Raw genomic sequence first — 72,089 nt, 5'->3', positions numbered from 1 at the left:
GCCATTGGAATTAACCAATTAAGGTTAAAATCCCCGACTCGGCCGGGAATCGAACCCGGGACCCTCTGAACCGAAGGCTAGTACGCTGACCGTTCAGCCAACGAGTCGGACAAGAATTGTTCTGCATTTACATAACATTTCATGTATGTACAGTATGTATGTTGGGTATTCAGTCCGAAGGCCGGTTTGATCATCTGCAGCTCCGCCAACAGCTGTCATAAGTAGCCTAGGCGTACTAGGGAACTGAGGAGTGAGGTACTTTCCCGTTGCTTGCCTTACCGAGCCAGCCGTTGCTATTACATATCAGTCTGCCTAGCCCACCGAAATGCATGCACCAACCGACCCTATGAGCGATATTTTCACACCATTCATAACAGAGACTGGCTGCATAAGGAATGACATTACTAGCATCACTCATACCTCAGTCACTTTCATATTGTCAAAGCCAAGGATGAGACTGAGACAGGTCAATGAAAGTAACAAATTTGATATAGCCCATACCAGAAGACATAGTGCACTGTAAACACTACATCTCGCCAGCAAAGGCATTTCATAGCGCTAGATATTCCGTTATTGCCATATTGACACAAATATGTTTTATGGCCGGAGTTCATCCAAAAATTTGTGTCATGAAAATAGCGATACAAAATGTGTGACACGATGTTACCCATCAAACGTCCGGCTCCGTGGCTAAATGGTTAGCTTGCTGGCCTTTTGCCACAGGGGTCCTGGGTTCGATTGCCGGCAGAGTCGGAAATTTTAACCATAATTGTTTAATTCCGCTGGGACGGGGGATGGGTGTATGTGCCGTCTTCATCATTTCAACCTCATTACGACACGCAGGTCTCCCACGGGAGTCAAATAAACAAGACCTGCATCTGGCGAGCCGAACTTGTCCTCGGACACTCCCGGAACTAAAAGCCTTACGGTTACGCCATTTCATGTTTTTACCTAGCAAAAGTGATGACTGTGATGTGAAGCATTGATGGATGCACATGACTGAGACACGTATAGAATACTTTTCTGTCTTCAAAGAGGCCTCGTCTCATCATACTTCAGAAAACTGATTATGTTTTTCGTGTTAGTGTTTTAGGTACTGAGTCAGTTTCCCACATTCAATCCACTGAATCCTACACTTGTAAACTGAAAATTACATACACGTGTGTTTCGAAAATTATTCGTTAGATGAAAATAAATCGTTGTCAATTTGAAATTTTCAGCTATTGAAAGACATAGGTGAGGCCGCCTGGGCGAGGTACTGGTCATCCTCCCCAGTTGTATCCCCTACCAAATGTCTTACGACCGAGCTCGATAGCTGCAGTCGCTTAAGTGCGGCCAGTGTCCAGTATTCGGAAGATAGTAGGTTCGAACCCCACTGTCGGCAACCCTGAAAATGGTTTTCCGTGGTTTCCCATTTTCACACCAGGCAAATGCTGGGGCTGTACCTTAATTAAAGCCACGGCCGCTTCCTTCCCACTCCTAGCCCTCTCCTGTCCCATCGTCGCCATACTACCTATCTGTGTCGTTGCGACGTAAAGCAACTAGCAAAAAAAAAAAAAAAAAAACTGTCTCACGCTCCAGGACACTGCCCTTGAGGCGGTAGAGGTGGGATCCCTCGCTGAGTCCGAAGGAAAAACCAACCCTACAGGGTAAGCAGATTAAGAAAGAAAGAAAGAAAGAGAGAATAATACTGACGGTGTAATTCGAGCCGAACTATTCCTGGCTGGTACTTAAACGCTCTCAGGTACCCTCTTCGTGTGTTATATTTTATACCTCTTGGTTTTCTTACTCCCACGGAGACCGCCTTTTCACTCTCTGTACTGAGGGATTTACGACTATTCACGTTCAGTGCTACAGCTACTGGTATTAAAAGTGCCCATTACTTGTGGATATATTTTTTTTTCATCACAGAACAATGTTAACTCATAAATTCTTCGGCTGAATCATTTCAATGTGTTTCACAATACTGTTGCTTATGGTGATAGACACCAAGTGCTCTACCGAGATTCCAAGGATTGATTTTAAAACAATGAAACTATTAACAACCACAGCTGATGGTATTTACGATCTAGTATTGTCGGTTTGAAATAAGAGCAGTTCTGTTCTTCTTCTTCTGCTTCCTCATAATATGTTGACCCTCCAGGTTAGGTTTTTCCTCAGACTCAGCGAGGGATCCCACCTCTACTGCCCCAAGGGCAGTGTCCTGGAGCTTTAGACTCTGGGTCTGGGATACAACTGGGGAGGATGACCAGTACCTCGCCCAGGCGGCCTTACCTGCTATGCTGAACAGGGGCCTTATATCAATCAATATCAATCAATACTGATCTGCATTTAGGGCAGCCGCCCAGGTGGCAGATTCCCTATCTGTTGCTTTCCTCGCCTTTTCCTAAATGATTTCAAAGAAATTGGAAATTTATTGAACATCTCCCTTGGTAAGTTATTCCAATCCCTAACTCCCCTTCCTATAAATGAATATTTGCCCCAGTTTGTCCTCTTGAATTCCAACTTTATCTTCATATTGTGATCTTTCCTACTTTTATAAACGCCATTCAAACTTATTCGTCTACTAATGTCATTCCACGCCATCTCTCCGCTGACAGCTCGGAACATACCACTTAGTCGAGCAGCTCTTCTTTCTCTCAATTCTTCCCAACCCAAACATTACAACATTTTTGTAACGCTACTCTTTTGTCGGAAATCACCCAGAACAAATCGAGCTGCTTTTCTTTGGATTTTTTCCAGTTCTTGAATCAGGTAATCCTGGTGAGGGTCCCATACACTGGAACCATACTCTAGTTGGGGTCTTACCAGAGACTTATATGTCCTCTCCTTTACATCCTTACTACAACCCCTAAACACCCTCATAACCATGTGCAGAGATGGGAAGATTGGAAGGGATAGACAAGGAAGAGAGAAGGAAGCGACCGTGGCCTTAAGTTAGGCACTATCCCGGCATTTGCCTGGAGGAAAAGTGGAAAACCACGGAAAACCACTTCCATGATGGCTGAGGAGGAAATCGAACGCCCCTCTACTCAGATGACCCCCCCGAAGTTAAGTGGACCCCGTTCCAGCCCTCGTACCACTTTTCAAATTTCTTGGCAGAGCCGGAAATCGAACCCGGGCCTCTGGATGTGGCAGCTAATCACACTAACCACTACATCACAGAGGTGGGCCAGTGTTATTCATCCTTGAAATTCTTTCCATAGTTCATCCATTTAAACAGCCAGGCTGAGTGGACCAGACGGTTGAGGCGCTGGCCTTCCGAGCCCAACGTGGCAAGTACGATCCTGGCTCCATACGGTAGTAGCTGAAGATGCTCAAATACGTCAGCCTCGTGTCGGTAGATTTACTGGCACTGTAACGGTTCAAATCCCGTTACAAGATGATATCTGTATTTTATTATTGTATGATGTTATCTGTATTTTATTATTATTATTATTATTATTATTATTATTATTATTATTATTATTATTATTATTATTATTATTATTATTATGTTATCTGTGATATTGTTACTGTTATTGTAATTATCAGTTTTATTCAATTCGATTTTGCAATGCCTGTTGCTTGCAAGATTGTACTTAGATGTATGCATATATACGTATGTGTAGAATAACACTCAATACCTGTACAGTGAGAATTGTTGTATATATCAGAGATTGGATGTGACGTTGGTACATTGTGCAAGATTGGTGGCGATTCTGCCAAGTCATTGCCAAGTCATGGCTACGTCATCGTGAGCTTTTAGAATATGCGCTCAGAGAGTCGGCCGGCGGCGGTTTCACAGCTGTATGTAATATCTGTCGCGTAGGTGGGAGTATGTCATTGTTATTTCTGGAGATTACGTAGCTGTGTCAACCAACGTCTATAAAAGGTGGGTGCATATTGTAGCGTCAGTCATTACTTAAACGGAAGCAGTACAGTGAAGAAGTCTACAAGATGAAGAGACCTCAGTCGGTCAGTCAACGAGTGTGAACGAGAGATGGAGAAGACTCAGTGAGCCATTAATCATTGGTCATTGAGAGAGTGAGGCCAAAAGTTGGTCCGTCACTTAGTTGAAGACACGGACGCAAGGCTTACCATGGAGTCAGAGAGGGCAACCCTGGACCTGCCAAGAGGTAATACCATATTGACTTACAAAGAAGTCAGATGATATGGAGAAGAAGCAGTCACAAGGATGTATCACCAAGTTAGGCGTGACACATCTACAGTAAACACCAGATCAAAGGAATACGTCGTAATTACACTAAAAGTGTTGAAGGTACAGTCAAGTGAATCAGTGAGGGAAATATTTCGTATAAATTGTTAAATGTCCGGTCAAGAAGAATTCAAATTCATGCCTAGTTTCTTTCAGTTGCAATGTCATAATTTCATATTCTCATCTGTTTTATCGCAACAAGACTCACTATTTTTTTATATATTATTTAAAGAATATATTTTGTTCTATCAAACGAATTCATAGTTTCATTTCAATTACAGTAAAATATCTTAACCTCAAAATTAATGGGGAAACCGAACGCCAATCTCCCTTTCCCAGAACTTATATGGTATGTTGTCAAAAGTAAGCTTATTACCCCACACCCTAGAGATAGTCAAGAGTCTCATTCTATTATTGCTGCACTGAGTGGCAGCTGGCGCCCTTCAAATAACGTATGTGTAAGTAAGCAGGCAACAAGTAAGTGTGAGTACAAGGTTCGACGAGTGTGTATTTTATTTAATGAATGTTAATTTTCATAATTTTCATGTTAAATGCAGATATTCAGATTTTCAAGTTAAAATACAGATTCATAATATTTGTAAAGTCAGTCAGACACTTAGGAAAGTAACAGCACGTAAAAGAATTCCTGCGGTATAAAATTCCGGAACCTCGGCGTCTCTTAAAACGGTAAAGTACTTAGTGGAACGTAAAGCAAATAACATTATTATTATTATTATTATTATTATTATTATTATTATTATTATTATTATTATTATTATTGTTATTATTATTAGGTTATTGCTTTTACGTCCCACCACTACTTTTTAACGGTTTTAGGAGAAGCCAAAGTGCCGGAATTTTGTACCTCTAGAGTACTTTTATGTACCCGTAAATCTACCGACACGATGCTGACGTATTTGAGCACCTTCAAATACCACCGTACTGAGCCAGGATCGAGCCGGCCAAGTTGGGGTCAAAAGGCCTGCGCCTCAACCGTCTGAGCTACTCGTCAGACATTATTATTATTATTATTATTATTATTATTATTATTATTATTATTATTATTATTATTATTATTATTATTATTATCCATTTAAACATCATACAAGGCAGAAAGCCTGGATGGTATCATCCCAAATTCATTTTTCTTCCTTCTATTCCTGAATTCCACAAATCGCACAAATGAATAGGATCCATAGCACCTCATGTGTTCATTCTGAATACAATAAACAAGCAATACCATATGGTGATAAGCAGAAAATAATGGTCAAATAAACGAATCAAACCCGAGGCGCAACAGTGCATTAAGAGTCTTGTGCTACCAAGGTGACTACTGCCCATCCGGATGGCCTGCAGCGAGGACACCCTCCACCGTATTGCTTGGTATTCGCGACGAGCTGCACTGCATCTCGTATCAGACATGTTCTTAGTCGAGGTCACTGTGGCGGCGAAGAAGAGGTCCTGCAAACGTTGAATTGTTTGCGTGAATCAGTTTCAAATACATGAGCGGAGACAGCGCACTTTTGTATGAATAAATATTCAAGCGATTCAAGTGATTTTCAGTATGTACTTACGATGTACACTATCGCCATAATTTAAAATGCGGGTCTAAGGTGACACATAAATAAACTTTTAAAATATTTAAATATAAATTGCTTTTAAATACTAATAAGAAAATAATAATAAAAATAGTAGTAATAATAATTGTACGTAACACTAACTATTTTACGGTTCTCATAGGTGCCGAGGTGCCGAAAGTTTGTCCCACATGACTTTCCATAATCGCTAGTATATTAGCACTTTGAAATACCACTGCACTGAATCCGATGGAACCCGTCAACTTTGAAACAGTTTTCGACAAGAATTCAAAGAGATAATTTTTATAATATGAACTTAAAAATTAAATGAAGCTCTGAAAATGTCATTTTTTAAATCCATTCCTGTTGATAGTTATTCTTGTAGAGAGTAATTCGCTGACGATATACAGCTCCTTGCAGACAACCTCCAGACAGCAGTAAAGTACATCTAAATACTGCAACAAATAAGTGAAAAGACCAGTCAAATGAACTCCTTAGAAAATACCAAGAGAAGGCGGAATCAGCCCGTGAAATTGTGACAATATATCGGACTGTTCTGAGAACTAAAAAATTAAATTATCCCGGCGGGAACCTTTCTCCCTGAGATAATGAAAAGCACGCAATGTCTGAAAAATGGAAATAGTGTTAACCTGTGCCATGATACCAAAAAATCCGGATCAATCTCCTCCAAGACAAATTTGAAGCAATACAGGGAGTGCTTATACTCTCTTGCATAGGGTACACAAAACTCCCGAAAACTTTTCATCTCAAATCCCTCCCAGCGATAAAAATTCTAGATACAGACATTCGTTATAGTGACACCCTTAACAATCTAGGTCAAACTTTCGACAGAACCTTATGCTGGTGTAATCATACGTCAAATGTTATCGTAAAAGTTGTGTCATCCACGCATATTTTGAAACGTAACGTGTCATGTACATCACATTTCATACGAAAACTACTTGTTCAAGTCCAATATTCCCAATCATTTACTATGCTTCAGTCCTATACAACGACTTATCTGAAAATTTGAACATAAAACTACAGAGGGTACAAAACGCATGTGTTCGTCACGTGACAAATGCCAGCCGTAATGTAGACATAACACCCTATTAGATATAGCTGCAATGGTTGAAACTTCACGAACGTCGGGAAATCTCAGTGGCTGTTGCTGCGCACAAAACTCTCAAACTGAAGACCCCATCCTACATTTATAACACATTATCAATATCAATCAATATCAATACTGATCTGCATTTAGGGCAGTCGCCCAGATGGCAGATTCCCTATCTGTTGTTTTCCTAGCCATTTCCTAAATTATTTCAAAGAAATTGGAAATTTATTGAACGTCTCCTTTGGTAAGTTATTCCAATCTCTAACTCCCCTTCCTATAAATGAATATTTGCCCCAATTTGTCCTCTTGAATTCCAACTTTATCTTCATATTGTGATCTTTCCTACTTTTATAAACGCCACTCAAACTTATTCGTCTACTAATGTCATTCCACGCCATCTCTCCGCTGACAGCTCGGAACATACATTTAAACCTATGAAGTCGGTACATAACGGAGACGATAGGTTTACGTCTTCAAATTCCCCTCCATCGTCCAACTAAAGTTAACAGATCCTTCCTTTGCACAGCATCACGTTCCTTTAACGTCTTTAACGTTTCACAAAAAAAGAGTGACTGTACTCACAAAAGCAGTCCATAACACCTTTCCTCTTGGAGGAGTACGCAAAGGGCTGAGATCATGCATTCTTGTGTCTCATAATCAGAAATACTGTATGTATATTTCTTAGAAAATTGTTTCTCTAATTTAGCTTTAGATTCTTTAGATTCATGTAGTCTAGAATAATAAATAGGGTTAATGTTTTACTTTCTTAATTATTATATAATGTATGTTTTAATTCTACTGAATTTGTTATCTGTATTTTAATATTTATATTTAATGCTTCCTTTAATTTAAAAGTGCAGTTAGTGTGTTCATAAACCTGTATTGTATTATATGTAGACGCTATAAAACGGGGTTTACCAGCCTCATTTACATGTAAATTATAAATAAATTCAATTCGATTCAATATATTCAACTGACAAGGTTTTGAGTTCAGATCGATGTTCAAATCATCACCAAGTACTATAGGGTAGTCGTTTTCACGAAGCTTGCAACTTATAGCAACTTATAGATGGCGCTACTGACAAAGTATACACAGATGACGAACACTGGTTACCATGGTTACAATGTTGTCAGGAAATTGATGAAACTAATTCCAGATTGACCCCTGCCCAAATGAATATCCGTATTTTAATCCCCCCTCTCCCGTGATTGAGGTAAAGAAAAGTTCCTCAAAAGGGTTTTTGGGTTCCTTGCTCTTCAGGAGAAATGAAATTCGTCTCCGATGGCGGAGAGAGGTGCAGAATGATATACGGAAAGGAAACATAACACGAGTTGAAATTCACAACTAAGCACTTATTAGAAGGAAATGTTCGTCTTTAAGAGAAAATCCTGGAAAACTGCCGAGCCGCAGAGTGTATCAGCTAGAGAATGTCAGAGGAGGTACCAAAAGTTAAAGAACCCCTTTCAGGAATGTAAAGAAAAGGGCGTAAGCCTAAATGTCGAAGAAAGGCTGTAGGTTGTGTACTGTACTCGTAACTCACAGTGGGTTGTAAACATAGACTATAGGCATAGATCCAAAATTACAAATTTTTGTGACATTTTGATCTAATACTACCCAATCATATATGGTCATTCTTGTTTATTTTGATGCAAGTAGCGGTGAAATAAATACGTTTACTTATTTCATGAAGAGATCTTGTCACATTAACAAGCTTTAGTTCGGACTCATGTAAAGTCCATTATCGAAAATGCATTTAAAAATTACGCGCGCGCTCTGCGAATTTGGTGTTTATTCCTCCGCCAAAATTCATGTTATTTTTATATACAGGGTGATGGGCAACAACCGGAACCCGATATATAAGCGTTAGAGGGTTGGCCGTACTGATAAATAATTGGAAAAAATAATTTGATATCTTGCACCGTTGTCATGTTATCAGCAGTTGAATTTAGCCAATCGGATCTCTTTTCGGGCGACTTTAGATGTGCGGTGTTGCTAAGTCTGCATGCGGCTTATGCCTGGCTTGAGAGCGCCAATATAATAAATAAACGTCTCCAGGGAGGGAACTTGAACAAGGACCTCCCTGCTGATAGTTTTGTCCCATGGCAAGCACGCTATAGTGGCATTGGCTGAGTGGTGGTGGTGGTGGTGATTATTGTTTTAAGAGGAAGTACAACTAGGCAACCATCCTCTATATGACACTAATCAGAGGGAAAATTGGAAGGGGTCTGACACTTCGAAAAATGAAGTTATCGGCCAAAGGAAGACAAGGGCCAGGAAGAGCATGAAAATGAAAGACTCCCTAGCCCTCGCAAACCTAATAGCGTCGGGGTCGGAAAAGAACAAGAGTTGACGAAGAGAAGTCGGATAGGATAGATGAAAGTGAGGAGTCACCGAGCTTGATAGCTGCAGTCGCTTAAGTGCGGCCAGTATCCAGTAATCGGGAGATCGTGGGTTCGAGCCCCACTGTCGGCACCCCTGAAGATGGTTTTCCGTGGTTTCCCATTTTCACACCAGGCAAATGCCGGGGCTGTACCATAATTAAGGCCACGGCCGCTTCCTTCCACTTCCTAGGCCTTTCCCATCCCATCGTCGCCATAAGACCTATCTGTGTCGGTGCGACGTAAAGCAAATAACAAAAAAAAGTGAGGAGCCTGGCACAAGTATGTGGAAACAATGCCAGGACTCAGCTAAGGGCCCCGTGGTCGCCAACCCACGCTCCAAAGTTCAGAGCCCATGGGGCCCCATTTAGTCGCCTCTTACGACAGGCAGGGGATAACGTGGGTGTTATTCTACCGCCCCCACCCTCAGGGGGAAGGCATTGGCTGAAACCCACGGTGTAGTTGTACTCGATGCTCATTTATCGGCGTAACTCTTAAGCCCAACCATCCCACGTGCAGATTCAGCAACACCGCCTAGTAAAGCCAATTTGAATTCGTCTGCGAAGCGATCTGGTCGGCTAAATACAGCAGCCGATAAAAAGACAATGACGCGTGATATCAATATAACATTTTCAAATTACTTATCATTATTACCAACGTTATAAGGCTCATATACTCGGTTCAAATTGTTTCCGACCGCTCTGTATAGTAGAACAACGTGCCGGTTCGTTTTATCTGGAAGATCCCTCACGTTCGACCAAGGAGGAGCGTTCAAATGTTGAGCCTGTCATTGTTCCCACTTATTAAATTGTAACAATCCTATCGTGCATCTATTTATCAACACAACAGTTATGCATTCTGCGAGACCTAATCTAATCTAATCTTACCTATTATAATCAAATTCCTGTTTCTCCTTGTGGAGAAAAGGGCATCCAGGATAGCTCTCCATTCATTACGTTGTGAAGCCAGGTCTTTTACTTCATCCCATTTTTACCAGTTCCCAGTTTCTAGGTCTTTCGCGCTTCGGCTTTCCTATTTTGTTCTACTCTAAGACCGAAATTTCAACTGCTCCGTCCTGTTTTCTTAATTTGTACCCTATCCATCCCCGATTTTGTTTAAATTTTATATTTGTTCGTGGCGTCGACCTGTGCAGATCTTTTGCCACTACTGTCACCATATGAGAGGAACCTGCGTATAAATGTAATTGCGGAAGTGTGAAGTGTTGAATGTGAGGAAAGGAACGTTAAGGACGACACAAACACCCAGTCCCCAGGCCAGGGATATTAATCACTCACAATTAAACACGCTGAACCGGGCCGGCAGTCGAACCCGGGGCAACCGGGTGACAGGCTGATGCGTTGCCCGCTACACCATGGGGCCGGACATCGCCTATTTATTTTCCTTATTTCTACATCAATTGGTATCTGGTTGGTTTCCTTCCATATGTTTTCGTTTGTGGTAACTTCAGGTCATCTTATATTGATGATACGTGGTGTGTGATTTGTTTATTTTACTTTTCGTATTACTATCTGCTTTACGCCACAGTGACACAGATACGTTTTATGGCAACGATGGGATAGGAAAGGGCTAGGAGTGGGAAGGAAGTGACTTGTCTTTAATTAAGATACAGCCCTAATATTTGCATGGTGTGAAAATGGGAAATTACCTTCAGGGCTGCCGATAGTGGATCGAACTACACGGCCACTTGCACTGTCTATGATTACATCTCGTAAAGGAGAACGGACTTCACGGTTGTACTGAAAAGTCGGATGTTGGCTTTTCGTCAGAGGTATAGTAAAACGAGTGAGCTATTTGATTTCCGGATGCGAAGTGTAAGGAGTATTATTTTCATTGCGTACGTGGTCCTGCTCTTACTTTTAATGATACCTTCACACTTCAAATGTTCGGACCTTTCTTTTTCCACCTTGAATTAGAGATGAGTAACTATGAACTTTCTCTTATTTCCTTGGAAACAATAATCACCTCTACCACAGTCATAGTGAATATCTTACCTGTACTTCTGAAACTCACGAGCTCCGTCTTTCTAGGATTGAAGAACTGAGCACCTGCAATTTATGCAACTCACCATACAGAGACGTCGAATGGGTGACAGTGTTTCAAAATTAGCTTCATGTACATTATTAGACAGAGGCTACGTATTTCGTCTACTTCAGCCTTGTCGAAGAAGTGATCATGCACCGAGTTATGTGCACATAGGTGTGCAACGTGTGAAGCACCTAAATAAGGTGCTAGGGATCGCGGATAGGAAGTGAAGCAACAGTCTGTCCTCTAACAGCACTTCTAACGCAAATGGAAACGAGGTCGACTGCAAACCAGAGAAGAGACGGGATTAGAAGGAATTAGAAAGCTTAAGAGGAATATGTAGAGTGTCAAAAAAGTAATCGCGAGTCATCTATTCGCCACGCCCGATCTACTTCGACTGATTTCAGCTAAGTGGCAGGTTCAATGTAAGGCCCAGATATAGGAACGTGCTGGCTGACGATGACTCTTACACAATTCTAGAGCAATTACTAAAGAATAGTTAACATATTACAGTATTATGGTAGCAAACTTCGTTATTTTCAGCGTGTGATGTGAAAAGAAGAATTATTATATCAAATATATCTTGACGATTTTTTTCGGATAGGCTGCGTGTGAGGTTATTTCAGTGATCGTATTTGTTTCTCAGTGAATACCTGTGCAGTGTTTCTGCAATGAAACTGGCAGGGAAAATCAAAGGAATTGAAGAAAATACCTTCTTAAAATTTGTCTAACGTTTCACAGACACTGATAAACCTTATGGCGACTATGGGGTAGGGAGGGGCTAGGAGTGGGATGGAAGCGGCCGTGGCCTTAATTAAGGTACAGCTCCAGCATTTGCCTGATATGAAAATGAGAAACTACGCAGAACCATCTTGAGGTTTGTCGACAGTGGGATTCGAACCCACTATCACCTGAATTTTTGCCTGCTGCCATTTCTTGATGGATACTGTACTTTTGTACCCATCCCTTGGCACAGGCCAGCGTAAAGTGTAGCTTTCACTGAAGTCCCAGTCTCAGTCCATGGCTGTGACAATATGGAAGCTGCTGGGGTATGGGTGGTTCTGAGTATTGACATTTAGAGCACGACTAGTGCATCTGAGTGTTATGAAAGGTGTTGCTCTTAGGGTCAGTCGTGCTGCAATAGCACTTTCTGACCCAGTGAGGAAAGCAATGGCAAACTACCTCACTCCTCGTCTTGCCTAGTAAGCCTCATTTTGGTGCTGCCTTATAACCGCATAACCTTTGTTGGTGCTATTTGAGGATCCAACCAGACTCTGGGCTGATGACCTAACAGACAGACATCACCTGAATTCAAGCTGACAGTTGCGTAACCCAAACCGCACAGCCACTCGCACGTGGGAAAATCTTTCTCACCTCCTCCTTGCCCAACACAATTTTTACGTGAAGCCTCAGAAATGTGAAAAGTGACTTTTGAAAAGCGAACATCTAACTATTTAAGTCACGAAGGGGGCCGGAAAAATTAGAATTAGATTAGAATCCACCCCAATAGATATTAATATTCTATTTATAAATTCTACATGTTGCTATTTCTTTACGGATGCATTAATATATTCGAAACCGGTTATAATGACTCCGAAGGGACCACCAATTAACGGTCGCACAAACTGGTTTATGTTTGTTGTTGCTGAAACTGTCATATTTGTAAATTTTATGCTGTACATTTACACGGCTAATTAATAGAATAAAGTTAAAACTTCAAAAATCATAAGTGAAATAAATCCTGTATATACCCCCCACTCCACGACGCAACATCCCCGAGGAGCCTTGGCCTCCCAAGCGGCCGCTGTTAACCCTGCAGATTACGAGGTGTGTGGTCAGAACGACGAATCCTCTCGGCTGATATTCTTGGCTCTCTAGACCGGAGCCGCTATCTCGCCGTCAGATAGCTCCTCATTTGTAATCACGTAGGCTGAGTGGACCTCGAATAAGCCCTCAGATGCAGGTGAAAATCCCTGACCTGAACGGGAATTGAAACCGTGGTCTCCGGGTGAGAGGCAGGCACGCTACCCCTACACCACGGGGCCGGAAAATCCTGTATTTGCAATACAGTATTTGTGGACTGGGCCTGAGTGGAATTTTTCTTCCAAATCTTTACACAATACGTACAGCAAAATATAGAATTATTATTGAGGAAATGAAATGAAATGCCCTATGGCTTTTAGTGCCGGAAGTGTCCGGGGACATGTTCGGCTCGCCAGGTGCAGGACTTTTGATTTTATTCCCGTAGGCGACCTGCGCGCTAAGATGAGGATGAAGACGAAACATACACCCAGCCCCCGTGCCAGCAAAATTAGCCAATGGTGGTTAAAGTCCAAACTCTGCCGGGAATCGAACCCGGGACCCCTCTAACCATTTAGCCATGAATTCGGATATTATTGAGGAAAACTAGCAAGAATATAAATTGATCAATAATGTCGCACACGATCTTGGCTAATAAATGAGATGTTCTCTTTGTCCATCGAAATGGTAGAAATCGTTGAGTGTAATACACCGAATTCCTTCACGATGCTGTTTCCCATTTTCCAATTGGCATCCTATGTGCGATTGTAATAAACACTTCCTCTTTCTTTTACGGCATCTTCACAGCGATTTGAAATCTATAATCTACTGAAAACGAGGGTTTGAAAATAAGCTTCACATTGTTGTCTGCAATTCCCTAGTACGTAACAAACAAAATCAACATCGGACGTTATAGAAATGTGTTAAAAAATACGTCTATTATACGATATGTCGTAATAAGCGATGTCGTAATAAGCGATGTCGTAATAAGCGATGTTGTAAATACATTGTTTATGTAGGATTTAGATTGGACCGTTAGATTCCGCCGCCATATCCAATAACGACGTTAAAAGCGACGTCGCAACAAAGTATTTCGACTGTATTTCCACTTATTCCTTGGCAGCCTCCAGAGTGAAGTGTACCATACAGTGAAGTGACAAGCATTATTGTCACAGTCAGCAGGCTGAGGCTGATTTATATATAGTTCTGAGTAATGAGATTCGGAACAAAACTGGTGGCACAGGCTGCAATGAAGGATGCTACTGATGAGGTCATTCGTGTTGCTAAACTTTTCCCATAACCTAATATCCGTTGGTGGTGCTGTTTGAAGACCTACTCAGCCTCCAGTCTGACGAACTATCCTACTCAGACTCAGTGCTTGATTATAATGTAAAAGTCGCAGAATGGAAAAGAAAAATGAGCACACTTTTGATAAATGTCTTGGCCGAGTTTACAAGAGAATTGTTACAGTTGTGTCAAGGATTATAACCATATATCACGAAGTTATTCTACTCATTACTTTCAGTTTTGGCTCTAAACTCGAGAAATAAACAATACAAAATGTACTAGAAATGTTACACAAGAAGGAAAGAGCGTATGGCATCATTAATAATTTTTACAACAAGAAACGCTTATCCAAAAATCGTGCAATAAAGTACTCCGATACAGTGGTGAAACCAGAATCTTCTACTTTTGAACTATATAGATACACGTGAAGAAATAGAAAGAAAAATCAGGAGAAAATCTCATGTCCAGCGTAAAGAACTGAAGAATATATATTCAGATAGTAAGAAGGAAATAATACCAGAACATGGGAAATATAACAGAAACAACAAGGAAAAATGAGATTGCTATTATTTTGACATATCTATAGAATTGATGACACCAAATTAGCAAAACAGATATTTGAGTACCTTTGGGAGAAAGCAACAAGCTGGATATAAGAAATCAAGAAATATTTAGAAAGAAATAAAATGAGAGAAGAGAATACTATGGAAAAACAGTATTTAAAATAAGGGTTTAAGAATGTAAGAATTCCATGGAAGGATGAACTGAAATTTACATGTGGTCTGTAGCATTAACTGCACTCTCTACAAATAAAAGCAAATGACAATATGTCAGAAAGAAGATAAGTGAGTCAGGGAGTAGCTTGTTAGGTGTACGGTTAGAGGCACTGGGTCGAAGTGACAGCGTGATACTTAGGAGCTGGCATAGGTTCAAGTCCTCCAGGTGATCAGATGTTTTGTAATCAGTTTATTTGCACTGATTCCTCGTTGCTGCTAGAGATGCGGACCTTACTACACACGGATAATATCATATTTATTGGCATCTTTTACTTATTTTTTGGACTCAATCCTTGCCCTCGAGAAATAATAATGTGCATTGAGCCTCTACCACAGTCTTTACAAATGAAACAAACCAAACACCAATCAGTATCAGGAGTGCAAACCCTCGTGTTTAATAACTGCTTGAAGTCGTTTGAATACAGAAGCAGTGAAGGACCCCTTCTTAAGGGCTAATTCTTCCTTGCCGGGCTGAGCGGCTAAGACGGTTGAGGCCCTGGCCTTCTTACCCCAACTTGGCAGGTTCGATCCTGGCTCAGTCTAGTAGTATTTGAAGGTGCTCAAATACGTCAGCCTCTTGTCGGTAGATTTACTGGCACGTAAAAGAACTCCTGCGGGACTAAATTCCGGCACCTCGGCGTCTCCGAAAACCGTAAAAAGTAGTTAGTGGGACGTAAAACAAATAACATTATTATTATTATTAATTCTTCCTAATATTTGAGCACCATTGACCACAGATTTTTCCGTTGAGATTGGGCAATAACGATGTTCCTGCAGGCTCCTCTTCAGTAGAGCTCAGACATTCTCAATGGGTTAACGTTCGGACAATTCGCAGGTCAAGGTACCGTATAGTCTCAATCCTTACCTGCGAAGCAAACTTGCACTGAGCTGTCTTTGAGGCATGAACTGAATATTATCCTGCTGGATGCTAACACACTGTCCTCAAGATAAATTATATCCAACGCTGGAATCAACCAGAGATTCAGAAACCGTTAGTAAATCTCAGTGGTGAGAATTCCTGTAATGATCAATCCCGTGCGAGGAAAACCAACTTCAGGAATGAACGCTAAAATTACCAATTTTGTGAGAGAATGTAAAGTACTTAGCATTATACCTGATGTTCGGTTCACGGTATGTTCCGATCTGCCCCGAATTTCCACAGTTACACGCGACTTTATCTCACGCTAAATTCGGCAATCCCGTGCCCTATGCGAGGCGATCAGTTATTTGGTCCTTGGTGAAATTGACCTACCTAGGGACTTAATTCGGAATCACACATCCCTTAATTTTGTGCAGTCTGCCCACCACCAGGAAAGGAAGACAAAGACCTCAATGAAACAGGAAGGAATTCTCCTTTAGTGCTGCCAGGATGGCCTCAGCTCACTCTCTAGAATAGATATCTGGACGGCCTTTGAAGTACCTCTTTGCTTCTTAAGCATGTTCCGGATAAAGCGTGGCTCACCACCTTGGAGAACAAGGCTATATTATCCCTTTGACCATCTTCTGCTGTCAGAAAACCAGTCGCTCAAGGGATACATTTATTTTTGATAAATGTCACCGTTTCGAAACAGACATGGGTTTTTGAGAGATGTGTACAATATTTGGGCCTATTTTTCCTACATTTACTAAATGGGTAAACTTTTAGCCTTATCAAAACGTGAATTGCACCATGTGGCCTTGAATTTAAATCTTCCAATAAACGTCATATGTATTTCTTTTGCAACTCTCACGGTTTCTGAGAAAATTCAGCCTGTGGCCACCTTCACGTATAAATAGGCTGCACATTTCAAATGTAAGTACGGGTCACGTGAATCGATATTCGTCATCATTCGTGTAAAGTCGTTGTTCCTTTGTTAACAGGCCAGCTGGCGAACGAGCGCGCTATTCTGCGGAAAGCGTTTGGAAGCTACAGTCGTATTGTTGAGAGTTCTCAGCGTGCTTATCATATTTGAGAACTACTGGAGATTGTACTTTATTAAATTCAGTCATTTTCTTTATCATCATCATCAACGTCATATTATATCGTCGCCCTTACAGCGAAATATCCCATCTACCAATGATCTTCCTGTCCATTATCCTCCGGAAGAATGCGCACGCCTCCCAGCAACATATCGAAGACTTTCTTTTAAAACCTCATATTTCCCAATGTTCTTCCTATTCATTATTTCCCGTAAGACTGGTCACACTTCCTAGCCACATATGGACGTGAAGCCATCAGAACAATTTTCGTTGTGTCATTTTCTTATACTGAGGTGTAAATGAAAATTGGAGCCTTATGTTCCCTTCTCAGGCAACGCAGGAAGCCTTCGCAAGGCAGATGAAGGAGCGTGGTTTTCACGTGAGTGGAATTCCGAGGTTTTCATTGCCTAGGTAAGATATATGTACGAGTGTAATTGTTAATGCAACAATTACTACTGTACTATATACACTGTTACCGAAAAATGTTGAAGTGAACAAGTGGATTTCGAAACAAACAAAAAAGACCAATGCAGCATAAGTAAACATATTGAAACCGTTCAATACCACGTTATTAGACATGTCGCAAAGCCTAGCAATATACATGTGCCGTTTTCCGTATCAATTTATGAAATATTTGATTGTAAATAGTATTCCATTCCCTGTCCGGGACACGAACGACACTGCGCGAGTTCGGAGGCAGCAGCCCTAATTAAGCCTAAGAAGAGTGATGAGCTCTGAGTACCGCGTGACCTTGGTATTATCCTCACAATAGGCCAAGAGAGCTTGCGATATTACGATAGACTTAAAATGCTGCCTGTGTCAGAAGTCGTGCTTAATTTAAAGGATTTCAACTTAAGAATTGTATATTACCACCACTTCCTGACTATTTCCTGGATACCAACCCACAGAATTCCCGGGCTCACTAATAATAATAACTATAATGATAATTCACCACGAGCCCAGGAAAACTACATAAAAGGGATCAATTAACTCCGCATAATTTGCAGTATTTAATGATGTAAAAATATGATTTACTTCTCGACGCATTCTTAATGATGCCTCTTGAGACATCATCGCAGTGTCGAAGACCAGGTGGCCTTTGGGGGTTTTCTTAACGCAGAGCGGGGAGTCCCCATTACCCACACCCAGCTCCCCTAAAATCCAAAGGACGCATTCGTAATTACCATGAAGCCTGCGATCTGATACGAATGAAAATAGTTTAGTAGATAGAGGGTGTAAAGAGCTACAAATTGAGCATCCATTCGACTATGGAAGCTGACTATTAGTGGAGCGAATAATTCAAAATGGGGGGGGGGGGCATTCCCGCTCCATAACAAAATCCACCCTGCACACTGAGGCTTATTCTATATCATTCTTTGTGTGGCTCACGTCACAGTGCAGACTAAGTGTTTCTTTTTACAGTCATTTTATGATAGGTGTGTGTGGTACTTACATCAAGTACTGGTGATCAGTAGTGCTCTTGTGCTAGAGTGAATAGAAGATATTATTGTGTTATTCTATATAGGTTAAATAAATGATTTTCATTCAGGGACCGGGCCAAGCTATCTGTAATCGTCAGTGTGTAGTAAGACAATGAATACCAAGAGCTAAAAAACAGTGTGCTATAGTTAGCCCGTGTGAAATTATCAGATGCTATAAACGCTACTAAATACATGTAGTGATATTATCCAGGAATGAATAAGTGGAGAGTGGCGCTCAGTTTGGAGGATAGGTAGATTCTCAGGTATCGCTAAATGTTATGAGCGGGGCGCGAGTGGCAATCTTCAGAGACATTAATCGCTACTTGTGGTAGTCCATCTCGAGCCTATGAGTGGTCACAACCATTATCGCATTTATCTCGAAGTCAGATAAACAGTACTTAGAATAACTTGACTTTCATCTGTGTTCACATGTATGTGAGTGCCCCGTGAACCCAGTACATACAGCTGCGAGATCACCCCTACGTGTCAGCGATATTCCTGAGTGGAAGGACAGCGTGGGATTTCAACGGCTAGGAGGTAGCTGTTTCGAGTACATCATCGAGTTAACGTGGAGAAAGATGAACCCAGGACCTTCTACAAGCGAGATGGCGGTCATGGATAACTAAATCCATATGGGTATCACCAGATGACAGCAGGTTACATATGGAAAGATAAGTATATTCCAGTGACATCTTAGCATGATAATCCGTTAAAGGTCGCTTTAATATGATAATTTAACTTTGTAGATAAATTCAGCAGCAAGCAATTTGATTTCATGTATAGTGTGTAAATAGCGAGATATGCATTTCTCGAAGGGGTGTAGTTATTTTTATTAGCTTTATTTTATCTTGTCTTCTGGGTGATTGTGGTTAATCACCAAAGTTATCCAGGGAATATGCATGAATTAGTATTTACTGCCCTATAAGTTGTTATGTGTGTTTAGTGAAGCACTCGTAGATTGGTGCATTTAAACAATTAGGCTGACTTCTATGTATTTCAATTTTAAATCAGCTGCTAGGATCTTCTTAAGTTCAGATTATTAATTGTCCAGGTGCTTCACAAATTAAAATATTGCATGGTTATAGACATCCTCCCTTAGTTTAACAATGCTGATAAGTGAAGAAGGAAAACATTGACTCGAGGTGCGAACTAATGACCAAGAAAGATACGTGAGTGTGTGAGGTGTTATAATGAAATTCCCTGTCGGTAAAGGATATCTTCATATATTCCAGAAGGTATTTGAATAGTGTGGATATTAAGTTCATGCGTTTGAAATTGAGGACGATAGGGAAAATATGTGAAGATATGCAGGACATGATAAATAATAATATAAGCCAGTAGAGTAATTCACTGAGGCATTGGAAGAAAGTGATTGATATGTGAATAATGCCCATGGAGGGTAGTATGCCCGGAAAATCTGTGGTATATGGATTAATAACTGATGGTTTATTCCGGATGGAAGTGTTTATAAACGCTCAGCTGTTTCTGGCCAAGGCGAGTTTCACTATGCGAAATTATATATGGTTTCAGATTACAGGGGTGAAGAAAGGAGATGAGGCTCCAGACTACGGCTTTGTCCCGAAGTATGTAATAATTCTGACCTGCAGAGGTTGTCTCGCCCATTTCAAAACACAATATTTAAATATTCGCTTGCGTAGTAATTTGTCTTTACCATCGGAAGGCTTTGTGTTTAATAAGCCGGTAGTTGATGCACTCCTCTAATTAGGGTATTAAAATAAATTCGTAGTTAGGGAATTTCAGCTAGCACTTAGAAGTCAAGGAGGCGTGGTTCGACACCGAAGTCCTTGAATCGATACCAGAAAACCTCCATGAGATCACAGTTTCTAGAGAGCATTGGAGTGTATTTATTGTCTTGTTTACAGGGATAATGCTCCACCATATTGTGCATTTTATTGTTTGTGCTTTGTGTAATTGTATGATGATTCATTTTGGCGTTAGAGGTTTACCTGCATTGTAACGCCACTTTGTAAATTTTAATAATAAGTTTGTTACCCCGCAGAGACACGTATATTCAGTAGCGTGGTAATGTGTAATGTGATATTAATAGGAACCATTAATGATAGGTGACGGCGGAATTTTCATGACTAGGTAATTTGTTGATGTAATATGGAACGTATTCGTCAAGTACTTTCAAATTCGCGACATAAGAAAAGAAAACACTCGAGAAGCCACCGACTTCATGTAATTTATGTTCTCTCACAATACAGTGGATATCCAAATGATGTCATTATTAAAGTAAAAGAGAAAAGTCATGCGACATGTAATTTTTAATATATGCAGTGTGAGTGATTTCGGTTTGGGAATGTTAGAATTCAATTTATGAGTGTATAATAAACTCGTAAAGACATTAAATGACCTTACCCATGGCGATAAGTTAAGTGTAGTGAATCTTAAAAATTGCCACGCAGACAATTATTTGGCATCTTGTGTGTGTGTGTGTGTGTGCGTGTGTGTGTGTATAAAAATTTTCACCAATGATTTCTGAGTGAATAAAACTGTGATTTGAATTTGGTAAGAATCCATTCTTATAATTTCGTAGATTAATGCATTCCTACTTACATGCCCTACTTACACGATATTTATGTTATATGCCCACTTTATTTTCACTGGACAAAATGTGGCCCATATGCTCTCCAGCGTAGCTGTTGTTCTGAATGAAAGTAGGATGGATGGGACTTCGATTCCCGGGTGGATTCTCCGAAGTTCTTCAACCATAAGATCTCCATCTGTAACATATTTTTGAAGCAGGATTTATACTTAGTACTCTGTCGATGCCCGGAACAGGTATAGTACCTAGTTAATGGGTGGTACAAACTGGCACATATTTTGGAATGAATGCTTGAGAAAGGTGACTGTGTAGTGGTATACAAAATACTAAATCAAAAAGCATTTTTATTGAAAATGGGCAGGCTCAACTCTGTTCTGAACTGTTCACTGAAAACACTTTGCGTACCACTTGAGATGACCCCGCCTACCCTTAGCGGTAAGCGTACGACACTTTGAATACCACTGGTCTACGCCACCAGACACTGGTACGAAGTAGTCCGCTATGCACTATACTACTGAACTAGGACGGATTAATCTACTCACAAGAGACATATGTATTTCTTAATCAACCGCATTAATAAAAGTTGTGGCCTTGAATTCCTTACATTCGTTCATTCCATTGGCCAGAGTAATCGAATAACTTTGCCCATGGAAGCGTGTGAACCTTACTCGATGGACTTCCGCATGCATAGATGTGCCTGCGAGGAAGTTACTCAATACCATGCACTTATTCCCTTTTGACCAACTGACATAGAATTTCTATATTTTTAAATTTTTTATCTCAGATTACATCTACCAGGATTTAAAGAAAAGGAAAGAAAAATGAACTGCATATAATCAATCATAACTAAACATGCAGTAATTTTATGGAACATATAGTTATCTCTTGTTACACATTTAGTCGTAACACATGTATACAAAATAAAATTATTTTCAATTAACATAGATTAATGTACATTTTTCTAGACCAGTTTTTCACGCAGATTACAGAAATCACCTCAGACTCCTCGTATAATATCGTCCCTGTACGGGCAATACCTCGTACCCCACAATGATCTTCAAATCCATTACGCTCCTTAAGAGTGATCACGCCTCCCACCCGCAAATGGGCATGCAGTCCAACATAACAACGGTCATTGTATTCATTTTCGTGTAATGGAATGTAAAGCAAAATGAACCTTAAATGCATTATACTGCAGGAGTGCGTAGATACTTCATGTAAACATACATTCCTACAGTAGGGTACGATAAGGTTCATTGTCCTTTACAAACTGGTATAGCAAAATGAAGACAACGAGCATAGTTCTGATGGAGTGCATATCCATGTATGGCTGGGAGGCGTGACCAGTCTTAAGGAAAATACTGGGTGGGAGTACATTCTGGGATACGAGGTATTGCCCTTACAGCGACGATATTGTCACTGATGTGCCGAAACGGTGAATGTGACAATGCCCTTCCTATCCATTATTTCCCTTAAGTCTGGTCACACCTCCCACCCACATATTGATACGCAGTCCATCAGAATAATTTTCATTGAGTTCATTTCCCTACGCGCATCTGGAAAGGAAATGAATCTTACTGTACTGTAGGAATTTGTTTGCATGACATATTTACCCACTCCAACAGAATGATGTGTTAAGGCTGGAAGGCTAGACCAGTCTTACGGGAAATAATGGATGAGAAGAGCATTGTCCCATTCGTGGTTTTGGCACAACAGTAACGATATATAATATAAAAGTTGTCCGACTCGTTGGCTGTACGTTCAGCGTACTAGCCTTCAGTTCAGAGGGTCCCGGGTTCGATTCCCGGTCGGGTCGGGGTTTTTAAACTTAATTGGTTAATTCATACGGCACGGGGGCTGAGTGTATGTGTTGTCTTCATCATCATTTCATCCTCATCACGACGCGCAGGTCACCTATGGGTGTCAAATAGAAAGAGCTGCACCTGGCGAGCCAAACCCGTCCTTTGATATCCCGGCACTGAAAGCCACACGACATTTCATATAAAAGTTATTTTCATAACTTTAAGAAGTCATGAGATTTCACATTTTAAAGAATCCTCAAACATACCTATCAACACATTCATAATGAAAAAAAGAATTAACATAACTTATTATAATTTTTTACTCGTGTTTTCCATCAAAAACCCCATAATATTTCATTTTTTCACATGTAGAATCTACAAGTACTTAGCAGATGACTATCCTTTGTGTATATTTGTCGGGTCATGATGGTAAAGCATCTGGCAGTAGTACGTCATAATAATTCGACAAGAATATATAATAAAGTATGCTAAATCTTTAAATTTCCTGACAATAACATTTTGAAATTTTCTAAATACTATTTTTAAATAGTATTATATTTATTTTGGATGACGGTTTTGAGGTTTCATAGGTGGTCAATTTCCGTGCATGGGATTTTTCTATAATTCAGGTCGGAATAAGTACGGGACGATTACCTTGATGTTTGATCCCTTAAAAAGCAATCACCATCATCATCCAAACACTAGTAGTACCGGTGTACTTCGCTGCATGTACAGATCGTGATCAGTGTATTTTTTTTTTTTTTTGCTAGTGGCTTTACGTCGCACCGACACAGATAGGTCTTATGGCGCCGATGGGATAGGAAAGGCCTAGGAGTTGGAAGGAAGCGGCCGTGGCCTTATTATGGTACAGCTCCAGCATTTGCCTGGCGTGAAAATGGGAAACCACGGACAACCATCTTCAAGGCTGCCGACAGTGGGATTCGAACCCACTATCTCCCTATGCAAGTTCACAGCCACGCATCCGTAACAGCATGGCTAACTCGCCCGGTGTGATCAGTTTTTAGAAAAATAATTAATAAATGCATGTTAACAATGAAAAGACAGCGTTAGATAATAATATTAATAAATAGCTGAACTTGGTCCATGCCGTTTTTTCAGATCAAAGCAGCAAAATACATTAATTAAGAAGTGTTCATGAATTATTTATTTACTACGGATCTGCTTCACATTTATATTACTTAAGAGTTGATACGCGTGATTTGTTCCCAAGTATATGGTTTCAGTCTATCTTATTCCATGTATCTAGGTTATATTAATTAATGCAGACATTTATTGATCCGGTCTGCAACGACACTTAATCTAGATTATTGATAATTTACTGTATCCCGTATTTGTAGTTGGCACTCTCAGCTATTGCCAACTAATGGGATCACTCCAATGGAGCTCCCTTTATTGATCAATTAATTATGTATTATTACCTCCTTAGAATCTCCAAATATCCCCTCAACACTTTCTCAAGATTTAATGATGGACATAAAGTTGGATTTTCAGGAAACGTTTTAGCTGACGAAGCCTATACGTCGCTGTTACAGCAAAACCTCGTATGTCCCAATGCTCTTCTTATCCATTATTTTGCTTAAGACCGGTCACTGCTTCCAGGCACATATGGATATGCGGTCCATCACAAAAACGTTCGTTGTGTTCATTTTCCTACGGCGATACGTAAAGGGAATTGAACTTCACTGTACGCGCACTAGGAATGTGTGTTTTTCATGACGTATTTACACACTCCTACAGTATACGGAGTGTCTGAAAATAAGTTACGGAAAATATAAGAGAGGATCCGTCATCCATTTTTCCTAAACTGTTTATTTAATCGTCAGCGGTAACTGGCTCGTTTCTCTTTATATCCTACGACGTAGTGCACTGAATTCGCAGGAGAACGTTAGCAGTGAATAGTGTAAATATTAGCATTTATTAGCATTTCCAAGGAAAATGCATGGGATACGCAGAAATGATCAGAATCTCTACTAGCGAACGGAGTATAGTCAGGAGCGTGTGACTGAGGACCACACGGAATCGGCTATTTGCGTGTGCTGTTGTAGTTGGCAAGCAATACGGTAGAGCGCACTGCTTGACTCAACACATGTAGGGGAGGGGAGTGGACAAGCGGGGCATCGAGAAAGAGAAATATAAAGCATAATTTCCTGTGCGTTTTCACGTTTGCGTCCTGTGCCGGAGAAGCACACTACAAAAATTGAATATAAATATTAATGTTCACAGTGTGTACGACACACAAACATAAGAAATCAATTACCACTTAACATATCTCCTCAATGACCTAAGGACCGGGCGAGTTGGCCGAGCGCGTAGAGGCGCGCGGCTGTGAGCTTGCATCCGGGAGATAGTAGGTTCGAATCCCACTATCGGCAGCCCTGAAGATGGTTTTCCGTGGTTTCCCATTTTCACACCAGGCAAATGCTGAGGCTGTACCTTAATTAAGGCCACGGCCGCTTCCTTCCAACTCCTAGGCCTTTCCTATCCCATCGTCGCCATAAGACCTATCTGTGTCGGTGCGACGTAAAGCCCCTAGCAGAAGAAGCAATGACCTAAGGACTCTAAATTCTCTAAAGGCCTAGAGTGTTGCGTCAAGAAATCTTAAAGAAGATGTTTGGCATTAACAGTAGTATACATTTCTAATTAACGCCTAACAAAACACAATAATTTGGACTCGTTTTTATTAGCCTATAGGCCTATCCTGAGATACTCTGTTTGAAAGGTAACACTCCCTGTGGGTAGGGTGGTAGAATAATACACACGGCATCTCCTGCCTGTCGTAAGAGGCGACTAAAAGGGGCCTCGCCGGCTCTTAACTTGGGTGCGTATGTTAGCAACCACGGAGGCCTAAGGTGAGACCTGGAATTGCTTCCACATACTTTTATCAGGCTCCTCACTTTCATCCATTTTGTCCTACGTTCCTAGGTCAACTCTTGTTCTTTCCACACCCCGCCAGTATTAGGTTACGAGGCCTAGGGAGTCTTTCAATTTCAGGCCCTTCCTTGCCCTTGTCTATGTTTGGCCGATACCTTCCTTTTACGAAGTGTCGAATCTCTCCCACTTTTTCCCTCTGATTAATGTTAATAGAGGATAGTTGCCTAGTTGTACTTCCTCTTAAAACAATAATCACCACCACTCTAAACTTAGTCCTTAATACTTGTCAATACCACAGGACTTTATTATGTTAAATGAGTATGTCATTTCAGTAATTATTTTGTAGTGTGAGGCACTTTGATCTGCATGAACTGTACTATGCTTACTTGTATGCTTCATAAAACAAATGCATTGTGCTCATCCGAAACCTGGAGACATTTTACAACGAGGATTAAGGTTTTGTATGCCAGTCGGATCAGGATACCTAAGCGCATGATAACCTGAATAAATACGGGACATTATCCGGGCATGATGACCTGATCCTCCTTCGTGATACGCCACCATTACTAGCAAGATAGCATGTGTGCGAGTGACACGTCAGTATACCACTGTAGCGCAGCGCCCCAGGTTGTCAAGCAAGAGAACTGGGCCGGCTACACGCTGCATAGGCTGACACAGAAGATGATCACGACTGAACTTACATTTCTTGTCTATTTACCGGTGAACTTTCATTAGGGGGAAATAAAATACCCTAGAGATCGATTTTTTATTTCAGAATACAATGTTCTCCTACAATTTCCGTAACTTATTTTCAGACACCCTGTGTTGTGTTTAAAGTTCATTTTCCTTTACACATTACCACATGAATATGATTCCAACGAAAATTGTTCTGGTAGACTGCATATCCATATGAGGCTGGGATTAGTGAACAGTCTTACAGAAAATGATTTATTGGAATTTTTGTTTCTTTAATGATGATATGGAAATATTCCATACTTTTTAATGGTATGTGGGATATTCAGTACTTCTAGAACCGACTCTGCTAAACGCTGCCAGTTCTGGGTAGTTTTGTAATTCACTATGTACTGAACGACGGTGAAAGAAAGCGATGACCACATTTGAAAAACCGATCTTGATAAATGTTGCAAGTCAGTGGCTCGTAGGCCATTCTAAGAATTTATAAAGAGAGAAAGATAAATTATAGTTGTCCAGAAATTATTGGATGCAGCGAAGGAGGAAATTAATTCAATTTCATTTCTTCTGACGGGCGAATAACCGCATGAGCACCAGAAAAATGAGAATTATTTTATTTCCTATGCTAGCTGACTGTCCTGGAAAGCGCCCTCTTACCCCATTTCTACGGACTCCTGCTCCTAACCCTTTAAACGGATAACTGTACGAAAATTTCACCAAAATAGTCAATGTACAGACGCACGGTCGTTACGATTTTACTTATATCTGCTCCCCGTACAACACATTTGGGCTATGTCCGCTGGACTTAGCCTGAGAAACAGACCGTTCATGATATCTCCCTTATTAATCCTCCTATCGAAATGATGCACATGAGAAAAAAGTTTTAGAAATTGATTTCCATTAAGGATGGCAGATTTCCATTAATTCTGGATGTGCATATTTTGCGGGAGTGCAGAATCATTGTTTCTGTTTCGAATAAACTCCCAGTAAATTTAGGTATTCAGAAATAATATGGGTCCGCCTCCGTGGTGTAGTGGTTAGTGTGATTATCTGCCACCCCCGGAGGCCCGGGTTCGATTCCCGGCTCTGCCACGAAATTTGAAAAGTGGTCTGAGGGCTGGAACGGGGTCCACTCAGCCTCGGGAGGTCAACTGAGTAGAGGTGGGTTCGATTCCCACCTCAGCCATCCCGGAAGTGGTTTCCCATGGTTTCCCACTTCTCCTCCAGGCAAATGCCGGAATGTTACCTCACTGAAGACCACGGCTGCTTCCTTCCCTCTTCCTTGCCTATCCCTTCCAATCATTCCATCCCCCCACAAGGCCCCTGTTCAGCATAGCAGGTGAGGCCGCCTGGGCGAGGTACTGGTCATTCTCCCCAGTTGTATCCCCCGACCAAGAGTCTGAAGCTCCAGGAAACTGCCCTTGAGGCGGTAAAGGTGGGATCCCTCGCTGAGTCCGAGGGAAAAGCCAACCCTGAAGGGTAAACAGATTAAGATAGATAGATAGGAATAATATGGCCTCTAAAACCTACCCACGGACAGATGAACTGAGACCAAAAAAAAGATAAACAGACACCAAAGCTGAAAAATATGCAGATGGTCATTATTACACCTGAAACGGATAACTGTAGGGCAATTTTGCCAAAATGGTCAATAGTCAATAGTCAATAGTCAATGTACAGACGCACGGTGGTTACAATTTTAATTATATAGATAATTCGACATCTCTCCCCGTCGTTATTTTATCAGCTGCTGTAGTTAGCCAATCAAATCCCTCCGCGGGCGATTTCAAATGGGCTTTGTGAGGCGTTCTTGCTAAATCTGCTCGAGTGACATGCCGAAATCAACAAAAAACAAAACAGATCTTCGGTTTCAGCCGATTTCATAACTCGGTACCTGTTAAGGCGCGATCTTGCCACCTGGGATGTCCATGTTCAAATCCCATCCCTGTCGACGTTTTTCTTCGACTGGCGCTCTGAAGCTGGTCTTAAAACGACGTACATGTTCAGCAGTCCGCCTCTGTGGTGTAGTGGTACCATCCCGGCATTCGCCTGGAGGAGAAGTGGGAAACCACGGAAAACCACTTCCAGGATGGCTGAGGTGGGAATCGAACCCACCTCTACTCAGTTGACCTCCTGAGGCTGAGTGGAGCCCGTTCCAGCCCTCGTACCACTTTTCAAATTTCGTGGCAGAGCCGGGAATCGAACCCGGACCTCCGGGGGTGGCAGCTAATCACGCTAACCACTACATTACAGAGGCGGACTTGCGTATAAATAAATAAATAAATAAATAAATAAATAAATAAATAAATAAATAAATAAATAAAATGAATTGTTCGTCTCTTTGCTTAATTGGAAAATGAATAATATAAAAGTTGACAGAAAAACTAGTCTCCACACGGGGAGTCGAACCCACGACCATCGAATTACCAGTCCCAGCTCTTACCGGTACGCCAACAACTAGCTTATACGGTGCGAGAGCCTTTTTATTTTTATTTTTTATTTTCTATACGCTTGGCCATCTGGAGTTCCCACTTCGGGCACTTTCATTTCTAGCCAAGCCCTGCATGTTCTATGAATTTGAGCGAAATCGGTGGTGACGAGTAGGGAATGCCCCCTTGTTAGTTTTCAAATTACATATCAGTACGACCAGGTTCACGCTGTGTCCGACCACCCCATCGATCAGGAAACGTTTATATTTTCACTTAGGAAGAGACTGCAAGGTAACACATTTAAGGCGCTTTCTGTGAAGCTATTGATATGTCACTCCATCTGGTCTATTGTAACGGTTCAAATCCCGTTACAAGATGATATCTGTATTTTTATTATTCCATGATTTTATCTGTATTTTATTATTATTATTATTATTATTATTATTATTATTATTATTATTATTATTATTATTATTATTATGTCAGTATTATTATTATGTTATCTGTGATATTGTTACTATTATTGTAATTATCAGTCTTATTTAATTCGATTTTGCAATTGCCTGTTGCTTGCAAGATTGTACTTAGATGTATGCATATATACGTATGTGTAGAATAACATTCAATACCTGTACAGTGAGAATTGTTGTATATATCAGAGATTGGGTGTGACGTTGGGACATTGTGCAAGATTAGTGGCGATTCTGCCAAGTCATCGCCGCGCCATGGCTATGTCATCGTATTTATTTAGAATATGCGCTCAGAGAGTCAGCTGCCTCCGGGCTATTTCACCACTGTATGTAATATTTGCCGCGTTGTGGGAGTATGTCATGGTAATTTTTGGAGATTACGTAGCTGTGTCAACCAACGTCTATATAAGGTGGATGCACATTGTAGCGTCAGTCATTAGTTATACGGATGCAGTACAGTGAAGAAGTCTACTAGATGAAGAGACCTCAGTCGGACAGTCAACAAGTGTGAACGAGAGATGGAGAAAACTCAGTGAGCCATTAATTATTGGTCATTGAGAGAGTGAGGCCAAAAGTTGGTTGGTCCGTCACTTAGTGGAAGACACGGACGCAAGGGCTTACCATGGAGTCAGAGAGGGCAACCGTGGACCTGCCAAGAGGTCATACCATATTGACTTACAAAGAAGTCAGATGATATGGAGAAGAAGCAGTCACAAGGATGTATCACCAAGTTAGGCGTGACACATCTACAGTAAACACCAGATCAAAGGAATACGTCGTAATTACACTCAAAGTGTTGAAGGTACAGTCAAGTGAATCAGTGAGGGAAATATTTCGTATAAATTGTTAAATGTCCGGTCAAGAAGAATTCAAATTCATGCCTAGTTTCTTTCAGTTGCAATGTCATAATTTCATATTCTCATCTGTTTTATCGCAACAAGACTCACTATTTTTTGATATATTATTTAAAGAATATATATTGTTCTATCAAACGAATTCATAGTTTTATTTCAATTACAGTAAAATATCTTAACCTCAAAATTAATGGGGAAACCGAACGCCAATCTCCTTTTCCCAGAACTTATATGGTATGTTGTCAAAAGTAAGCTTATTACCCCACACCCTGTTAGTTTTTAGTAAGGAATATCACACTATATACAGACAAGTACCTTTTACACTCGGAATAATTTAATAACATTTCTTACATAAAGAGAGGAGTGAGAAGCTTTTGCTACAGTCTGTTATCATAATAATTACGCGTTTCACTGGAGTAACGTACACAGCCTTATGAAATAATAACCACATCACACACATCCCAGTTTTTAATAAAAAGTAGGCAGTAATTATGAACAATATGAGTATGAGAAACACAAAGGAGAGTGGTTCAAGGAAATGAATAAAAGTGCCAGGATAATGGAGTGGTTTTATTATATGCATGTTCTGTGTTATTTAATTACACACGAAGAAGTGCAAATCCTCACAGATGTTTCTCATAATGGTTACAGCCACTGTTTCAGGTTCTGAGAATGATTTGCTTTCAAAAACAATTCCATGAACTCCCCAACATGTGAAGTCTGGCGTGTCATATCCCTTTATTAAAACATTCATACTCTCTTCCCTCACTCTACGGTAATATCAAAGTCCCGTGGAGAAATAAAAAAATACTCAAAGTGAAAACAGAAATCTGATCAAATAGGCACATTATTCCATCCGTAGATATCTGAGAACAATTGGCCCAACATGATAGAGAAGGGCAGTGAACAATCGACCCGACCTACGAGGTTTACTGTCAAAATATTCATCATCATCATCATCTGTTTATCCTCCAGGTTCGGGTTTTCCCTCGGACTTAGCGAGGGATCCCACCTCTACCGCCTCAAGGGCAGTGTCCTGGAGCTTCAGACTCTTGGTCGGGGGATACAACTGGGGAGTATGACCAGTACCTCCCCAGGCGGCCTCACCTGCTATACCGAACAGGGGCCTTGTGGAGGGATGGGAAGATTGGAAGGGATAGGCAAGGAAGAGGGAAGGAAGCGGCCGTGGCCTTAAGGTATGTACCATCCCGGCATTCGCCTGGAGGAGAAGTGGAAAACCACGGAAAACCACTTCGAGGATGGCTGAGGTGGGAATCGAACCCACCTCTACTCAGTTGACCTCCCGAGGCTGAGTGGACCCCGTTCCAGCCCTCGTACCACTTGTCAAATTTCGTGGCAGAGCCGGGAATCGAACCCGGGCCTCCGGGGGTGGCAGCTAATCACGCTAACCACTACACCACAGAGGCGGACTGTGGAATTTTAATCACGTAAATTCTGGTAATGTGCCTAAGAAACATATAACTCACACGCCACACTACATTTCGTTCGTTATCTGCTGACTGTCATCGCAGAGTATGCCATACAAGGGTTGCACCAGGTTGTAAAAGCTACTACTACATATTATCCGCAGATTAACGGTTAGAACCAAAAACTGCCGTCCTTGGAGGCGCGGGGGTGTGCCTGGAAAGATCTGCACCACCTCAAGAGAACTACATGAGTTTACTACTCCTACTGCCCGACTCATTGGCTGAATGGTCAGCGTACTGGCCTTCGGTTCAGAGGGTCCCGGGTTCGATTCCCCGCCGGGTCGGGGTTTTTAACCTTCATTGACTAATTCCATTGGCTCGGAGGCTGGGTGTTTGTGCTGTCCCCCAATATTCCTGCAACTCACACATAAAACTATCCTCCACCGCAATAACACGCAGTTACCTACACATGGCAGATGCCGCCCACCCTCATCGGAGGATCTGCCTTACAAGGGCTGCACCCGGCTAGAAACAGCCACACGAATTTATAATTATGCTACTCCTATTATTATTATTATTATTATTATTATTATTATTATTATTTCTTCGATCTTGGTCAGCTATGAAGTAACTACATCTGAAGTAAGTTCATGATTGTCTTCCTCGCCTTGCCTTTCTCTCTTTCCGGTATTTCGTCATTCTTTCATTATGCTCCACCTTCATTTCTCCATCAAGATAGAGTCCTTTGCTTCTTCTCTTTTTCCTCCAACCCTCGAACTCCTTACATACCTTCTTTTTTTTTTTTTTTTTTTTTTTTTTTTGCTAGTTGCTTTACGTCGCACCGACACAGATACGTCTTGTGGCGACGATGGGACAGGGAAGGGTTAGGAGTGGGAAGGAAGCGGCCGTGGCCTTAATTAGGGTACAGCCCCAGCATTTGCCTGGTGTGAAAATGGGAAACCGCGGAAAACCATTTTCAGGGCTGCCGACAGTGGGGTTCGAACCTACTATCTCCCGAATACTGGATACTGGCCGCACTTAAGCGACTGCAGCTATCGAGCTCGGTGCATATTTTTCTTAAAATGGCTCAATCTAATATACAATTTCTTGTGATATGCAGTTCTCAAGGGAACTGTCCATACTGCCATATCGAAATCGACAGTGAATTTGGGTAGGGAGGATGAGGGGTCCATAAGAAAGCACGTTTCGATCTGTAAGGTCCTGAAATCGATACGAAAATGTATAATAGAATTGCACGCGTTAGCATGTAGCTCGACGTAGACAGCCCTACTGATCAGCTGAAGCAACCGCGTTACTTTGAGCTTTCTGCGCAAGCCACTTGACACAGTCATGTTCCTTTGTAAGATCAGTCATGAATCCCGCTAATGTTCTGGAGTATGCTTTACGTAATTTCAACGGAAAAGGTGTTTCCTCTTCCCGTGAAATAACTTCGGAAGAAAGAGAGATGGGTCGACATGTGATCGAACTAATTGAAAATCATCCCATGGGTGCCAGCATCGTCTCGGAGTCGTGTCTGGAAAGAAATAGTGACAGTGAAAGTGATATAGGAAGCAGCGACATCGCATCTGCATTATCTGAAATAGAAGGCAGCACACCATTTTGAGAAACAAGATGATCCACGGATCCGATTTTGAGCCCCGGGTCTGATTCCCGTCAATCCAGTGAAGAGACACCGCAGTCACCTAGCAAATCTACTAGTTCAAGCAAAGCTTCCAGTCCTCAGAAGAAAGTTAAACAAACTGTAGATCTTGAGTACAAGAGAAAATCTGTAAATTTATTACTACATTCCATGGCTAAATGGTCTGGTCTTTGGTCACAGGGTTCCCGGGCTCGATTCCCGGCAGGGTCGGAAATTTTAACCATCATTGGTTGATTTCGCTGACAGGGAGGCTGGGTGTATGTGTCGTCTTCATCATCATTTCATCCTCACCACGACTCGCAGGTCGCCCACGGGGGTCAAATCAAAAGACCTCCATCTGGCGAGCCGAACTTGCTCTCGGACACTCCGGGCACTAAAAGCCATACGCCATTTCATTTTGTTATGGTTAAATAAGGGGGTAAAAAGCGGCTTTCATTAATCACTGTTCGCAAAAGTTGTAAGGTGACGTCACTACGACAACTGTACAGGTGGAAGAACCAGTTAGAATCTACATCAGTAAGCCCCATCGAACACAGGAAATTGATGCATTCAAAATTATTTTCTCGCTTTACAGAAGCAAGAAGACTGAAGCGGGAATATATGCGATGAAGTCCTGCGACTATGGGCCTTGGAAATTTCAAGAGAGATTTCAATGGAGTGAACTAATTTCAGCGCATGTGTTAACTGGTTGAGTCGTTTTAAGAAAAAGTGAAGAATAAAAATTAGAAAAATTTTGAAATTTGTGTCCCCTACATACCTGCAAGAAGACGACGAAAAAATAAAGTCGCAAAGAAATTTGTCGAAGCAACTACAGAGCGATTTTTAGACTACACCCTTTCTTCAGTATACAATACTGATCATAGTGGTTTCGTGCTCGAAATGAAAGCGACAAGGACTCTGTCGTTTGTTGGTGAGAAACAGTTGCCCAGTCAGTTAATGCACCCACCCATTCGGATACAATTATGCCTACAATTAGTATGGCAGGTACTCTTTCCCCGAAATTATTCATTGTACTACAGGAGGCAACTGGAACCTTCGGTCCGAGAGTTTCCAATAGAAATGTTTCATGCCAGAAATATTATTGTAACAGCCACAAAATCAGGGAAAATGGGGAGAAAGGAATTGTTGATTTAAAGAATCCTTCTTCCCCTTTGCGTAAGAGAAGTGTTTGCTGCTGATAGATTGCTGGATACTTATAATGATAAGTGCTGTCTTGAAGACATTCCTCCAGCATAGACATCTCCCAGATTCCTCCCGGCACTACAGGGAAAATGCAGCCCTTGGAAAAGTTTTTCTTCCGTCAGTGGAAGGCTTTGTATCGCCGCTTAACAGACATTGTGCCGACTTGTGAAGACTTTCGGTTTGATGTTAATCAGAGAAACAGTGTTCTGAAAACGCAATCCTTCATTGATTTTCAATTTTCATCCCCACGGTTCAAGGACATGATTAAATATTCGCGGTTCGCAACCAATTATACAACGGAGAGACCTCCCAAGTTCGAAGTACCTGCGAATTATTGCTTTTAAACATGTAAAGAAAACTGTGAAGAACAATGTGGCCTCAAAGTGCATATTCGTTGGGCATGGTGCCAAAAATATTTGTGTTTTTATCATGCGATTAACGCACCTCATTTATGTTTCACATTCGTTCCGTAAAATAAAGTGGCTTTGGCACGTGGCAGCTTGCCAGTTAGTTCTCTCTCTCTCCAGCACAACTGCATCCTCGCTGTGCGCCGCGCGAGCCAGTAAGAAGCAAGGGTTGTCCAGTAAGCAGCGTTGTCACGCGGATTTCGAAACCTTCCAGTTCGTACTGGCAGCTAAATGTTTGTACATCGCTATTTTATGGGTCTCCTCATGGTCTCTGCGAAATTCCATTCCCGATTTCAATATGACCGTATGGACAGTTCCCTTGTCAGCCATATCCTGTTAACTTCGATGAACCATAGGATTTTTTTTGTATTTTTATCGAAATAATCAAATATTCTCTCCATTAGCGTCTGTGGATTCATCTGGAAGAAATGGCCGTACAAAGTAGTCCTCCTTTTCCGATACTTTCCGAAAACTTTTCATTTTTCAAATAAAGTATTTTAATATTCCTTTTCCTACATTCATTTTCATTTTTCTTTGCACCAAGAATTCTTTTAGTTGGTCAGCCGTTTGTCATCCATTCTTACTAGCTGTCCATAGAATTTATCTTCGTTTCCGCATTGTGCCAGTGATCTTTTCTGTGTATTTGCAATACTCCTAAATTCCCTTTTCTTTCCAAGTCCCATCAGTAGTCTCCTGTGGTCCCAGAATTTTCCTCAGAATCTCCCTTTATTATTATTATTATTATTATTATTATTATTATTATTATTATTATTATTATTATTATTATTATCCGGAGTATTCTGTGGAACGCAGAGGTGAAAGAAGGTGCGGGCTGGAATGGGTCCATCTACGATAGTCAAAGATGAATTTTAAAACTTTAAAATCCAGGTTATATTTCTTTTCAGATCTTAAGTTTTAACAAACAATTTGCTATGCAAAAATAAAAGCAAGATATCAGGTACAGAGATATTTTTGTACAATACAGAAAATAGAAAAACCCAGGAAGGTTAGTTACAGTTGAGCTCCCTATTTACAGAAGTCTCTACATCATTAATGTAGCGTTCAGGCAGATAGCCCAGGAGAAGAATCTCCCAGTTTCTTATACATGATATTTAAAAACAAGAACGGTTACAGGTTACGGCCTTCCAAAGGCACCACTCAATCTTTACACAAATGGATTTTACATTTGAAGAAAAGAGCCTCAATACTCTACAATTTAACCAAGGAGACTGCGCTCCCAAACCCTTACAGCCTACTCAAGGCGACCATTAAGTTATACATTGGTGATTAGAGCCTCTTTACTCACTAAAATTCACAATTTTCAGGCCTCTCTAGGCACAACCTACAATTTACAATACCATATCAATTACCTTTAAAGTTTACAGAGAGGTATCGAGTACAAATACTACCGGGCCTTCGTGAAAAAGAACAGGTTAAGTTACTGGCCCAAATACAAAAACGTATGGAGGCGAACACTCGCGCTCCTCGAAATCAGAAAATAAAACCCTACTTGGGTTGTGGCCCGATGATGCAGAGGCTAACCCCAAGGTGACTAGATGGACAAGTTAATTTACAATTTACAAGAGAAAAGCAGTTACAAAATCGTAGTCACCTGAAGAATAACTGAAGCTGAATTCAAGAGGGTAAGCACTCTCTATCCCCGGTTTACAATTTTAAGTCCTTAGGACCTACATGAAATTTTTCATGAGAAGAAGGAAGGTTTAGATTTTAGGAAATTGACTGTTACATAGTTAGAGATTGGAACATTACTCTCGAGTTCAGTTTTCGGAGGTAACTAGTGAGATAGAAAACTGGTGGCCATTATCTTTGATGTTGCTCTGCCTGCCGATGAATGAGCCCCCCCCCCCTCCGTCTCCGCTCTAGCGCACACACTCAATAGTACGACGATCAATAAGACCAGTTAACTCGAAAAGGAGTCAGCTTTTATACCCGAGAGGAAGGTTCGAGAAGGCTCTGGACTAAAACCGGACACACACCCTCTCATTTTTATTGGCGAATAAAATAGGCACAAGAAGCATTTGATTGGCTGAAAAATAAATACTACCGGGCGAGTTAACTGAGCTGTTAGAGGCGCGCAGCTGTGACATTGATTCGGGAGATAGTGGGTTCGAATCCCACTGTCGGCAGCCCTGAAGATAGTTTTCCGTGGTTTCCCATTTCCACACCAAGCAAATGCTGGGGCTGTACCTTAATTAAGGTTACTGTCGCTTCCTTTCAACTCCTAGGCCTTTCTTATCCCATCGTCGCCATAAGACCTATCTGTGTCGGTGCGACGTAAAGCCACTAGCAAAAAAAAAAACACAAAATTTATGATTGGTCAGACTCCAGAGCGTGCGAGATGAGTAGGAAGTGCTGAAAACCTTGAAGTATCAAACACGAGGAAAGTCCATTCAGTTCAGAAAAACTATAAACACAAAATTTCTCTAAATTCCTAGTTATTTCACTTCGCACCAGAGTGCATGACCTCAGTTTTTGAATCGAGACATCTATTCGGAAAAGTCCAAACTTCTTGAAATACTTATAGCAAACACACAGAAAAAAAAATCAGTCAGTTTATGAAACTTAACAATAACATATTTCATATATCATTTTAGTTGTGACATCTTTTGATCAACGTCCCGACATCTTGCACTAGCTGTTTCAAGTTTTATATGATAGAGAGCGTTCTTCAAGGCGCTTCATTTCAATGCTTGGGGTTGAGGTGTACCTCCTGGTACAATTATTATTTTTATTATTATTATTATTACCGGTTCTATGACTGAATGGTCAGTGTAGTGCTCTTCGGTCAGAGGACCGTGGGTTTGATTTCTACGTGGGTCGGAGGTTTTAATCTCAAAGGTATTCGCATCTGTTTGTCGTACTAAGCATGGCTGGAAAATACTTTCGTTATGGGGAATACGTTGGTACCACAGAATACATGACGTTATAATCCAGATGTCACTTATCAGAACGTTATATTTATATATTAATTATTTATTTATTGCAGTTATGAAGATATCTTTAATGCATCCTTGTTCGAACATGAGGACAAGAACATAAAGGTATTCATTCTGAACTAACGACCAAGTTATGAAACACTATGCTAGAAACTGATGTAAAATACTGGGACTAAACGGCCGGGAAATAAGAGGACAGTCTTTCCTAAAATTAATGCTAAAAATTGTGGAGGATGTACGAGAAAGAAACCGACTTAGATACACAGTAGTGGTTCGTGAACTATTTCACCTGCATCAACACAATTTTCCAACTTTGCAAGCTATCCCACCTCTTGTACCATTATGGCTACTTTTCTTACGAACTCTTCAGAATAAATTTGTGGATCTAAAAATGTACAGGGAAATGAGCCTTACTGTACCGTACTGCAGGAATGTATGTTTACATGACATATTTATCCATTCCTAGCCTATCCATTCCTATGCATTTAGGGTTCATTTTCCTTTACACTGTAGCAGAGAAGAATAAACTCAAAGAAAATTGTTCTGATGGACTATTATCAAGATTATCAAAATGTGCCTCGGAGGCGTGATCAGTCTTAAGGGAAATAATTGATAGGAAGAGCATTGTCACATTCGCGGTTTTGACACAGCAGCGAAGATATACTTCACCCACGTAGAATTATGGGTGTGAAATCCGTGACTTGTCGCTGAAATGAAATGAAATGGCGTATGGCTTTTAGTGCCGGGAGTGTCCGAGGACATGTTCGGCTCGCCAGGTGCAGGTCTTTCGATTTGACACCCGTAGGTGACCTGCGCGTCATGATGAGGATGAAATGATGATGAAGACTGCACATACACCCAACCCCAGTGCCAGTGAAATTAACCAATGATGGTTAAAGTTCCCGACCCTGCCGGGAATCGAACCCGGGACCCCTGTGATCAAAGGCCTGCACGCTAATCATTGAGCCATGGAGCCGGACACTTGTCACTAAAAGAGGAGTACATCAGTCTACATATTTCAGATGTTCAGTTCGTCGGAAAAATACGAGTAATCGATTAGACAAGTTCATTGGCTTTGGAATATATTCGTGTGATTGTACCAAGTCCTTCATTGCAGTTCATCTGGGGTAGCTTTGTTCATAGCGGTCATCAGCTCCGTTTAAATATTTTATAAGATTTGTCTGGGTTCCTGCACGTTGGCCTCTTTGTAAAAGACGATGGTCTGAATTGCAGTTGAACTCGGGTTTTCACTCCTCACTTAAGGTATTTTTGCAGCTTACAACTAATATTACTTGGTGTTGTAGTGCTCGGCCTTGCATGTTACGTGATTGTACGGTCGGAATTTCCACTTTACTCTGGATGCCAACCACCCCCGAGGCGGCCACGTGGCTGCCGCTCGAAGGACAGAAGGACGCACCTGTCCTTTAATTGCCATCTCCTAGCAGGAAATAGTACTTATTTATTAAACAGGAGAAAGAAAGGAATTCCACAGCACACTGTCGTAAACTGGAGACATGTTGAATATTCTAAGCTTGATGAACAAGTAGCAGAGCTGCTATCAAGATAAGCAGGTTACCTACTACGTCTCCCGTTAATCAGGTTATGCCAGGGAGTTTGAGCTAACTTCCTGTAACTGAAATAGAGCCTGACGAAACGGACAGCATACGTTTCGATATTATTATTATTTCTCTTTACAGCGTTATGCCCGATAGAATTGTTTAGCTGTTGCTGATTTTTCCTTCTCCTGAAATCCCTTCATCTGGACACTGAAAATCCTCCGTCATTTATTCCATAATAATAATAATAATAATAATAATAATAATAATAATAATAATAATAATAATAATAATAATAATAATAATAATAATAATAGTAATTTTGTGCGGCTATTTCTAGCCGGGTGAAGCTCTTGTAAGGCAGACCCTCCGATGAGGGTGGGCGGCATCTGCCATGTGTAGGTAACTACGTGTTATTGTGGTGGAGGATAGTGTTATATGTGTGATGTGTAAGTTGCAGGAATGTTGGGGACAGCACAAACACCCAGCCCCCGAGCCACTGGAATTAATCAATGAAGGTTAAAATCCACTACACGGCCGGGAATCGAACCCGAGACCCTCTGAACCGAAGGCCAGTACGCTGACCGTTCAGCCAACGAGTCGGACATAATAATAATAATAATAATAATAATAATAATAATAATAATAATAATAATAATAATAATAATTGTTTTACATACCACTAACTACCCTTACGATTTTCGGAGACGCCGAGGTACCGGAATTTAGTCCCGCAGGAGTTCTTTTACGTTCCAGTAGCCCCAGGGGCTCTGAACTTTGGAGCGTGGGTTGGCGACCACGGGGCCCTTAGCTGAGTACTGGCATTGCTTCCACTTACTTGTGCCAGGCTCCTCACTTTAATCTATCCTATCCGACCTCTCTTGGTCAACTCTTGTTCTTTTCCGATCCCGACGCTATTAGGTTTCCGAGGGCTTCTTTCATTTTCACGCCCTTCGTGGCCCTTGTGTTACTTTGGTCGATATTTTCATTTTTCGAAGTGTCGGATCCCTTCCATTTTTCCCTCTGATTAGTGTTATATAGGCTAGTTCGGCTCCATGGCTAAATGGTTAGCGTGCTGGCCTTTGGTCACAGGGGTCCCGGGTTCGATTCACGACAGGGTCGGGAATTTTAATCATCATTGGTTAATTTCTCTGGCACGGGGGCTGGGTGTATGTGTCGTCTTCAACATCATTTCATCCTCATCACGACGCGTAGGTCGCCTACAGGCGTCAAATCGTAAGACCTGCATCTGGCGAGCCGAACATGTCCTCGGACACTCTCGGCACTAAAAGCCATACGCCATTTCATTCCATTTCAGTGTTATATAGAGGATATTTGTTTAGTTGTACTTTCTCTTAAAACAATAATCACCACCACCACCTTACGTTCCAGAAAATCTACCGACACGATGCTGACGTATTTTGAACAACCACCGGACCGTGTCAGGATCGAACCTGCCAAGATGGGGTCAGAACACCAGCACCTCAATTGTCTAAGTTTACTCCGTGATTTATTGGTCCTGATATTCATTTTATCTGCAAAGTAATGGTTGTTGACAGTTTTGCTGAGCTGGAGTCGATCGTGAAAATTTCTTGTGGGCTGCTAATTTCCTGAACGTCCTGTTCTATTTCGTTAAGCCAGTTGTTCTTGATTTTCATTAAGAGAGCAAGGTTGAGGATCTTTTTGGTGAGCCTGTCGTTGTTAATACTGAGAATGCTGTGAGCTGGCATCCTGGAGATAGTGGGTTCGAAACCCACTGCCGGCAGCCCTGAAGATGGTTTTCCGTGGTTTCCCATTCTCACACCAGGCACGGCCACGGCCACTTCCTTCCCATTCCTAGGCCTTTCCTGTCCCATCGTCGCTATAAAACATATCTCTTGTCGGTGCGACGTAAAGCAAATAGCACAAAATAATTTCTGAGAATGTGGCCTTAGTATTTTAATCGACTTTTGCTGATGGTGTCGGTGATTTTTTAGAATGCTGATAAAGCTCCCGAGACTTACGTGTCATCCAGATTCCTTCTGAGTAGACTCGATCAAATATTTTCTTCAATATTTTCCTCTAGTGTTTCTCTATATATTTAATAACTCATGTGCTTCCGACGATCAAGAGGGGAATTCCTCAAGGCAGTATTATTGGACCTTTATGTTTTCTTATATACAGTGCATAACAGTCTTGTTTGTACACCAGTTTATTGCAACGAAATAACGGGTAAACTTTTGTATACAATTATTATGATGTATTTTATTACCCATATCGTAATAGATACATTAATAAACAATTTAAATAATAAAGAAACAGATACGTGACCTTACAATTTAACACAAATACAAGCAATGTACCATAACCGGGCGTTTCATCGTGCAACAATCTTGTTTGTACACTTGCAGAAGAAAATGAAAATTTCACTCAAACCACTTGTTTCCTTGGATTTAATACCCCGATGAGTGTCCTCTGGCCTTGAAAACTGCCTTGCACCTTCGCTGTATGGAATGAACCAGTTTGTTACATCTTTCTGGATCGGTTTTACCCCTTCTTCGTCAAATGCACTTCTTAACTGCTCAAATGATTGACGTTTCCTTTCATGAACCCGTATTTTTAGATCGACCAACAAAATTTCTGTGGGTTTCAAGTCAGAGGATTGGGCAGGAGTTCGCAGTTGCGTTGGTAAGTTCTATATCAGCCACTGTTTGCAAATATTAGCTGTGTGCTTGGGGTCATTGTCTTGCTGAAAGATGTAGCGAGACTCCAACCCCATTTTTACTGCACTCTGTTTGACATTGGTCTTTAAAATGTTTAAATAACCTCATCTGTCCATGATGCCATTGATGATTCCGATATTTTCCACTCCACAAGACGACATGCACCCCCAAATCAGAATTGATCCACCTCCATGTTTTGCGGTGGCTAGGGTATTTGCAGATTTATTGGCTGTATTTACTTGTCTTCATACAGAACTGTTTCCTTTCGAACCGTATAGAGATATTTTTGTCTTATCTGACCAAATAACTTTGTTCCAGAACGTACAATCCTTGTTTTCACACTCTCTGCAAAAAATACATTCTGGCTTTAAGATTGTTTCAGTAACAAACGGCCTTTTCCGTGGCCGTCTACTGTGATAATCATATTTCCATAATATGCTACGAATTGTCTGACTTGATATTTTCTTCTTCGTACTTCCTTCCAGCATTACGCAGATCTTATGTGCACTTAATTGTGGATTCTGTTTTACTTGTTTCACAATATAACGTTCGTCTCTCCTGTTCAGTATATTTTCTTTTTCTTTTCTTGGCAAATTATTTGTGCTTCCTCTATATCTGAATTTGTCCAACACATAGTGTATTGTGGAATGCGGTTTATTTACTTTGCGTCCAATTTCAGGCAAAGAATACCCTTGCAATCCAAGAGATAAAATTACATGTTTTAGTTCGTCACTTAACTCTGTTATTTTACCTATTATGTAACTCACGGCCTGGTGCACAAACTGCGAAAATATACACACTAGCACAGCACAGATACACACCAGCTAACTAGGAGTGTTCCCGAGCAAATACGAGGTAGTGAACGTGTACAAACAAGACTGTTGCAAGCAAGTAGGCCACTACACAACATATTTCACTCCCATTCTTTAAAAATGATGTACCGAGACTTTTGATCGCTAACATCAAGTTCTCAACACCTTGTGCAATAACTTATCCAAGTCTCGTGCATTGGTTATGTACTATTTAGAAATTATAAATACATTATATCTGTTAAATGGGGTGTACAAAAAACACTGTTATGCACTGTATATCAATGATATGTGTAAAGAAGTGGAATCAGAGATAAGGCTGTTCGCAGATGATGTTATTCTGTACAGAGTAATAAATAAGTTGTGTTGTGAGATGGACGGTGGGCAATGGTATGATGATAAACGGGGTTAAAAGTGTAGAGATCTGTACCTTTATTGAAAACCTACCACCTGTTTTCCAGTCATTGACCGGGTCAGGAATGTAATGAATGAATCATATATAGGCTAGTAGTACGATGGGGTCGCCACTCCCAAAGTGATTTAGTAATGACTGATAGATGCTATGAAATTACAATGGAGAGTGTTGCTGGAATGAAAGATGACAGGGAAAACCGGAGTACCCGGAGAAAAACCTGTCCCACCTCCGCTTTGTCCAGCACAAATCTCACATGGAGTGACCGGGATTTGAACCTCGGTATCCAGCGGTGAGAGGCCGACGCGCTGCCGTCAGAGCCACGGAGGCTGTCTGTACCCTTAATTAACAATCATATTTATGTGATTACCCCAATGAGGGTCTTTTCTTATATTAACACCTAGATACTTACAATGATCCCCAAAAGGAACTTTCACCCCATCAACGCAGTAATTAAAACTGAGAGGACTTTTCCTATTTGTGAAACTCACAACCTGACTTTTAACCCCGTTTATCATCATACCATTGTCCATCGTCCATCTCACAACACTATCGAGGTCACCCTGCAGCCCCTCACAAGCTTGTAACTTATTTATTACTCTGTACAGAATAACATCATCTGCAAACAGTCTTACCTCTGATTCCACTTCTTTACACATATCATTGATATATATAAGAAAACATTAAGGTCCAATACTACTGCCTTGAGGAATTCCCCTCTTAATTATTACAGGATCAGATAAAGCTTCGCCTACTCTAATTCTATGAGTTCTATTATTTTTCTATTATTTTTGTAGTCCAATTGCACTCATTTTTGCCAGTAGTCTTCCATGATCTACCCTATCAAATTCCTTAGATAGGTCAATCGCAATACAGTCCATTTGGCCTCCTGAATCCAGGATATCTGCTATATCTTGCCGAAATCCTACAAGCTGAGCTTCAGTGGAATAACCTTTCCTAAACCCAAACTGCCTTCTATCAAACCAGTTATTAATTTCGCAAACGTGTCTAATATAATCAGAAAGAACGCTTTCCCAAAGTTTACATACAATGCATGTCAAACTGGCTGGCCTGTAATTTTCAGCTTTATTTTCAGCTTTAAATAGGTTGTTGAAATATCGGATATTGCAGATTAATAATTCACATACTTTTTTTTCTTTGCGTTTATTCCATCTGTGGACCACGGTGATTGTGTTCTAGCTGTGTTTTTGTCGTCGTCTGCCCCTTTTAGCATATGGATTGTGTTCTTAGTGGCCTCTTGAGCCTCCCTGTTGGCCCAGTATTCCTTCATTTTCTCGCTGAATTCTTTCCTGTGCTCCTCTGACCAATCCCCGGCTCCTTTGTGGCTAGCTGATGTAAGGGATGTTAGGAAAGGTTTAGTTTTTACCATTAAACGGTATGCATTTCTGTCAGTAATGGCGGCTTGATTAATATTAAGCTCTGCAAGATCTTTGTCCACTTGTTTGGTCCAGGGGAATCCAGTTGCTTTGCCTTTGTTAGCAAACTTGAAGATCTTATGGGATAATCTATTAGGATCCATTCTGTATAGGTGTCCATAGAAAGTCAGACGTTTTCTCCTGATGGCATCTATGAGGTTTTCTTGATGCTGGTAGAGCTCATTGTTGGGTTTGTACCATCGTCTTCCATCTGGTAGGATCCTTGGTCCTATTATTCTTCTCAGGAATTTCCGTTCTTGCACTTCCAGGGCTCTCAGTGGGGTTTTTTTTAGTTAGGGATAGGCATTCTGCTGCGTAGAGGACTGATGGTCTGACTACTGCATTATAGTGTCTCAGTTTTACATTCTTTGATAAATGCTTTGAGGCATACAGTTTTCTGCAGGCATGGTAGGCCTTGTCTAATTTGATTCTCCTTTGTTCAAGAGCCATCGTTTCACTTAGGTCCTCCGATATCCACTCTCCGAGGTACTTCACATTTTTAGCTCTCTTGATGTGTTTTGTATCACTGATTCCCATTGTTGTAGGGGCATCTTTGATGTTGGTCATAAACTCGGTCTTTCCAATGTTGATCATGAGGCCCGCTTTAGCTGCTATAGAATACAGTGTTTGAAGCTGCATAGTGGCCTCATGCATGTCGTTTGCTAATAAAGTAATGTCATCAGCAAAGGCCAGGCATGGAATCCTCAGGTTGTCTGATTTAAACCCCATTCTTAATCCGGTGTTCTCAGGTAATGACCTGGTCCATTCTCTTATGATCTTTTCCAGGACACAGTTAAATAATATGCATGAGATACCATCTCCTTGCCTCACCCCTGTTTTGATTGTGAAGCTCTCTGATAATTGACCTCTAAACTTAAATTTGGAAGTGGTGTTGTGCAGGGTGGCTTGCACCAACCTATTAATTTTTTTCATTTAGTCCCAGTTCTCTTAAAGTGTTGAAGAGTGTGATCCTATCCACGGAGTCGTATGCCTTCTGGAAGTCGACAAAGATAGCTACCCACTGTCGGCATCTTTTCTTGCTATATTGAGGGATGGACTTCAGATTTTGTATCTGTTCAGCACAAGACCTTGCAGTTCTGAACCCTGCTTGATATTCTCCTAATTTTTTTTATCCAGTTGTCTTGTTATGTGGTGTTCCAGAATCTTGGAAAAGACTTTATACGATACTGAAAGGAGTGATATTCCTCTATAGTTGCTGGGATCTGTTTTGCTTCCCTTCTTGTGGACTGGATGGATAACAGCTGATGTCCAATCATCTGGGAGCCTTTCCTTAGCCCATGTGTCCAGGATTACTTTGTGTATGTGCCTGAATGTTTGCTCACCAGCTTGTTTCAACATTTCTGCCACTATTCCGTCTTCTCCAGGAGCTTTGTTGTTCTTGAGAAGTTGATTGGTCTCTCTTACTTCTTCATAGGTGGGAGGAGGGATGTCTTTGGTGTCCGGGTTAGCTGGTTCTCTAACTGGGAGGCGCTGCGCAGGTTCTTCAGCATTCAAAAGTCCTTGGAAATAATCAGCTAGGGTCTTGATGCAGTCATCATCATTGAGGCACAGTGATCTGTCTCTTCTCTGGAAGTGTAAAGTTTGGGGTGTGAACTGGGTCGTCTGTTGTTTTAGACCTTTGTATAAGTCTCTGGAGTTGTTTCTTCCAAAATACTCCTCGGCTTGCTTAATCAGTTCTTTGTTGCATTTTCTTTTCGCCCCTCTTATGATGCTGGAGGTGTTCTTTCTTTGTGTAATAAAGGCTTGTAGGTTGGTTTCGTTTTTATGATGGTTCCATTTGAGCCATGCTAGTCGCCTGGATTCTATAGCCTCATCGCATTCGTTTGACCACCATGGGTGCTTGTTTCCTTTAGGTCTGTTGGGGATCGTCTTCTGAGCCGCGTCTGTTATAGCATCCCGAAGTGGGTCCCAATTTGTAGTGGTGTTAATCCTATTGATGTGTTGGTTCAGACTCTCTTGGTAACTTGCATTGTCTTCTTTAAGTTTGGTGATATCAAACCTAGGAATCTTCTTTTTCTTCATAAGCATAGCCTTGGTCTTATACAGTGGTTTCAGATTCATCTTAACCATGGACAGGTAATGATCGGAGTCTATGTTAGCTCCTCGTAAAACCTTCACGTTCATAATGTCGCAGTGGTGCATCTTATCTATTGCTACGTGGTCAATTTGGAACTCGCCCATCATGCTGTTTGGGCTGCGCCACGTCATGGCCTTCCTAGGTAGACGTTTAAAAGCCGTAGACTTCAAGAGTAATCCATACTTGGTGCACAGACTGATTATCCGTTCCCCATTCTTGTTGGTTCTCTTATCTCCCAGCAGTATTGTCGCATGATGATGTGGGATGTGGTCTAGGGTTTCCTCAAGGGTGTCCCAATACTTATCTGTAGTCTCTGGGTTTTTCTTGTTAGAGTCATTGGTAGGAGCATGGAAGTTAACGAAAGAGTATCCCCTATTGCTAGACCTGAAGGATATTACTGAATTCCTATCACTGGGCGAAGAGAAGCCAAGTATGTTAGCTACTATTTTGTGGTGTACTGCGAACCCTGTCCCCAGGAAGGGTACATTCATCATGACTCTCTTACCAGGCTTTCCCTTATATATTATATATTCTTGAGACTCCATGGCATCTTCATCTGGTAACCTTGTCTCTTGTAAGGCTGCAATGCTGATGTTCTTGTCTTTCAGGATTTCAAGGGTATGTTTAAGTTTCCCGGTCTTTATCAGCGAGTTAATATTGATCGTAGCTAGGTATGTGATGTTCCTTTTTCTTTTAGTTCTGACTGGGTCACATGAAGGCATAGGTGTTGTATGTCCGGCGCTCCCCTTCTCGCTTCGCCAGCCAGCTGCACGCGCGCCTGTGTATCATTCTGCTAGCTTCGACGCGCAGCCCTCAGTGCGCGTGCCTGACCATCGAGTGTACTATAAATAGGAGCTCCCTGCCTGCTCACATGCCCACTTGCCCCGGTGTCCAGCTCCAGAATACACCCTACGTCGAGCACGGAGGCTACTCCTCTTGAAAATGTGCTTCGACCAGGTGGACTGAATTTCTGGCAGTACGAGGTCTCACCTCTGGTCACCGCTCCCTTACCTGTTTCCGCTGCCTATGTTCCGTAATTCTTTTACAAGCCATTTTCATTCCCTAAGTTATGCAAGCTCCCTTAGTTTCGCTAGGTGGAATTTCTTCAATCAATTGAACTTGCTTTTTAGGAATTCAAGCACTTCTACAAACAAGGACTCTCAAAGACATTCATGTTAATGTGCCAGATAGTTTTCGACTATCAACGTGTCAATTCACAAAGACTATCTTTTCAAGATAGAAGTGTATATAAAGACTGCAAACCTGTACATATTGTATAAAGACAGACTTTTCTCAAGATTCAATATTCCTTTTTGCTTCAAAATAAATTTCAGTTATTTGTGTAAATATCATAAAGTGAAGCAATAAAAGTTGTGTTTTGTAAACTTCAACCTTGGTTACAACAATAGGTCCCCCAGAATCCGACGACCTATATGCCCCGTCATGAACGGGGGTGGATTGGTTACCACCTGGGGATTTATCATTATTGTTTTCGTACTTCATGTTTGATACAGTCTATCACACAAGTGTCTATAGTTGGTCACCCGAAAGTGACGAGTTGTTGACTATCAAGGTTGTAAGCCTTGAAGCCCCCAGCACTGATCGGTTCACTGACCCAGTTTCCCGCTGGGATTGGTTACCCAACCTTCCACTGGGTTGCTCAGCTTAACAGGGACACCTCTTGTAGGTTACGTGCTGGAGTTGGAGTGAAAGAGGCTAGTTGGATTCTCTTGCTGAATCCAATATTTTATGTTGCAGATACCCGGCAACGACGCATTTCACTCCCATTTGCCCGGAGCCACAAGGACTCCTCCCAGGTTAATTCCTTTATTTTTTCAATCTTTCTTTTAAATTATGGCCACTAATCCTCACGTTTTACCTGGGATCTGATATACAGTACGTGGATGTGGCTTTACAATTCAAAATCTAAAAAGGTCCAATATTTTCAGCACATATGTATCAAGTGTTCTCCAGTACATGGGGAAGGCTGTAGAAATGATTCTTCTTGCGCTTCTTTGCAGCCTTCCTCAAAGATATTTGGGGTTGTGGCTGCGATTTCTGTGGCACAGATGGGCACGGTGCAGCCTTGATTACGCCTGGATGTCCTTCCTGACTATATGGGGGGGGGGATGTATTATCCACTGTATATTTGTATATGAAGATGTATGTATTGAGACAAACACAAACACCCAATCTCCGAGTTGTGGAATTAAGTAAATGCGGCTGAAAACCCAGACCTCGCCGGGAATCGAACACAAAGCGACGCTAGACATTTAACCAAGTAGTAGGAAGACCGCGATTACATAATAATTATAATAATAGCAATATTAATAATAATGATGAAAATGAAAACCCACAACCTGTTTTCCAGTCATCAACCGGGTCAGGAATGGAATGAATGAAGCCCCCATCTTGCGGCGAGGATAGGTAATGTGCCGGCTGCCAAAGCCTGTCGCACTCCTCTGGGAGGCAATGATTAATGAATGACAGATGAAATTAAATGATAATGGAGAGTGTCTGGAATGAAAGATGGCCGGGAAAACCGGAGTAGCCGGAGAAAAACCTGTCCCACCTCCAATTTGTCCAGCACAAATCTCACATAGAGTGAGATGGATTTGAACCACGGGACCCAGCGGTGAGAGGCCGACGCGCTGCCGCCTGAGCCACGGAGGCTTCAATCACAGTAATAATAATAATAATAATAATAATAATAATAATAATAATAATAATAGCTCAAAATCAGATTGAGCTCCTCAAAGTAACCACACGAAAATGTCGGCCTCCAGATATGTTTAGACAGACAGAATAATACATGCCCTGCATCAAACAAGCACCAAAACTCATGGAGACAAAATATGGCAGAATTAGAGGAGTGTCACAATTTAAATATCTTGTTTATTATTATACAATCTTCGTGCAACAGCTGCAGGTTGCCCAAAGGCAAAGAAAACCTTAACAACAATAATGCATATAGATACAGTAGATAATGTAATCGTACGATAAGTGTAGGCAAACGAGTGAGGCACGTCAAACATTTATTTGAGCTCCGCAAGCATGGTTCTTGAAAATCACGATGGACTTGTTGAGTGTGGTAATCGCGATGTTATAGATGAAATCTCTATTCAGCCCAAAGGTATTGCAGAAGTTGACAAAAATATAGGTATGGTTCCTCGAGCACCTAACATCAAGCCGATTGCAGAGATGGATGAGAGCTTATACTTTTGCTTATAGAAGTCCACCGTTTCTTCATAAAGTCTTCTTGTTTTCCGCATCGACCTCTTCTGGTTGGTTCTCGTTGGTCTCAAATCTAATTGTTGGATCAATGATGAAACCTTCAGAACAGGACGGCTTAATAATAATAATGTCAATGCGTCGGTTGCTTCCTCTGTTGTAGAGACCATATACTTCTTCAGAGACGTTATAACCTTGTCCTCTCAAAGCTTTAGCTATCATTGATCTGGCTACATTATGGCGTGAGGTGCGTAGTAATTCACCATGTGGACAGGCTCCCAGGACATGTGAAAGATTTTCGAACTCGCTGTGGCAACGCCGACAGAGGCTGTTGCTCTGGGATCTGCCAGGTACAGTACGCACAGCAGAGACATTGGCATTCATTTTTATAGCATCATGCCATTCACTGCAAGACAATCCTTTATTATCACGAATCCACGTATTCACCGGAGTATACTCTTTATGCTCTTTCTTGCTCCATTTGTCAAAAGCTCTTCTTCTCAATTCGAGTCGAACTTTCTTTGTAACTACAAAACCCTGCCTGGCGTCTCCGAAAACCGTAAAAGAGTAGTTAGTGGGACGTAAAACAAATAACATTATTATTAAAACCCTGCCTTTTGTCTCGAATCGATTCTGTTTCAGCTACGTTCAATATGGAGAGGCTCGTGCTGATTTCTTGACATAAGTTTCTCGTTGAGTATAAAAAAATGTTATCGGAAGATTTCAAAATTTTGCATGCATTAATATGTTGCAGATATATTTACTACGATACACAAAATAAACCCAGACCTTCGAATTTCACTTCAGCGTATATCATATCATTCGGGACATCCATAGGAAGTTGCAAAATTTCCTTTAATGCTCCCTTGACCATAATACCGGCGTCATTTATAAATTTGATTGGAATCTTTTGTGGTGGTACTTTCTGAAATGTATATACCAAACTGGGACAGATTGAAGTGTTTATGATTACAAATTTTTGATCGGAAGCGGTGAAGGAATGAGGAGCTCTAGGGTGGTTTTGAGCTTATTTACTGTAGTACCTCGATGGACTGGAAAGTAATTTCATTGGAGAAATTTACACCCAAATACTTAATTGATTTTCCTTTCTTCATACATGGTACCTGTTTTTCATCTGCCGTGAATAGTTTTTCTTCTGGTAGGTGACCATTTGTGATGCATATTCCATTACATCTTCCAATATTGATGATAAGTCCAATTTCTTGTAGTTGATGTATGGCCTCATGAGCAAGTACTAAAGCTGACTCAGAATCTTTTCCAACAATAACTACATCATCAGCAAAACTTAATACTTCTGGGTAGACATCGACGTTTCGCTAAGGTCGTCCAGAATATGTTCGATGGCGAGATTAAACAGAATTGGCTACAGAGGAAAACCTTGCATAACTCCCTTGCTTATCAGGAGAGGTCTTGTTTTGCTTCCCTGCGTCTGAATTTGTGTGACATTTCCTGTTTGCAGATTCATAATTAAATTCGCAAGTTTGGTTGGAATTGGTAACGACTTTAGTGTCTCATTTAACTCAGCATGACCACCCTTGTCAAAGGCTTTCTGTATATCTAAGTATATAGTAGTCAGATTGGCTTGTTTGTTTTTGGCTTCACGGAGAAGAGAGTCGAGTATCGCAGAGTTGACATGCGTTCCAGAGGAGTTGGTAAATCCTCGTTGATTGGGGCTTAAGAAAACATGTTCATGAAGACGCCTGTCAATGACCCTCTCATTTATTCTTCTTATTACTGAACAGATTGTGATAGGTCTCCAGTTCTTAATATTGAGTGTATCTCCACCTTCATGGATTAGAACTGTCCTGGCCTTTTTGAAGACAGAAGGTGCAAACCCAGTTTTCAACATACGTGTGGCAATGTGAGATATTATATCGACTGCAATACTGTCTTTGATAACTCTGACGAGGACGTGGTCTGGACCGGGTAATGTGTCTACGGCTATATGATTAACAGCAAATCTGATTTCATTTTGGGCTTACAGTGTCATTAAATAAAATGTCAGTTTGTTCCCTATCAATATCACTTGTATGAGATGGGTATTCGGATCGAATCATGTCATTAGGTTTCCCGAGAATATCATAGAAATAATGGAATATTTCATCCGAAGGAATTTTACCGTTTTCGGCATTGGAATTTAAATCACATCTAATAGCCTTTCTGCGTTGATTGTAAAAGTGGTACTGCGTAAGCTGATATGTGTATATTTCTCGGCGTTTTATTCTGTCCCATTTTATTGATCGTTCAGGGTTAGTGGTCTGTTTATATTTCCTTTGGTTGTCTGTGGTTTGTTTATTTTTCCTATACTGGTAGTGTCTTCGTGATGGATGTTTGGGGCCAGAGAGTACATCAATTGCAGAAGCCAGGAACTCACACCAAATGTTAATCTCATGGTTAAATTGCTCGCCTGTCAAAGTTTTTTAAATTCGACTTCGCCACTGCATCAAATTCATGCAGTAAAGTGTTGACATCATTAGTTTCCATGTTAGCATGAGGGTCACTTTCTTAAGCGATTGTTTCGACATTTTGAGAGAGATCAACCCCCTGTCGATTTCTAGAAACTATAATTTGACGGTGAATATCAGGATGAGCTCTGCTGATGTATATTTTGACTCCACGGGAACTGGAGTAATGACTTCCGCAGTGTGAACACTGACAATTTATATTGTCAGATGCCTGATTTGAAGAATGCGCAGTGTCTCTAGCTGATAAACTTGGATGAAGAGTTTGAGATGCCTGAGGAATTCCTAAATTACCTTGCAATTGTTAATTATATACGAACGATGAGTCCTGACATTGTGGCTCATGAGCTCTTGCTCTGTGTATGTTAATGCCTCTCTTTATAAACTTTCCGTGATATACCTTGAATTCAATAAATGTAGGCACAACACTTGAACTGCTTGATACTTCCCGAGAATCGACCATGCTCTGGAGTTTGTGGCTAATCTGTGATAGTGCTGTTTTTGAATGACAGATCTTACCGAGTCACATAGTTCTTTCCACTGCTAACACAAAGGTAAACAGATGATGTGAAGTGTTAGAATAATAATAACGCTTATATATCGTCATTTGTTCAACGATAATAGTACAGAAATCGACCAACGAAGCCGTCATAGAAGGTACCCCACAACGACATCACGGAGGTTGTATATTGGTAATGTCACAGAGGAAAATCAGATGCAGATCATTAAAATAATGTATACGATATCATAAAGGTTCTACCACAAATACTACCATTCAGTGAATTAAATTGTAAGGTTTGATGTATAATTCCAATATATCCAATCAAATGTCCAAATGCAGCACCTAACCTAAATTGTTAGTATCGTAGGTAAGCAGATTAAACTGTTTGGCGTCAAATAATATGGTCACGAGATGATACAAATCTTACTAATAAGGGCTTAAAGACTGCCATAATTGTCCTAATCGGAGACTGTCTTAGTTAATCTTTAAAATATTCGTGGTATACAATAGCATAGCAACCATTCGATGAACGTAAACAAACAACATGTGTACTAACCTATAACTACACGACAAAACAACTTTAAACACAGAAAACGGCACAAGCCACAACGTAAACAACAAAACATAATTCAAATAATACAGAAAAAATGGACTCGAAGCAAGAGCCAACGTAATTAGATGCCAAAGTATGGAAATTGCGTTCTGACGAACGGAAAATACCTACAACAAAAAATCTATCTCGAAGTACAAAACACAAAGACATTGCAAAACAGTCATTAAACCAGAATGTCTTTATGTATCAGAGACGATAATTTTGAACAGGAAAGCAGACACTGAAAAAAAAAAATTCTCGGCCATATACTACCAGACGGGCAACACAAACTCAGAGAAAAATAAGAAATCTAATAATATGTAAAAATTCACAGTGACATCGCAGGTTGAGATTCTATGGATATATTAAAAGAATGGACCCAGACAGACTTACGGCACAAACAGTCATATTGTATGAAAGCAGGAATAAAAACAAAACAGACACGATGAAATGAATTATACCGGCAGATGTCGAAAACCTGAGAATCTTCAGATCTAAAATTCACAAAGAGCAAGTTGACCAAGAGGAAATACTAAAGAAGAAGACTGGAAGAACATGGAATGAAGACAGAAAGGAGGCCCACAGTAAAGGAATGAAAGAAATGTGGGCAAAAATAAGGCAAAAGCACACCAATAAGTACTTTGCGTAGTCCTAATGGGATTTTTCGCTAATACTATTACACGTAATAGTCCGCCTCTGTGGTGTAGTGGTTAGTGTGATTAGCTGCCACACCCGGAGACCCGGGTTCGATTCCCGGCTCTGCCACGAAATTTGAAAAGTGGTACGAGGGCTGGAACGGGGTCACTCAGCCTCAGGAAGTCAACTGAGTAGAGGTGGGTTCGATTCCCACCTCAGCCATCCTGGAAGTGGTTTTCCGTGGTTTCCCACTTCTCCTCCAGGCGAATGCCGGGATGGTACCTAACATAAGGCCACGGCCGCTTCCTTCCCTCTTCCTTGCCTATCCCTTCCAATCTTCCCATCCCTCCACAAGGCCCCTATTCAGCATAGCAGGTGAGGCCGCCTGGGCGAGGTACTGGTCATTCTCCCCAGTTGTATCCCCGACCAAGAGTCTGAAGCTCCAGGGCACTGCCCTTGAGGCGGTAGAGGTGGGATCACTCGCTGAGTCCGAGGGAAAAGCCGACCCTGGAGGGTAAACAGATGACGATGATGATGATGATGATGATGATGATGATGATGATGATGACTATTACACGTAATAATAATAATAATAATCATCATCATCATCATCATCATATTTAGCTCCATGGCTAAATGGTTAGCGTGTTGTCCTTTCGTCACGGGTTCGATTCTAGGCAGGATCGAAAATTTAAACCATAATTAGTTAATTCCCTGGCACGGGAACTGGGTATATATGCCATCTTTCTCATAATTTCATCCTTATGACGACGCGCAGGTCACCTACGGGAGCCAACTCAAAAGACCTGTACCAGGCCCCTTCGGACGCCACACACTCACTCGCAATCCTCCTCGTCAGCACAATATAATTTAAATGTTCTCTAATTCCAAATGTGTTAACAGTTTCACGGTGTTGAAGGTAAACTGTAAGAGTAAGAGCGGCAGCAGGTCAGCCATACACATACAAAGATCCAGCAGGCCATGTGCATAGCCCTCTTGAAGTGGCCGTGCCGTTAACACTTGTAAGCCGCTACTCTTGTGAATGCAGAAAGAGTTAAATGGGTCCTCCACCCCTATGTAACGCAGGATATGAATCATGATGAGGGCTCTACAGAACTTTCGAAAACTCTTCTTGTTCTTTAGTTTGTAATTTTACTGTTGATATCATTGTCCGCGATACATCTGTCTCTCGTGAAGGAACATGTGTGCTGACTAAACCTTGAAATATTCCCCAAATTACTGTGTAAAGTAAAATTGTATTACATAGCGTGTTAGGAATGAAATGAAGTCAGGCCACTGTTATTTAACACTGGAGAAAGTTGATATGAAAAGGAGGGTATGTCTTAAGGAGCTACATTATGGGATTCCTAGAACTACGATACGATATAAGCAGAATGAGGTTCGGTACAATAAGTAAACCATAATTGTTTGGGGAAAGGAAAGAATACCTGGATATCTTCAACAAAATTACCGATGAGACCATAATATAATAATAATAATAATAATAATAATAATAATAATAATAATAATAATAATAATAATAATAATAATAATAATAATAATAATAATAATAATAATAATAATAATTGTACCGGGAGGTACACATCTACGCCGCATAGGCTTTCAAAAACTGAGAGCACGTCTGCTCTTTTCTAGTGTTGTACAAGTGCCTCAGATCCAAAATTCACAAAGAGCAAGTTGACCAAGAGGAAATACTAAAGAAAAAGATTGGAAGAACATGGAATGAAGACAGAAAGGAGGCCCACAGTAAAGGAATGAAAGAAATGTGGGCACAAATAAGTCAAAAGCACGCCAATTTGCGTAGTCCTAATGGGATTTTTCGCTAATACTATTACACGTAATAATAATAATAATAATAATAATAATAATAATAATAATAATAATAACAATATTGTGTCTTGGGAGCAAGTGCTCCTGGTATTTTGGGGATTTCTGCCCTTTTGTAAATGTATGGCCTTCTGTAAAGTTTGAGCTGGAAGCTCAAAACTTGTAAAACTAGGGTCTTGTAGCCCAAGTGTGTTACAGTTTTGAAATCTTGGATCTTTCTAAGTCTTGTTTCTAAATTGCTACGTCATTGTTATCTCACTAAGTGAGAATTTGTTAACTAGTTGTTTTTTTGAAAATATAACCTTCCATATCAGTTTAAATTCTTTCTTGACATAGTAGTTATACCCATTCACCCCGTTCACCCCGGCACCTTCTTTCACCTCTGGTGGTCCACGGGTAACCCCGTAATAATAATAATAATAATAATAATAATAATAATAATAATAATAATAATAATAATAATAATAATAATAATAATAATAATAATAATAATAATAATAATAATAATAATATTCAGACATCAGGCCTGGATTCATGAAGTGAAGAAAGATTTGGAATGAAACAACGTAAGGGAAGAAGAAGCAACAGAGAGATTTTTAGAAAGACAGGGTTAGAAATGGAAGGATTCCAAGGTCGGGAGGGAAAGAAAGCAGGCTCAAAATGACCTGAAGGGAGGAAAAGGAGACAAGAGAGAGCAGATGAAGGAGTATCGGAGAAGCAACAACAAAGGCTGAAGCATTGAAATTGTCTCGTGTTCCGTAGAACAACCTAACCGTGAGAGAAAGAAAAAAGTAATAATCAAGAAATCAAGCATAACAAATCCCCAGGGGAAGATGGTACTGTCGTTGAAATGTCGAGACTAGGAAGTGGAAGCCTATCTCACAAAATTCAAGTAAGTTAAATCTAGTAGAAAGAGAAAATTCCTAAAGACTAGAAATGTGCCCTTATTCACCCACTTTACAAGAAAGAGGATAAAACATACAATAAAAACTACAGAGGAATATCCTAACTATCAGTTGTGTACAGAATACTCTCCAAGGCCCTACTCAAGGGACTTGAAAAATAAACTGAACACCTATTTGGCGAATATCAGGCAGGATTCAGAGAGGGCAGGTCTTGTGTAGAACAAATTCTCAGTTTCAAAACCATCTTGCAAATCCGTAAAACTAGACAAAGAGTGATCAATTTTGTAGACTTCAATTCAGCTTATGGCTCAGTAGATTAGCCCCGCAATCGGATCTCCGGACGGGGTGTGCTTGTACAAGTGCTCAGTGTAATAGACGCATTGCAACATGGAACGTTCGATCACTTCTACAATGTGGAAATTGGAAAACCTAAAGCTTGAGATTGGAAGGATGAATGTAGATGTGTTAGGAATAGCAGAAGTGAGATGGCCGGATAATGGAGATTTTTGGAGTGGAGATTACAGAATAATCCACACCGAAACCATTATGGACAAACCAGGAGAGGGAGGAGTTGGAGTGGTGCTGGCGAAGGAAATGGTTTACCGAGGTCAAGGATATACTCAGCAGAGTTTTAGACTGCTTCTAGTGAAATCAGATACTAAACCATGGGACACCGGCATCATTCAAGTCTACATGACAACCACTGCCCACGAGGATGAAGAACTGGAAAGAGTGTAAGATAATCTGCCAGAATTAATCAAAGGTGTTAAAGGAGATGGGAATCTGACAATCCTCGGAGACTGGAATGCTGTTATTGGAGAGGGTAAGGATGAAATGGTTGTGGGCCAATTTGGGCTTGGCACACTGAACGGAATTTATTGGAATTCTGCGCTTACAATCAGCTGGTAGTTGCAAACACATGATTTTAACACCATGCACGAAGACGTTATACTTGGACAATGCCAGGTGGTGGGAACCAATTTGAAATCGATTACATTTTATTAAAGCAGCGATTTAAGACACAGCTGAAGGACTGTAGAAGATGCCCTGGCTCAGATATTGGTTTTGAGCGAATGTCAACTAAAACTGAAGAAAAGGAAAAGGAAAAGAAATCAAAAATAGAATACTGAAGCTCTCAGAGATCAAAACCTTGTTATAGATGTTAAGAAGAATACTGATGAACTTATGGCATAAATATCAGCAATAGACTTAGGAGGTATAATGAATAAGTGGAATGCTTGGAAGGGAAGTGTTTTAACAACAGCAACAGATGTTGTAGGAAAGCCGAAAGCACAGAACAGGAAAATCTACATAACTAATGAAATAATTGAGAAGATGGATACAAGAAGAAAGTTTAAGAACTCTGCGACTGAAGAAGGACAACAACAATACAGGAAATTGAGAAACTAAATAGATCGAGGGGCGAATTGCAATACATTGAAGTAGGAGAACTAGTTAAAAATCATAAATTTGAGACCGTTTAAGGTTAGTCAAAAGGTTCTTTGGGGACACGAGGACTAGTTGCAATGGACTGAAGACAGATGATGGAGAACTGGTGTACGAAGATTCTGATATTTCCTCAAAATAGAAATAATAAGTTATATAAAGGAAAACAAACACCTTGTGAAATACTATAAAATGAAGAGCTAGTACATAAATATGAGGGAGATGAAATACTCCTGGATGAATTTAATCAAACAATGGAAAGGCTGAAAAACGGAAAGGCCTCAGGGGTTAATGATATACCAGCAGAGCTGATAAAAGTCACTTGATATAATATGAAGAAAGCCCTATTTGATCTGATTTGTGAAAAACATGGGACATATCCCATCGGACTTTAGGAAATGTATCATAGTGACCATTCCATAGAAATCATCTGCTAATAAATGTGACCAATATTGCACACTGAGCCTTGTAACCCATGCCTCTGAAATACTCACCAGCATTATCTTCAAGTGCATTGAAGGAACGGTGGAGTTGGCATTGACAGAATATCCATTTGCATTTAAGAAGTGTATAGGGACTCTAGAAGCAATCCTAGCTTTAAGAATGATTATAGAGAAACGATTACGAAAATATCTTGATAGATTCATTGCTTTCGTAGACCTTGAGGAGGCATTTCATAAGGTTGAGTGGGATAAAATATTCATGGTGTTGAAAGAACTGGGTATCTAGTACAAGGACAGGAGGACAATTTGGAAATTGTATGAAGACGAGATAGCTGTTATACGATATGGAGATTCCCCAACAGAGGCCAACATGAAGCAAGGAGTTCGGCAAGGCTGTTCGCTCTCACCAATTTTTTTTAATGCATTCATTCGAAAAGAAATAGGTAAAGTAAATGATAATTTGCCAATGACTGGAGGTCTCAAGATTCAAGGAGAAAGAATAACCATGCTTCGCTTTGCAAATGAGATCGCAGTCCTGGCAGAAAACGAAGATGATATGAATTATACATTAGCAAAAATGGAATTCACCTTCAACAAATATAACATGAAGATGAACAAAATGAAAAACCAAAGTTCTTCTCTGTAGCCGGCAATATGAACCTCCTCGTTGTACGCTTACTTTAACAGAGGGCAGTTGACAAATGTACAGGAGTTCACTTATCTTGGTAGCAAAATAACAGCAGATGGAAGAAGTAGAAGAGAAATAGTCAACTCCATCAACCAAGCCAAAATAGCGATCAACAAAACATGCGTTACATCCAAAAACATTAGTATGAGCCTCAGGTAACGTGAAGATATATATATGTGAAGCGTACTGTTGTATTGTAGTTAAACCTAGACTCTTAGCTTGGCTGATCAGAAACGTATAGTAGCCTTTGAAATATGGTACTACAGGAAAATACTGAAAATTCCATGGGTGGACAAAATCACTAATGAAGAAACGCTGAAAAGGATTGGAGAGAAGCCATGTTTATGGAATATGCTTACTCACCGAAGAGACAATTAGATTGGACATATCTTGAGGCATGAAAGTCTTCTGCACACAATAGTGGAGGGCAGTGTGGAAGCAAAGAACTATAGAGGAAGGCCATGGTTAGGATATATAAAATAAATCATTCATGACAAGGGTTGTGATAATTAATTGGACTTGAAGAAACTAGCCACAGACCGGAGTTCATGGAAAGCCGCTACAAATCAATCGTCGGACTGAACACCACAGAATAATAATAATAATAATAATAATAATAATAATAATAATAATAATAATAATAATAATAATAATGTACCCAATGCATTTCTTGGACGTGTTCCAAAATGGCGCCTACGGAAGGTAGAGACCACCCAAGACACAGGAATATATAGCAAGATATCCACGTTTAAGCATATTAGAAGGCCATGACTGATTCGGAACTACGATGTTACGAAGGCAATGTGCGACAGAGTAGAATCGACTGAATTGTTTTCTTAAAAAAATAAGAAGAATCGAAGGGATTATTAGAAAAACTGACTTGAAAATTTAATCTCGCAAGGACAAGAGGTGATTGATAGTGCTCTGAAGAATTGAGAAGACTGAACAATTTCTAACACGGATATTGAGCTGAAACGACATTGATATCGAAGAGAAGAGCGTATTAATATATAAAATACAGTGAGGAGGATAAGAACCCGGCGAATTTTGAAAACTTCGTTCAGATATATATGCTGATCATCTGAAAGCATAAGATCTGGTGATACACGAGAGCAGAAACTGAAATTGCAACTGGAGAAAATAATAGCTGAGATATTATAAATAGAGAAACAATCATTCCCAAAATTAAATAGGCTAACTCCGTATATTTCAAAAAGATGAGACGATTTACCCATACGCAGACCTTAAGAATTAAAAAATTATTCTACAGAAGAAAGCTAGAATATATAGATGTCAACAGAAATTTTAAGATATCAGAAATCCAAAATGAATATGTATTTTTCAGAAATATTCGATATTGTCTACAGTACTTCTGAGGAAATGATGGCTTACTAAACCGGCATGGACCAACCTGGAGAGAGATGTCATCCTGGCAGTCAAGACAACCCGACACGAGAGATGGAGGTCACGCAACCAGAGCCACTTGAGATGAAGGATCCGACCAGTCGTCGAACCATGACCTAAGATCCAGCAATGGAGCAGACGGAGAGGAGCAACTAAGGCCCAAGATGTCGAATGACGAGCTAAGTGGTAGTAATAAGTAGAATAGTTCTTTATTAACGTATTCATGATATGTGCTGTAGAACTGAATAGCCCAAGCATGAAATAATTAAGTGTGCAAATTATATAAGGAAGTGAAGTGCGATATATTTAAGATGCTATTAATATATTAAGTCAATGTGGAATTCAGACGATATCTCATGATATACTGGTTAAGTATTATTGTACAATTTCAATCAATGAGTGAGCATACAATTAAAAAGTGACATAGTAAAACAGCTGATTTCAAAGAGTGCCAGTTAGTTTAAAAGATCTATGAATGACACAGTGCTATCCAAACCTAGATTACGTCATAGTAGAACGCGCATTTGAAAGTGTTTAATTAAAGTCAACATATTCTTTACTGTATTGTAATGTATGAAGAATAGATACCGTATGTGGGGTTGTGTGTCGTATTTACGATAAGCTGAGTATTAAGAAAGGAATTCTGCGTGAAATGAACGCGATGTCTCAATGTATTAGATGATTATTGGAGGTTATATGCATTATATATGAATGTTAAGTGAGTTGAATATGAGTTGAAATGAAGGTTATTGAGGATAATATGGAAGTGTTTGTTATGATTTAATTGAAATATTGCGCTGAATGGTAAGTAATGAGACATATGTGAAATAAATAATACGCGATATATGGATGGAAACAAAGCAATTACTGAAAGGAAACATACCCCAGGGAAAACTTATAGCAAGGTATGGATGGTTAAGTTATATGTATTTAGCTGAGTATTGAGAATGATGTGGCAGTAGTAATAACTGGTAATGGTTAGATTTATGTGTGTTGTGTCGTATTCTCCATGAATATAGACCGTGTAAAAGACAAGATTATTATATAACCAGAGTGATGATATAATATTGAGATATCATACTGCAGGTACTTACACACATATTTATATGATAGAAGCTTATTGGTTATGTGCACATTGAACAGTGTTACGTTAAATAAGGAATTATATAGCTAGAGTAGGGAAATAATATGATATATATATGAAATATCGTTTATATTTTTCTTAAATTGAAACACTATAAAAGTGAGTAATAAGCTAGGAGCCGTAATTTGAATGGCAGTAGGACCAAGTAACTTAGCACGTCAGTCGATTTCTTGTTTTCTTTATTTCATCCGATACCAACGAATTCAGATCAAATTATCAGAACTCAGATAATACAGACTATGCAGATTGTTTTTAATTTAGGTCATGTTTATTATAATTCAGGTCATTATTATTATAATATGATTACTGTTATCGTTGTGATTATAATGACAGTGAACTTTTGACGTCGTAAATGATATAAATACTTGGTAAAACCATGAACTTTGACAATAATCAGATAATTAAACTATATTTGTGCACCAAAGTAGCACGGTCTAATTTTTGCATGGAAGATTTAGAAAAATTTTATTTCACTTCAGAAATATCCAGTTCAAAATGTTGTAATAAGCAAACATAAGCTAAATATGAGCCAGCGCTGACTTAAAGAATTAACTCACGTATGAGAATCTTTGTTTTTGAGATATTAATTGGAAGTTCATGAACATATTTAGGTACTTTACCATTTCTTTCGCGATTTTATTAATTTAATAAATAAGCTTCTTAATTATTTTTATAATTCAGTGAGTTATTATTCGTAGTATTAGATTATAGTCATATTTAGCATGTAAGATATTTTCTGAGCGGATTTGCGTTGGAAGTCGTTGATCGAAGTTTTTATTTTCGGACTTTGCGATTTGGTGATGAGTGATGACATACGTATTTCAGAACTGCACTTGGAACTAGTATCTTTCTCTGAACTTACATAAAATTGAACTTATAGAAAAATTAAATATTTTTCTTAAAATATGGGTACCCTGAGATGAAATCTGACTAGCTGGAGAAATAACTGTAGTTCACCTTAACCCGAAGGGTGCAATGATAATAATAATAATAATAATAATAATACCCCTGTGGGGATTTACCGGTTACCTCCATCGGGCGCGTCCCATTGGAATTGAGGAAGCTCGCTGGCTCTGCCGCCAGCAGAGTCACAGGGTAGTAGGGAAATAAAATGCCACCGTGAAAAAAAACTGGTCCCTTGCCAAGGTTACGGCGAAGACTGGTAAATGACCAGAAGCCAGAAAACATCTTGAGGCAACCTCTAGGGCTAACAACCTTAGTTGTAAAAGGATGGGTACCCGTCCAAAGCAAAGTCAAGTCAAAAAGCACGATGGCACAGCATTTCACGAAATATACCCCAGGGGGTAAATCTTCGGATAAATCCCTCTCGTTCGGATTCTGGGGGAGACTCGACATCATGCAAGAGACGAGTCGGAGCGTCTCGGTGTACCCCGAAGAGTCAAAAACTCAGGCCAAAATCTAAAATCTTTCTAGCAACTTTCTACATAAATTCACTTACACAAACTGGCAAGCTGAAAACCCTCACCAAAGCTCTTCACGAAAATCAGATATCCATAATGGCCCTACAGGAAACAAGGTACCCAGATGAAGAGATTTTTGAATCCGAAGGCTACCGATTTTTCAAGAACAAAGCGCAAAGAGGAATCCTCAATGGAGCTTTGATTCTTGGAACCGCGTTTGCTGTTAGAACCAAGATCCTTAAATCGGTTGAAAATTTCGAACCTCTGAATGACAGATTGTCTATACTCACAATTAAATGCGCGAACAAAAGCTAGCCCTAGTTAACGCACATGCTCCGACAAACGATAAGAACAAGTCTGATCCAGACGAAGTTGATAATTTCTGGGACCTACTGGATGAAAAACTAAACAAAATCCCCAAACACCATGCCAAGCTTCTTTTGGGTGACTTCAGTGCTCAACTAGATCGTGAACAGAAGTACAAGGAAGTTATAGGAAATTACCCCGCTCACAAAAGAACCAATCCCAACGGCAAAAGACTGGTGTCCATTTGCGAAAATCACAACCTGCAGGTCATGTCGACCCACTTTCGCCATCTACCCAGAAAGAAAATGACTTGGCGTTCTCCCGTCCAAGCTCTCGGAGAGTTCCAAATTGATCATGTTGCAATCTCCAGGAGAAACAGCCCTGAGATTATGAATGTCAAGGTAAAGAAAAGCATCAATGTGGCCTCAGATCATTATATGTCTCTTATCAAATTCAAACCAATTCCCGCTAACGCAAGGAAGACAACCAAACAGATCACACACTTCGACAATGATAAACTTCAGCAAAGGATCGAGGAGTTCCAGGAGAAGGCTAGACCAAATGACTGTGACTTTAACAACGCCAAAAGTCTCCTTGTTGAGGCCGCCAAAGACGTTGCAGAAATCAAGAGAAGGAAAAAGCATGCCTGGTGGAATGGTACCTGCGAATCAGTCCTCCAAGAAAGACTCTATGCGTGGAAACAGTACTACTCTACGAAATCAGAAAATGATTGGGAAACCTACAAAACCCAACGTGCCCAAGCGGCTAGGGTGTTCAGAACTGAGAAACGTAAATACGAAAAATCTCTCGTTGAAAAGATAGAACAAAACTATAGGAATAATGAAAGCAGAGAGTACTACAGAGCCTTCAAACGCAAACTCACTGGCTATAAACCACCATCTCTATGCTTTGAGCGAAAGGACGGCACACTGGCGACGTCAAATGAAGAAAATTGCAGCATTCTGGCAGATTACTTCAAGAATTTACTTAATTGCTCTAAACCGCAAAGCGCCATTGAAACCAAGGAACCCTTACTCAGGTACCCAGATTCCAGACCACCCGACAGAGATGAAATCAAGCGCCATATTGCCCGTCTGAAAAATAACAAAGCGCCGGGGGAAGACTCAGTAGTTGCAGAACTATGGAAATATGCCCCAGAGGAATCACTTGATCTTGCAAAAGCAAAGCCATGCATGTCTCAGTGCAAGCCAAATTAAGGTGAAACCGCGAATGGCTCATTAAATCAGTTATGGTTCCTTAGATCGTACCACTTTACTTGGATAACTGTGGTAATTCTAGAGCTAATACATGCAAACAGAGTCCCGACCAGAAGTGGAAGGGACGCTTTTATTAGATCAAAATCAATCGGTCGGCTCGTCCGGTCCGTTTGCCTTGGTGACTCTGAATAACTTTGGGCTGATCGCACGGTCCTCGTACCGGCGACGCATCTTTCAAATGTCTGCCTTATCAACTGTCGATGGTAGGTTCTGCGCCTACCATGGTTGTAACGGGTAACGGGGAATCAGGGTTCGATTCCGGAGAGGGAGCCTGAGAAACGGCTACCACATCCAAGGAAGGCAGCAGGCGCGCAAATTACCCACTCCCGGCACGGGGAGGTAGTGACGAAAAATAACGATACGGGACTCATCCGAGGCCCCGTAATCGGAATGAGTACACTTTAAATCCTTTAACGAGTATCCATTGGAGGGCAAGTCTGGTGCCAGCAGCCGCGGTAATTCCAGCTCCAATAGCGTATATTAAAGTTGTTGCGGTTAAAAAGCTCGTAGTTGGATTTGTGTCCCACGCTGTCGGTTCATCGCTCGTCGGTGTCTAACTGGCATGGTTCGTGGGACGTCCTGCCGGTGGTGATAGAAGAAATCTGGAACAAGGAGACCGTACCCGAAGATTGGAAAATAGCTTTGATCCATCCATTACACAAAAACGGCAGCATGAAGAACATCAACAACTACAGAGGAATATCTTTGCTACCCGTGACTTACAAAATTCTATCACTTGACATCCTGGAGCGTTTGGAAGCACAAGTCGAACACCAAATAGGTTAATACCAAGGAGGGTTCAGAAAAGGTCGCTCAACAGCTGAACAGATCCAAAATCTCAAAACGATCATCAGATATTGTACACTAAGGTCCAAGCAGTATGAGTTTGTCTTTGTGGACTTTAAGAAAGCGTACGACTCCATTGACCGGGAAGTCCTGCTAAACATCTTAAATGAATTTGGAGATGATTTGAAACTGCTGACATTAATTAGAGCCACCCTGAACGATACAAAAATCCAAGGTGAAGTTCCACGGAAGTCTCTCGCATTCCTTTGACATCAAAACAGGAGTCCGACAAGGTGATGGGCTATCCCCGATACTCTTCAACTGTGTTCTTGAAAAGATCATCAGAACCTAGCGGGTGAGATTACAGGAAAACAACTACAGTCCATTGAGAATAGGAACCAAATCCAAGGGGATCGCAACAGACTGCTTAGCATTTGCCGATGATATTGCTGTTCTCTCAAACGACATAGAAACCGCTAGAGCTCAAGTTGAAATTTTAAAGGAAATTGCCGAACAAACTGGTTTGCGGAAATCGTTTGAGAAAACAGAAGTAATGACCAACATCAAAGAGGCTCCACCAAAACTCCATACAAAATACGGGGACATCACCCGAGTAGACAAATTCAAATACCAGGGTGAGATCATCATGAAAAATGGACTGGACAAAGAAGCACTTCAGGAGCGAGTACGCAAACTGGAAATAGCCTACCAAACATCCCGCACAATCTACAACAAAAAATACCTTTCCCAAAACACCAAGATACGTCACTATGAAACAGTTCTGAAGCCAGTAGTTCTATATGCAGCCGAAACCCTGTCTCTAAATGTCAACAAAGGACTCCTTGAAGAACTGTAGAAAAGAGAACGCAAAATTTTGAGAGGAATCTTGGGATCAGAGTATAGAAATGGAATCCATCAAAAGAGATCCAACGAATAAGTCTACAGCAAAATGGAGAAAATTACTTACATAATCCGAAAAAGGTGGGCACGATTTTACGGTCATCTGAAAAGAATGGACGGAAGAAAGTTAATTAAAGAGATCTTTCACTTTTTTATTCAAATCCCAAAACCACAATTCCCTGGTTTAGAAATACCAAAGAAGACCTGCAAATGCTACATATCTTAGCGGAAGACGCCCTTAACAGAGATATTTTCCGCAAGAAAATATCGATGAACGGGCTAAACCGAGACAAGCAACCGAAGAGAAGACACGGTGCCCCTTGGACAGAGGAGCGTAAGCAGGCCCACTCACAAAGAATGAGGGAAATTTGGGCTCTAAAGAAGGCCAAATTCAGTGTCAAATGCAACAAGACTTAATGTGGCCCTTGATGGCCCCAGCGAATTATATAATAATAATAATAATAATAATAATAATAATAATAATAATAATAATAATAATAATAATAATAATAATAATAATAATAATAATAATAATAATAATAATAATAATGTGCAACTCCTTCTCTGAATGGCAGACTGGGCGTTACTATCATTTGTTGCTTTACAGTGTTGCTTCCTTTTGATTTCTTCCTTGGATTTCTCTGATGGATTTCACCTTACAACTTTGCTGACTGCTTGGTCATTCCCTCCACAGTGGCACATCGATCTTACTTTCGAGGTGTGGGAGAATGCTATGGTTAACACTGATACAGACAGATGACAGGGCGTTTCCTTCTCTCTCTTTGGATCCATGAACAAGCATTCAGTCTGGACTTAGGCACTATGTTTTAAATGAATTCTATATCTGCGTTGAAGAAAAACTCGTATCTTGCAATGCTCTTCCTATCCACTATTTTCCTCACGAGTGGTCACACCTCCCAGCCACGTATAGGTATGTAGTTCATCACAACAATTTTCGTTGTGTTCATTTTCCTACACATATGTGTGAATTATAACGAAATTTACCGCACTGTATTGGAGTAATGTATGTTTGTATGACGTATTTACGCTCTCCTACAGTACGCTTTATTTAAGGTTCATTTTCCTCTACAACTCTGTATAGGAATGGGATCACAATGAACAATGTTCTGATGGACTGCATATTCATATGTTGCTGGGAGGCATGACCAGTGTTAAGAATATCAATCGATCGAAAAATCAATCAATCAATGAATCAATCAATCAATCAATCAATCAATCAATCACCACTGTTCTGCATTTAAGCAGTCGCCAAGTAGCAGATTCTCTATCTGTTATTTACCTTAAAAAAAAGACAAAGTCATCTTCGTACAGATCATGAAGGCCCTTGGAAGGGTGGAACGTAAAGGCTTCCACTGTCCGTAACCTCAGAACTTGATGGGGTAGAGTGGTTAGCTTTACGTCCGACGGCCTTTGCCCCTAGGAATTAACCTTGTACTCATTTTCTGTGTAGATCGAGTGAACCTCAGGGCCATATACACCTCCGGAAGTAGAAACCTCGTTTCTTAAATTTTACGACTTTCTGAAGGCAATTCGAACCCACATCTTTCAGAGTGAACCAAATACGCCTTTACCGCCTCGGCCAGGCAGCTCCTTGTTGTTTACCTAGTCTTTTTAAATAACTGCAAAGAATTTCGAATTTTATTGAACACCTCAATTTGTAAATTATTCCAAACCCTGATTCCTCCTACGAAGGAATATGTGACCCAATGTGTCCTCCTGAATTCCTACTTTAACGTAGAATAGGCTATGTCCCTCGTGAACGGTAAATGGAAAGAAAAACCTGAGTCTCTTAGTGTTTGGGCGGAACGCGTATATCGTCCAGAGTATGTAACTTAAGATGTTTAATTGATAGACTAAAGAAGAGGCTACACGTTGCCAAAAATAATCGAAAATTTTGAAAATAGTTTTCATGCAATAGCTCTTCAAATTAAGGAAAAATTTATACTAAATATATGACGTCACACGTATAAGACGGCGCTGTGTTGACTCGCGCACTCACTTGCAGGTTAGGTTACATCGCGCTGAGTGTACCACGTTCTAATGAGTAACATTCATTATCCATATAGGATTTGTATTCTATTTCTAATAAGTAAGGCTATGAAATCCTCAAAACTGTTAGAATAGTGAGTCTACCGCCAGTTCTTTCCTACTCAAACGTATTCGTATACAAATGTCATTCCACGCCATCTCTCCACTGACAGCTCGGAACATACCACTTAGTTGAGCAGCTCGTCTCCTTTCTCCCAAGTCTACTCAGCCCAAACTTTACAACATTTTCGTAACACTACAATTCTTTTTTTTCCGTAAATCACCCAGAACAAATCAACCTGCTTAGCTTTGGATTATTTTCCAGTTTTCGAATCAAGTAATCCTGGTGAGAATCCCATATACTGGAAGTACACTCTCGTTGGGATCTTATCAGAGATATATATGCCCTCTCCTTTACAAACGTTACTAAAATCCCTAAATACCCTGCTGTGATCTATACCATGTATTAACAATCCCATTAATGGGGAAATATTCGTTTACAGGAAGGGGAGTTAGGGATCGGAATAACTTACCAAGGGAGATGTTCGATAAATTTTCACTTTCTTTGAAATCATTTAAGAAAAGGCTAGGAAAACAAGAAATAGGGATACTGAATCCTGAGCGACTGCCCTAAATGCAGATCAGTATTTATTTTAGTGAGTGATGTGATCACCCCAATGAACATATTTCCTTATTTTAACACCTCCTTACTTACAGTGAATCCCTTACAACATTGTCGATGTGTTTTTGCAGTTGCTCACAACCTTGTAACTTATTGATTACTCTATACATAATAACATCATCCGCAAAAAGCCTTACCTCTGATTCCAGTTCTGTACTCTTATCCTTTACATATATATATAAGGAAACATAAAGGTCCAATAGTACTGCCTTGAGGAATTACTGTACTCTCTTAATGACCACAGGATCAGATAATGCTTCACCTACTCTAATTCTCTAAGTTATATTTTATATAAATATAGCCACCCATTCAGTTACTCTCATACAGTCCAATTGCATTCATTTTTACCGCTCGTCTCCCATGACCTCCCTATCAAATATCTTAGCTAGGTTAATCGTGACATAGTTCATTTGACTTCCTGAATGTAAGATATCTGCTAAATTTTGCTGGAATCCTAAAAGTTGAGTTTCTATGAAATAACCTTTCCAAAACCAAAACTGCCTTCTATCCAACAAGTTATTAATTCCGCAAACATTCTAATATAATTAAGAAGAATGCATTTCCAAAGCTTTAACGCAACACATGTCAAACTGACTGGCCAGTAATTTTCTGCTTTATGTTTAGCATCTTTTCTTTTATACCCAACTCTCTATTCCATTTGTATAGCTCCCTAATTGATAGGAAGAGCATTGTGACATACTAGTTTTTGTGTCTTCGCTTTTGGTATATCTTCTCTAGATATGAGAAACATAACTGGGCAATTCTCTGGTACTATTATTCAATTACTTGACGTATACCGAAAGTCTGGTCCTGAAAGCCCCACTGTGATGTGAACAGAACAAGTTCTTCACCCGGATCACTCTGCAGAATCAATCGTCGCTCTTTTCTAAAACTGATGTGAGCACCTCGCCCAGTGTAGGCTACTAGTCAATTAAATATCGTACCTTTATAATTGTTGCAATGCTTCAAGTTCCCTTGCTTCAGGACAGGTGCAATAGCTTCTTTCGTCTAATCAGAAGATGTGCTACTCAAATGCGATTATAATCCAAGTACTCCATGAAGCTATTTTATCCCTGTCTTCCCACAACATTTCATCACCTTAGGTCCAACTTCATCTATTCCCGCTTCTTTATGCCAGTGTACTGTAGTTTAATTACCTCTTCACTTTCTCAAGCCTTCATTGTTCCCCTTCCAATGAACTCGTTTGTGTATGAATTCCATGGAGATGGTTCTGCTACACTGACACTTCCATCTGCCCAGCGATTTCCTAGGATCTCGATTTCCTCACGCGTAATTTCATTGCCATTATTTTTCTCCTCCCATTGAATTGAGTTGTGCATGAATTCTAAAAATGGAAAAATTTTCAAAACACTCCTCGCCATTTCCTAGGACCTACAATTGGTTTACCTGATTTACCGAAAACATTGCTGATTTACATTTCCCCTCCATTTTTAATAGAATAAAACCTTCGATTACGAACAACATGGTCTACGTGTGTTTTGTAAGGCGAACAAAATATGTTAATGAATTCTAACTTGATAATCGAGCAAGGTATTGCACTACGAGGAGTACTGGTCTATCTGCAGATAGTCACGTAACGTCAACTGAGTCGATCGTTTCGTCCTTTCCTCTCCTTACCACTATGGGATTATGGGTAATCTTCTCCCTTGCTCGAGTTCAGTCAGTACATGGATCATGTAAGAGTTAGTGAGCCTCGCTCGCATTGTCCTACCTATTCCTCGTCATTGCCAGTATCCATACTAGCGTATACATCTAATGGCGTTCTTGTGCATGACTTTGGCGGATTTGCTCATGAACAGCAGTCGTCGATTGTCGATGAAAAATGAAATGTCGTACGGCTTTTAGTGCCGGGAAATCCCAGGATGGGTTAGGCTCGTCAGGTGCATGTCTTTTGGTTTGACACCCTTAGGCGACCTGCACGTCGTGATGAGGATGAAATGATGATGAAGACAATACATACACCCAGCCCCCATGCCACGGAAATTAACCAATGATGGTTAAAATTCCCTACCCTGTCGGGAATCGAACCCGGGACCCCTGTGACCGAAGGCCAGCGCGCTAAACATTTAGCCATGGAGCTGGACGTCGATTAAATTGTATCCTTGGGAATGACCATGGAATTGGAGGTAAGTGATGCCTACATTCAAGAAACGGTGGAAGAACATGACCAGAGTTGACCACCGATGAACTGGTGGATCTACATCGCGAGGAACACCAGGGAGTTCTGGAGAAAATTCAACCTGAGAAAGAGGAAGAGAAATCTTTCACTTCAAAGACAGTAGGGAGATGTCCAAAATGTGGGAAACTGTGCCAAACTTTGTAGTAAGACATCACCCTGTTAAGGCTGTAGCAGTTC

This window comes from Anabrus simplex, chromosome 5 (genome assembly GCF_040414725.1).
Source record: "Anabrus simplex isolate iqAnaSimp1 chromosome 5, ASM4041472v1, whole genome shotgun sequence".
NCBI lineage: Eukaryota > Metazoa > Arthropoda > Insecta > Orthoptera > Tettigoniidae > Anabrus > Anabrus simplex.
This window is presented reverse-complemented; position numbering follows the sequence as displayed.